Genomic DNA, 60,948 nt, shown 5'->3' with positions numbered 1-60,948 from the left:
GTGATGTATATATTGACTGTGAGGGGAGGGGAGTGAGTTCTGTTCTGGAGTAAATAAAGTTGTTGGAAGTTTGCCGTCTCATCGCCTGCTCTTGCTTTTGCCACAATGTGACGGAGTTTGTATCCACTACACCCAGGAAAACAAAGGATTTACTCTGAAGTTTAAAAGGTACAAAAGATACAGATCTTGCAACTCAGTGATTCAGCCATTCATTAATGTGAAGGAGAAGACTTTTAAGTTTCATTTATGCCCAGAAATATTGGCAAAATTATTGTAAGAGACGTGGCATGAATTTTGCTGAGTCATTCCTGCATATCAGCAGAGAGAGTGCATATCTTGTGGAGTACGTTCGATTCCTCAGTCTTCCTCATAGTGACTGCAAGTGGTTCAACAGCCAAATGAGATGAATTGGGGCGAGAGAGCAACAAAACATGTTTGGTCTAATCTCTTTGATCTTTGGTAAATATTTTACAATAAAGGCCAGTAAGACGAGCAAATACCAAGCATACAGATATTCATAATATTCAATTCAACTGTATCATGGGTCATAACTTATCGGAAAACTTTTACAGTATTCCCGTCTGACCATGGACTTTTTCCACCATAAAACCGATTGCAGCTTGTTTTTCAAAAGCAGAACATGTTCGCATCAAGAGTCAGAAGAGCAAGTGAATCTAAGAGATTTTATGTTGCAGTTAAATCTGTACTTGCATCATAACAATAAAGCTTTGTGTCATATTTGTCAATCAGTGAGGATCTCTTTTAACTGCAATATACAAACTACACTCCACTACTAAAGAACGACTCAGTTGGTTTGTCATCATTGTAACAACATGAGACGGGTGACCCACATGTAGCAGGGAGGAGACAGAGACCGAAGCACACTCACTCGAAGTAGGTGAACTGAAAATACAAAATGCAAACAGAATTACTCTCGACTTCTAACACGAGGAGGAGGCAGGAGAAACAAAGACGATACAAAACCTCGACACAAGAGGGAGACAGAGTCCATTAATACAAAGTCAAAACCAGTTCAGAAATTCAAAAGAGCATAACAAACAGAGTCCTATAAAACAAAATAAGTCCACAGGATTGTCTTCTGGCCGGCGTTCAAGTGGCGAGGAGGATGATTGCATGACTAAGCTCAGGAGTTCTGTGTGTCTGTGACAACTGTATGGCATGGAGAAGACCCCCAATCTTGTCAGAGAGGAGGAGAGAAAGGCGGGAGCAGGAAGCTGCCCAAAACAATAAGACAGGTGAAGGAAGTGAAATATCGCTGAGGTACACGACACATGAATTGCAAATGAGGCCAGCCAACACAACGTTCAGAAGCCTTTCAAAAGTGGCAGGTCCTCTACTCAATCCAAAGGGTGGCACCTTTAGTTGAAAAAGGTCAACGTGGCTGTCAAAGCAGTTTGATTTCTGGTTTCCTCCGCATGAAGAGAAAGTCAAACTCCATACTGAATGAACTGAATGTGACATGTTCACGTCCAGCAAAAGGCTGGCTCATTCAAGTTCCAACACAAATAGTTAAAGACCTGACAAAGTAATACCTAAGTAAAACTGAATCAGAACACTCTTGTTGAGATTTGAATAAATTAGTGTTTATTTCATTCACCTCTAATCCATAGACATGAATTACTTTGACAAATACAATTTAACGGCATCTTCTATGTACAATACAATCACACTTAAGATGTAGTTAACTTGCAATGAATCGCATATTGCGCACACTTTTTGCATCAGTTTTAAATGTAACTTAAAGGAAGATTTTATCAACACAAATATGGCAATAATCCTTTCCTCAATTGTTACTCTGCAACATACTGTCAAGAATAATCCATACCCTCTTAGAATAACTGAATGCTCGACAACCAGTCAAAAGCATAACATTGTAAACACATGCCCAAAAGCACGATGACGATGGAGAACACACTCTGAAAGGATGCTTTATTATTGTAAATTGGAAAAAGACAGTGTCGTCCTCTGTCTTTTTTAACAGCATATCATGACATGTTTTATACAAACCTAAGTCGTATAAAAATGAGCCATGAAGATGGAGATGGAAAGGACGTGTTACAGTTCTATTGCTTATTGTTTGAGCTTGAACCCCTTGCAGTATCAGGATGAGACTAGCAGCTGTTAAGAGCTCCGCTCCTGGTTGAGCCTGCGTTATTAATGGCCGACACCATTTCATGCAGAAAAAAATGATCACGTCATCATATTCTCTTGTCTTAATTCATACTGCTAGTGAAGGGATTGCTAGATATGACCACTTTTGCAAACAGAGTCAGCAGCAATGGTGGATTCCACCCCGCGTAAATACAGAGTTCAGAGTTCACATCGAGAGTCATTCATCGGGAACTACGCATAACTTTAGAAGCGGAAGGGCAAGCTCCTGTGTGTTTTCACGCAGACCTTTTTTCTGGCACTGCAAAAAAGTATGTTTCTCCAGGTCACATGCGCCACATCGCTCCATGTCCCACCAGGGGGGCCCGCCCCGCTATTTGAGAAGGACTGGTGTAGAGGATCATCTTTAACAACTGGTCTCACTGCTCCCATGCCATGTTGCTGTCCTGCTGCTCATGAGGCCCACAAATGCAGAAGTAAAGCTTTTTAGCCTAATATTGGCACCATGGACCCAAGATTTACAGATCTACTTTATGTCACATCCACCGAGCAGAGAGAAACATACTCAACATCCCATTTTAAGCAGACTTTTTTTCTTTCAATTTTAATGGCCAAATACAAACAGCATTGCTCAAAATCTCAAACCTGCATGGATTGTTGATTAACCCGCCTTCTCTGCCTATAAAAACTGGACCAGCAGAGCAGTAGCCTCTTGAGACAACCACCACCTCATGAAGACTGCCATCGCTCTCTTGCTGCTGTCTTGCTTCCTGGCTGCCAGTCATGGTAGCTGAACACACCGCTGGATAATATAGAGACATATTTGACTTGTGTCCTTGTAACAGTGCTCTGTCAAATGATCTGATGTATGGTATAACAAAATAAAGTTCATATATTAAACGCCATTCTGTTTCTTATTCCTTGTGAGGCTCATAGTAAGTCCATCTTAGGGCGTGTTTAGACAGACAACAACTCAAACGTATGGACCTCTATAAGTCTTTGGGCTGCGGGAGGTAGCCAGAGAGCTCAGTGCAACTGAAAGGCCATTTGTCTAAGCTGGATTCGGCTTGTAGAATAAACTGCTTCAGTGATGTTTGTAAATGACGATGACAGTGTGGAGTATACGACGAGAAAGTCAGAAAGAGGCTTTTATGCGATGGCTGAGCACACTCAGTGTGCCAGCCGCTGGGAAGAAACTGTTCTCCCTTTCAGACTCCCACCGGAACAGATGAACAGACCGCCTGACAGTCTGAAGTGTCCACTTCTGCCAGTGTAAGATGCAGTTTCGCCTCCTGCTCATTTTGATGGTGGTAGGATGGAACGACGACAAGATGATCACCTGTGAGCGGTACGCAAGGTGAATCAGAGTCAGAGAGGACTTTTTCTCTTTAGACAAAACATCTACAACATTCTGGACGACTCTTAGCAGCAAATAACTCTGAAAACAATCATGTCTCTGCCACCTCACTTGTGCATTCACCCTGTTCACACCTATTCACTTCATGTCCTGCTTTATCACATCCATGAACCTCAATAGCTGCCTTCTTCTTTTTCGTTTGCCAGGTATTTCCATGTTTGACATTTTTTGTCAGACATGTTCCCTGTCTGGTCCAAACCACCTCACTCTGTCCTCCCTGACTCTGACATACATGAACTGTCCCTCTCATTTACAGTAGAGATATGCTCATTTCAAATCTTGTCCTCCTGAGTTGCTCCAATGAAAACCGGAGCATCTTCATCTCCAACACTTCTAACTCAGTCCTTGGTCCTTGTGCCATCACAACAGTCTCTGACCCGCACATCATGGCAAATCTCTCTGCCGTCCGTTCACTCCAGCTGCTGCTCTACTGTTACACAACAACTACATTCTTCAACGTCACATTAAATAATGACTTTCCTCATACCTGATTAACATTGAATTCCAGCCAACTAACTGGAAATCAAGTTGTCAAACCTGCATGGAATGTAGACTGACTCAATTCTTCTGCCAATAAAAGCCAGACCAACCAAGCAGCAGAGCAGCAGAGCAGCGGCCTCTTGAGATCCTGACATCAGCCTCCCTGAAGACAACCACCACCTGAAGAACAGCCACATCATGAAGACTGCCATCGCTCTCTTGCTGCTGTCTTGCTTCCTGGCTGCCAGTCATGGTAGCTGAACACACCGCTGGAGAAGAGAAGTGAAAATGTTGTGACTAACCTTGTCTTTGCTTTGCAGCCTTCAGGTGTGAGGAAGCTCCCAGGTATCACGGCCTCGGTCAGTTTGATGCCGGACAAGGAATATTGGTTGCCACCAACAGATATCGAACCCTGATGCTCACTGGTACACGCTGGAGCGTCCTGAGCTACCAACGCCTTCGTCACATTTCAGTCGGACGTTCTGGGCTGTGGGCCACTGATTCCAGGAACAAACTCTTCAAAATGGTGGGAGGCAACTTTCTGGAGGCCACAGGTATTTTTCATCAGTAACTTTCATGATGGTCTTCCTGCAATAGGTTTGAGACAAGTGTTATGTCTTTGTCTCCAGGTTTGAAGTTGAAAGTGGTGGCAGCTGGAGGGGACGATTTTTTGATGGGAGTCAGAGCCAGTGACAACAGAACCGTCTGTATTCGAAGCAGCACGGCTTTGCACTACAGAGGTGTTGGCTCTGTGAGCTGGGTTTTGAAGACCCATGTCATGAAAGAAATCAGCTGCGGACAGAATAGATGCTGGGCGGTCGACTCATCGAATCGGGTCTATGTCATGTGGGTAAGTAGACGGCACAGCAATGTTGGAATTCTGTGTTTGAACATCATAACCTTAGTTATTGTGGGAACAATTTGGTCATCAGGTTCCCTGCCTCTATTTTGAAATCTTTCAGGTTTAAAACAAGACGAAGCAGCATGAGAGAAATAAAAAAATTCTGCTGATTGATAAAAATAAATGAAGCTTACTTCAACACAAACACAACACAATACATTCGTCGTCTGATTTTCCTGCTCTGTTTTGTTTGATGCTTTCAGAATATCAACTCCGGCTGTGGAAGTTCATCATGGGTGCAAGTGTCTGGGTCCTTTAAGTCGATCAAAGTGGGACAGGACGGATCAGTTTTTGGACTGATGCCGAATGGTGTCATCTGCGAAAGGTAAGCAATGACCTGGCATGAGAGCCTCACTGTGCTGGTCCCATTCATTTCTTTTCTCACACAACATCAACAACCATTTCATTTTTTCATGTTTTTCTTTTCTCTTCAACAGAGTGGGCATCACAAGCAGTAACCCGAGAGGCTCTTCTTGGCGCGATTTCCGGATGCGCATCGCTGTTGACAGACTCGCCTACGACCTGGGCAGACTTTGGATCGCCAGCAAGTCAGGTCTCCTCTTGGAGTGCCGCCGCTAGGATTCACTCTTGTTGCACTGATGTAACAATGATGGCAACAATCCATCTAAATGTTTTTTATCTTATACTCTCTTTCTTCTTTTACATGAAATAGTTACCCCAATAATGATAAGACATAACATGGAGAAATGTCCATCCAGTGATAGAATTTTGATCATTGTTCTTCCAACTGTGGTGAAATCAGAAGATACGATGTATGGCAATACTGAATAAAGAATTCCAAATTACTTGGTGTCCAGTTCCGTCCACTGATTCCCTTTGGTCGCAGGGTCAATGGGGCTCTTGGTGTCGTCCATCCCAGTGCTTGTTCAGACACGAAACTACGCACACAATCACAGTGATGGAAACTTTGATGAAGGACGAACCTCTGAATGTCTTTTCACTGTGGGAGGTCACCGCAGTGCTCTGTGGAAAGCCACACATACATGGAGAGGGCGTCCAACTCCACACAGAAAGTTCACTTCCAACGCAGAGTTGGCTCAGGCTCCAGTTTCAAAATCCAAGTGAAATAACTAACAACATGCTGATGGCTGAAGAGTCCAGTGTGTTTAATTCTTCTGAGGTCCTACATTTGAGTCCATGTCAAAGTTCAGCACCCTAATAACAGAAAGCATTTTCCAAGTTCGACGTCACATGTGTTTCGCCTTCTAACGGCCTTTGATTTTGGTTAATTACTGAGCCACTCAGTCAACATGGACTCGTGTCCCACATGGTTGGCACTGTCTGATCAGGTTCATCGCATGCAGGCTGCCATCCAGCCGAGACCGAGCAGGATTCCTGAGAATCCTGCTCCCTGTGTGTTCAGCAACTGTGTGGGACAACTTATCCTTGTCACACTCGCCGCATCCTTCTACTTTGAGGAGTTTTTACTGCCGGGAGGCTCTGTTCTCTGTTCTCAGGACGATACCCTCGGACCTGTCCTCGGTGGTTTCTGAAGTAATACGCGGCTACGGTTTGCTCCAGAGACCCCATCTAGCTCAACATCGGTGCACCACTTCCTTCCCTGTTACACATTGGAAGCGACAGGGGCGGAACATGAGGAAACAGAAGAGGGGCAAGCGAGGAGGTTATCGAGCAAGGCTAGCCACTAGCCCGCTCCGACCGGCGATCCCCACCATCACGATGGCTAATGTCCGCTCACTGGCCAACAAGCTGGACAACATCCGCCTGTTCCGCACCACGTTCAGGTCTGTGAGGGATTGTTGTGCTTTCGTGTTCGTGGAGACATGGCTCAATGACACCGTTCCGGACCATGCTATCGAGCTAGCGTGGCTAGCATGCCATAGATCTGACCGGGCTCTCGTCGAAGGAGGTAAGACTCGAGGTGGGGGACTCTGTGTTTACATCAACCATGCCTGGTGCCGTGACGCTGCTGTGGTATGTAGACACTGCTCCGCGGGCTGAGGTGATGATTATCAAATGTCGGCCTTTCTATCTGCCGAGGGAATTCGCTGCTGTTCTGCTGGCTGCAGTATACATCCCTCCCAGCTCAAATGACAACAGCAAGAGAGAGGCACTGAACGAACTTCACCAACTCATCAGTACTCAGCTGACAGCTCACCCCGATGCTCTCCTCATCCTGACCGGGGATTTTAATCATGCAGACCCCAAGAGTGTGCTCCCACAACTGAACAGCCACGTAAACGTCTCCACACGAGGCAACAGCACCCTTGACAACGTCTCCACTGCGCACAGGAGAGCCTACAGATCAGTCCCCCTGCCTCCGCTTGGTGCCTCTGCCTGTCTTGCTCATTCCAGCATACAGGCCACGGGTGAAGGTCACAAAGCCCACCAAGAAGAGGATCCGCGTCTGTAGCGCTCCAGGACTGCTTCTCCACCACAGATTGGAACATGTTCAGAGAGGCAGCCACTATCAACAACACCGTTGATCTCCAGGAGTATACAGAGACCGTCACAGCCTACATCCGGAAGTGCATTGATGACGTGACAGTCGCCAAAACCATCTCCATCCGGGCTAATCAGAAGCCATGGATGACAGGTGAGGTTCACAGGTTGTGGCGGATTCGAAACGCTGCCTTCAGAGCTGGAGGTGAGGAGGGCCTGAGAGCAGCCAGGGCCAACCTGGCACGTGACATCAGAGAGGCGAAGCGGCAGTATTCCAGGAAGATTGCCGACCAGCTCAGCGACAGCAGAGACACCAGGAACCTGTGGAGGGGGATCCAGACCATCACGGATTACAAGCCCTCACCGCAGACCTGTGATGACTCCCCTCTTCTGTTTGACCAGCTGAATGACTTCTTCGCTCGCTTCGAGGCAGTCAACAAGACTCCAGCCCAGAAGATCCTTCTGACCCCTGAAGACCAGGTACTGTCGTTGTCTCCGAACGGGGTGCGAAGATCACTGAGAAGGATCGACGTGAGGAAAGCTTCGGGTCCAGACGACATCCCGGGAAGGGTCCTGAAAGACTGCGCTGGGGAGCTCACGGATGTCCTCACGGACATCTTCAACACCTCGTTGAGCCAAGCTGTTGTTCCAACATGCCTAAAAGCAGCATCCATCATTCCAGTCCCGAAGAAGACGTCTCCCACCTGCCATAATGACTACCGCCCAGTGGCACTCACTCCTATCATCATGAAGTGCTTCGAGCGGCTGGTCATGCATCACATCAAGACCTCTCTCCCTCCTGCTCTGGATGATCTGATCTGATGATGCCATCTCCACCGCTCTCCACTCCGTCCTCACCCACCTGGAGACGAGAGACTCTTGCGCCCGAATGCTGTTCCTGGACTTCAGCTCAGCATTCAACACCATCATCCTGCAGCAGCTCATCCTCAAGCTGGTCCAGTTGGGACTTGACCCCCCCCTCTGCAACTGGCTACTGGACTTCCTCACAGGCAGACCACAGGTGGTTCGAGTTGGCAGGAATACCTCCGGGTCCATCACAATGAACACTGGACCTCCTCAGGGATGTGTTCTGAGTCCTCTCCAATTCACTCTGCTAACATATGATACCGGAGTGAGGTGAGCCGCCTGGTCCAGTGGTGCGATGACAACAACCTTCGCCTGAACGTGGAGAAGACCAAGGAGATTGTGGTGGACTTCAGGAGACGACCCGTCCTGCATCCCCCCCTTCTCATCCCTGGCGCCGCAGTGGAGCAGGTCACGAGCACCAAGTTCCTGGGTGTTCACATTTCCAAGGACCTGACCTGGAACACCAACACCACAGCACTGGCCAAGAAAGTCCAGCAGCGCCTGTACTTCCTGCGGAAGCTGAAGAGAGCCAGAGTTCCGTCCCCCATCAGGTGCACCTTCTACAGAGGCACGATCAAGAGCGTTCTGACCAGCTGCATCACAGTGTGGTTCGTCACCAACGCCTGCCGCAAGACCCTGCAGATCATCGGGGTCCCTCTTCCATCTCTCCTGGACATCTACAAGACTCGCCTCACTCGGAGAGCCCAGAGGATCGCAAGAGACCCCACCCACCTGTCACACCGCCTCTTCAAGCTGCTGCCATCAGGGCGAAGGTACCAGAGTCACCGCGCACAAATGAGCAGACTGAAAGACAGCTTCGTCCACCAGGCTGTCATGATGCTGAACTCCCTTCCTGCTCTGCCCCCGGGTCTGCAACAGGCACTTTTGGCTCCATCCATTGCACGTCTGCCCGTCCTGGGTGGGGGACCCCTCCTCTGAATCTCACCCTGAGGTTACTCTGTTTTCCTCTCGATAGGGTGTTGTAGGAGTTTTTCCTTAGCCGATGTGAGGGTTTAGGGTGGAGGATGTTGCCATGCAGCCATGAGCTAGGTGCTCTCCCCGGTGGTTGATGGACTGATGGACTGATGTGACGATGATTTTTGTTGCCATCTATCCTGCTGTGTATTTATCAAATTAGATCTTTATTACAAAAGGGAGCAGCCAAACAATTGACAAACAAGTCAGCATGGAGAGAGTCTGGAGGAGCTCTATTCATTGTCATAGTTTTAAGCAGACTTTTAATCCAAGAAACGATATCAACAGTTAGGAAGCTTCTCAGTGTGTCATCGTCAAACCTGAACCAGATTAGTGATCACATAAGATTGAAAGCCAGTTAGTTCAGTCTTTAGTGTGACACGATGATCTAAACTAGGCTTGTGTCATGTCCTGTATCATCGATCAGCATGAAGTAAATTCACTCGATGGGTAACGTCTGGATAGGTGGCTTCCCGAGTTATTGTCAGTGTTATGCGGGTAAGATATTTACTAAACAGATTTTGGAAGATTACAGTCACGTTCTTTACAAAGGGTTGTAAGTGACACAAATGAATATTCGGCATTGCTTGCATTTCTTTTTCCAATAACGGACAACACGGCGATGATACATGATATTTATGCCTCATCTTTCATATTAGAACAAACTCACCAACCTGAAGCACGTTTCACTTGCAGGAAGTTGCTCCTGTACTTGTTAAGGAGCACTTACAGGAAACAATTCACACCCATGACAACACCAAGAATTCTTTCCAATAAATGCATGACATTTCCTCCAAATTTCTCTTCCTCCTCCTGATCACATGGGGCGACGTTCTTATCGCCTTGTTGGTGACTACTTTAAATAGACATAACTGCATGAAAACATTGACACCATAGTGGTATTTTTGTTGAATTGATCTATTTATAAGAGGATTGCAATTGATAAAGGGCCCGAACGTAGCTGCAAACGTGTTACATCTGTCAAAATCACAACAATGAACATTCAGGTGTTTTGATGCTTAGACTCATCTGTCTGTCACCTCGCCAGATTAAAAAAACCCCAAAAACATTCCCCTTTTCTTCATTTGTTTCAATTCCAGTCGTGAGAGTGTCTCACGTATCCGTCCTGGTTTGAAGAGTCGGCTGTGAGACTGAGAACCAGTAGCTGCTTAAACCTGGACGGATCCACAACTTGTGACCAAGTGGACTGAGACACCTGAGACAAGGAGGACTGAAAGATGAGTCGTTTCTAGTCGAGGATGATATTACGGCATCTCTCAGGTCTTGTCAATCACACATAATTGTGCACCTGATCCAGCCAAAAAACCAAAACAAAACAAAACATAACACAATGGTACTTTTTTTAACCATCCATTTCCAGTGAAGGGTGTCAACTCTAGAAGTTTGGCACAAGACAAACTCTCTGTTGTTCCAGTAAGATGCAAACAATGACACAGTTGAAAGTCAGAGTCGGCACAAGTTCTGAACTTTACAGAGGTAGTCGTAGTCATAACTAATGCTCATAATAGTTGAAGTATAACAAATACTTACAGTACTGTGGCAGGCTGCCAGGACAATGAGACCTTCCACCAGGCCAATAAAATGATGCACCTCTCAGCGGTTCTAGTGTGTCGTCTTGTTTGACCTTGAAACCACAGGACATCACATTTGCTCCTGACTGAAACGCTGATATGAGGAAGGCTGTGTTTCTGTCTTGAGGTTTTCTCAATAAATATATGTGTCCTTGCTGGACAACATGGCGTTCCAGCTCAAGATATGAGATGGATTCACAGGTTCTGACCGGGACATGGAAGCTACTGATCCAGAATGAATTGTTAGAAAATCTGCTCGATTGAGAATCTGTTGAGTTTTTTGGTGGAGCAAAGACAGAGCAAAGGTTTCAAGCAAATATCCCTTCTCTGACAGCAACTACATAACACGATGACACACCCATGATAGTCTGCCATGATGGGAAATATTGACTAAACAAGTTCCATCAGCTTCGACCCATTAGAACATTTTTGTATGATGACAGCTGCACAAACTACAATGATTTGATTGATAACATTCTATTCTTCTTTCTTTTTTTCTTTGGCATTTCCTGTCAGGTCACTCTCCTCCTTCATCACACGTCTTGCATGTGCATGAGCATCCAGCTCTGTCTCTCTCTCTTTTGTCCAGCAGAGACTCCTCATCCACGCGTCTCTACCTGGCTGATCCCAGGTAGCATCAGAACCAGAGTCAGTGAGGACTTTTTCTCTTTAGACAAAACATCTACAACATGCTGCACGACTCTTAGCAGCAAATAACTCTACCTCAGCAGTTGATCTGAAAACAATCATGTCTCCGCCACCTAACTTGTGCATCCACCCTGTTCACACCTATTCACTTCATGTCCTGCTTTATCACATCCATGAACCTCAATAGCTGCTTTCCTCTTTTTCGTTTGCCAGGTATTTCCATGTTTGACATTTTTTGTCTGACATGTTCCCTGTCTGGTCCAAACCACCTCACTCTGTCCTCCCTGACTCTGACATACATGAACTGTCCCTCTCATTTAGAGTAGAGATATGCTCATTTCAAATCTTGTCCTCCTGAGTTGCTCCAATGAAAACCGGAGCATCTTCATCTCCAACACTTCTAACTCAGTCCTTGGTCCTTGTGCCATCGCTACAGTCTCTGACCCGCACATCATGGCAAATCTCTCTACCGTCCGATGAAGCTTCCATTTCACTCCAGCTGCTGCTCTTCTGTCACAGGCAACAATAACAACTACATTCTTCAATGTCACATTAGATGATGACTTTCCTCATACCTGATTAACATTGAATTCCAGCCAACTAACTGGAAATCAAGTTGTCAAACCTGCATGGAATGTAGATCGACCCACCTCTTCTGCCTATAAAAGCCAGACCAACCAAGCAGCAGAGCAGCAGAGCAGCAGCCTCTTGAGATCCTGACATCAGCCTCCCTGAAGACAACCACCACCTGAAGAACAGCCACATCATGAAGACTGCCATCGCTCTCTTGCTGCTGTCTTGCTTCCTGGCTGCCAGTCATGGTAGCTGAACACACCGCTGGAGAAGAGAAGTGAAAATGTTGTGACTAACCTTGTCTTTGCTTTGTAGCCTTCAGGTGTGAGGAAGCTCCCAGGTATTACGGCCTCGGTCAGTTTGATGCCGGACAAGGAATGTTGGTTGCCACTAACAGATATCGAACCCTGATGCTCACTGGTACACACTGGAGCGTCCTGAGCTACCAACGCCTTCGTCACATTTCAGTCGGACGTTCTGGGCTGTGGGCCACTGATTCCAGCAACAAACTCTTCAAAATGGTGGGAGGCAACTTTCTGGAGGCCACAGGTATTTTTCATCAGTAACTTTCATGATGGTCTTCCTGCAATAGGTTTGAGACAAGTGTTATTTCTTTGTATCCAGGTTTGAAGTTGAAAGTGGTGGCAGCTGGAGGGGACGATTTTTTGATGGGAGTCAGAGCCAGTGACAACAGAACCGTCTGTATTCGAAGCAGCACGGCTTTGCACTACAGAGGTGTCGGCTCTTTGAGCTGGGTTTTGAAGACCCATGTCATGAAAGAAATCAGCTGCGGACAGAATAGATGCTGGGCGGTCGACTCATCGAATCGGGTCTATGTCATGTGGGTAAGTAGATGCCACAGCAATGTTGGAATTCCGTGTTTGAACATCATAACCTTAGTTATTGTGGGAACAATTTGGTCATCAGGTTCCCTGCCTCTATTTTGAAATCTTTCTGGGTTAAAGCAAGACGAAGCAGCATGAGAGAAATAAAAAAATTCTGCTGATTGATAAAAAATAAATGAAGCTTACTTCAACACAAAACATGGTTGTGAAAGAAAACAGCAGCTGGTGATGCATGTCAATACATTCGTCGTCTGATTTTCCTGCTCTGTTTTGTTTGATGCTTTCAGAATATCAACTCCGGCTGTGGAAGTACATCATGGGTGCAAGTGTCTGGGTCCTTTAAGTCGATCAAAGTGGGACAGGACGGATCAGTTTTTGGACTGATGCCGAATGGTGTCATCTGCGAAAGGTAAGCAATGACCTGGCATGAGAGCCTCACTGTGCTGGTCCTATTCTTTTCTAGTCTCACACAACATCAACAACCATTTCATTTTTTCGTGTTTTTCTTTTTTCTTCAACAGAGTGGGCATCACAAGCAGTAACCCAAGAGGTTCTTCTTGGCGCGATTTCCGGATGTGCATCGCTGTTGACAGACTCGCCTACGACCTGGGCAGACTTTGGATCGCCAGCAAGTCAGGTCTCCTCTTGGAGTGCCGCCGCTAGGATTCACTCTTGTTGCACTGATGTACGGCAACAATGCATCTTAATCTTCATTAATCTTATACTCTCTTTCTTCTTTTACATGAAATAGTTACCCCAATAATGATAAGACATAACATGGAGAAATGTCCATCCAGTGATAGAATTTTGATCATTGTTCTTCCAACTGTGGTGAAATCAGAAGATACGATGTATGGCAATACTGAATAAAGAATTCCAAATTACTTGGTGTCCAGTTCCGTCCACTGATTCCCTTTGGTCGCAGGGTCAAGGGGGCTCTTGGTGTCGTCCATCCCAGTGCTTGTTCAGACACGAAACTACGCACACAATCACAGTGATGGAAACTTTGATGAAGGATGAACCTCTGAATGTCTTTTCACTGTGGGAGGTCACCGCAGTGCTCTGTGGAAAGCCACACATACATGGAGAGGGCGTCCAACTCCACACAGAAAGTTCACTTCCAACGCAGAGTTGGCTCAGGCTCCAGTTTCAAAATCCAACTGAAATAATTAACATCAAGCTGATGGCTGAAGAGTCCAGTGTGTTTAATTCTTCTGAGGTCCTACATTTGAGTCCATGTCAAAGTTCAGCCCCCTAATAACAGAAAGCATTTTCCAAGTTCTATGTCACATGTGCATCGCCCTCTAACGGCCTTCGATTTTGGTTAATTACTGAGCCACTCAGCCTGTGACTTTCTGTCAACACCCAGTGCTTGGTTCAGACTCTGTCGCTTTCCTGCAAGTCTTATGAGTTTTTGTTAGATGCTGCAGACCAGCAGAACGGCTGCGTCGCGTTGCTTGGTCCAGCACATTTACCTCTTATGGACTCATAAAACACCGGTAAAACGATCTGTGGTGGCTCTGACAGGCGTCTATTTTCACATCAAATTCTTCCATGTCACAGGCCCGACCTAAGATTCGCAGTTAGTTTTTGAAAGATATTCTGAAAAGGGGGGGGTTTGAGTTGACTTTTGAAAGATGTGAGTGTGTTCGATGTGATACTGGATATGAAAGCGCAGAGAGGTGAGTGAGGTGGCGAGGTTTTAGCTTTCAAAGATGAACAGCAGCAATTCCTCGTCCACGGCCCTCAGGGAGTGGGTTATCCAGGTATGAACTTGAGAGAGCTTCGGTGTACATATCGAGGACGGAGAAGAAGTCTGGAGTTTTCTGTGGGGCTATAAGTTCCAAAGAGAATGGATGTGTAGCGCCATAGCTGGGGCGATTGAGGTAACGGAAGGAATGCTTCTTCGAGCCTCTGACGTGTGCAAGGACCAAGCTGCAGCCAGCCAGCCGCTGACCCACCAGCTCAAAGCGAGACACCCGGCAGCGAGCTTGCTGATGGCCCAGCGATGTTTGCAGGGAATCCCAGTTAGCTGACAGCCAAAATCACAAACAGGTATCAGTCGACCAGCCAAAGACAAGGACAAAACCAAACGCCGACACAACAGTCCAACAGCTTGCTCAGTCAGCTCGGTGGAAGAGCCTGACGGTCGTGATCGCCTTGCAGGTAGGTGTCCACTCCAACAGTAAAAATACAAAACAAAACAGACGAATTCCAGGTCAGGAATAAAAGGGAGGAAAAAACAACAAGCAAAACTCAGAAGAACTCAGAATGGGGAAGCACCAGCATCCTCCCCTCCTCTGGCCGCACCCGTCTCAAATATGGGTTACCTAATGTAACCACAGTTCTATGAAGATGTGTGTCAGTCTCTCACAGGCTGGCCAGCAGGCCTGTCTCCTGCGGCTGAGTTCCAATTGCAGTTCTGAATTGCAGTTTCACTTCCATGACAATTCACACCCATGACAACACCCAGAATTCTTTGCAATAAATGCATGACATTTCCTCCAAATTTCTCTTCCTCCTCCTGATCACATGGGGCGACTTTCTTATTGCCTTGTGATATTTAAATAGACATAATTCCATTGAAACATTGACACCATAGCGGTATTTGTATTGGAATTTATCTATTGTGTTGGTGTTTGGTGTTCTGCTATTTTGATGCTTAGACTCTTCTATAAGTCACCTTGCTAAAAAAATAAAAAATAAAATAAAATAAAAACTTCCTCCTTCTTTTCATTTGTTTCAATTGCAAGAGTGTCTCACGTACCTCTCCTACGCAAGGAGGCTGACTTCTCATGTCATTCAGCCAGATGATTTCTCAAATTGTCAGATCCATCTCATCTGGTGTCATTTCATCAGCTCCTGTTTTGGTTTGAAGAGTCGGCTGTGAGACTGAGAACCAGTAGCTGCTTAAACCTGGACGGAACCACAACATGTGACCCAGAGGCCCTTGAACCTGGGACAAGGAGGATTGAAAGAGGAGTAGAATTTTGTCTTGAGAGCAATGACTACTATGTAGGACTTTATACTCTGTTAGCCTTGTCCAAAGTGGAATCGATGATAGAAGTTTAACTAGATGACTAGAACATACAGTACATGTGAAACCGATTATTAATTTGAGTCAGACAAAAATGTTTACAAATTGGTTTCAAATGATGATTGAATTAATGTCACTGCTTCTTGAATGTGGGCACATTGTGCAGTAGAAGTTCCACTCCGTCCCAGACAGTCGTTTTTGGAGGATGCTGCACTTCAATATGCCATGCTCCGTCCTAAAATCATCTGCTTCACTTGTGGAAAGCTTTTATGGATGTATTGTATTAATTGAAGGATTATTTTTAGGACAGACATTTTGGTATTACGGTCACTTTCACTGTGTTGACCCCTCCCGCTGAAGTGATTGAGACACTCACCCACCTTTCAAAATCTGGATTATTTGTGTCAATAAGGCCGCCACCTGCATGGAGCAACACCTTGTGGATCATTTCAAGGGTTCGCAACCTTTGATCTCGTCTGGTCGTTTCTAGTCCAGGATAACATTACGCCGTCTCTCAAGTCTTGTCAATCACACAAAATTGTGCACCTGTTCCACCCAAAAAAAAAACCCAAAACACAATGGAACTTTTTTCAAGCATTCATTTCCTCTAAAGGGTGTCAACTCTAGAAGTTTGGCACAAGATGAATTCTCTGTTGTTCCAGGAAGATGCAAACAATGACACATATTAAACTGTGCACTATCCACACAGGTTCTGAACTTTACAGAGATAATTCACTTGCAAGTGACCACTGGGCTGCTACAGAGATGCTCAAAGCAGAAGAAGCCCGCTTCCCCAGATGGATTCACAGGTTCTGACAGGGACATGAAAGATCAGATCCAGAATGATTCGTAAGAAAATCCCCTCGATTGAGAATCTGTGGTGCTGAGCAAAACCTGCAACGGTCATGAAATGTTTGCTTGACTCGACTGCCGCTTGCAAAGCAAAACTAATCCACTGAGCATCTGAGGCGCTTCCTCATCTGAATTTGGAGCTGCAGTGAGGAAGTGTGTTGCTGCTGTGGTGAAGTACTGTGTTATGCAGTGTGGCATAAATCCCATGCTCCTTAGCTAGAAAGCAAGTTCTGATCTGATTTCATGGGAAAGTCTGAAGGCAAATTCATTGGATAGAGTGCGTTTATTTCTTTTTTACACTGAATCATGGATAAACATCCAGGATATGTATGACGTTTTGTCTTGTTTACACTGTGGATAACTGTTAACACATAGGAAAGGATGATGAGGCCCCTTAAACAGGAAGGGATTCTTTTGGTGGAGAAAAGTTTCAAGCAAATATCCCTTCTCTGACAGCAACTTCATGACACGATGACGCACCCATGATAGTCTGCCATGATGGGAAATATAGACCAAACAAGTTCCATCAGCTTTGACCCATTAGAACATTTTTGTATGATGACAGCTGCACAAACTACAGTGATGTGATTGATAACATTCTATTTTTCTTTCTTCTTTTCCTGTCAGGTCAGCCCTTTATTTCGTTCTGCAGCATCTGGACTCCCCAGGAACCTATGCCAGGATCCAGTTTGTAGACTTCAGCTCTGCCTTTAACACGATTCTTCCAGCTCTGCTTGAAGACAGGCTTCGCCAGCTCAATGACTCCCTCTGCAGATGGATGACAGACTTCCTGACCAGCCGGAGTCAGCGTGTGCGGCTGGGGACGACTGTCTCCGACACTCTGACCCTCAACACCGGGTCTCCTCAGGGCTGTGTTCTCTCTCCATGGCTCTTCTCTCTGTACACTAACTGCTGCACCTCCAGCCACCAGTCAGTGAAGCTGATCAAGTTTGTGGATGACGCCACCATGATCGGGCTCATCTCAGATGGAGATGAGTCGGCTTACAGGAGGGAGGTGGAGCGGCTGGTGTCCTGGTGCAGCCACAACAACCTGGAGCTCAACGCCCAAAAGACAGTGGAGATGGTCATAGACTTCAGGAGAGTAACAGTTTCTATATCCCCTCTCATGTTGGCTGGTTCACCTATTCCTATTGTGGACTCCTTCTGCTTCCTAGGAACCACCATCACTGAGGACCTCAAATGGGAGCTGACCCTCATCAGGAAACTACGACTGCCACCGAAGTTGCCTCTGGAGTTCTGCACGGCCATCATCCCCACCTCCTCTATCACTGGTACAACAGCGCCACCTCCAGGGACAAGATCAGACTGCAGCGCATCGTACGTTCTGCTGAGAAGGTGATCGGTTGCAGCCTGCCACCTCTTCAGGACCTGTATGTCTCCAGGACCCAGAGACGTGCAGTTACCTAGCTGGAGTTATCTCTTCCCGCTAATGTCATTGGGAGACACGCCCATCTTTCTAAATCTTTGCACATTCTAGCAGTGAATAAAAAAGGGTTATAAGTGATGTTGTGGTGTACATTAAGGGGTGTGTTCTCTCACCCAGATGGTTTATGGGTATGGGGCGTGGTGATGTATATATTGACTGTGAGGGGAGGGGAGTGAGTTCTGTTCTGGAGTAAATAAAGTTGTTGGAAGTTTGCTGTCTCATCGCCTGCTCTTGCTTTTGCCACATTGGTGACCCCGACGTGATCTTCCATTTGTTTTTGTTTATCTGGACGACATTTTGGTCGCCAGCCCTTCAGTTGAAGAACACTTGTTGCATCTGAAGCAGGTTTTTCAGCGTCTCGATGTCCATGGTTTGATTGTCAACACAGCGAAGTGTCAGTTTGGGCTGCCGGTGATTGACTTTTTAGGCCATCGGATTTCGTCGCGAGGCGCCGTTCCCTTGCCTTCCAAGGTGCAGGCGGTCTTGGATTTTCCCCTGCCAGTCTCAGTCAAATCCCTGCAGGAATTTTTGGGAATGGTGAACTTCTATAACCGTTTCCTACCTCACGCAGCACACCTCATGCAGCCACTGTATGCGGCCCTGAAGCTAAAAAAGGCAAACGACCAGGTCATCTGGACCCCAGAACGTGTCCAGGCCTTCGGCGGGGCTAAGGCAGCCCTGGCTAATGCAGCGCTCCTTACTCATCCCAAGTCTGGTGCACCTATTGCTCTTACTACGGATGCATCTGATGTGGCCGTGGGGGCAGTCGTTGAGCAGTTTGTGGCAGGTTCATGGCAGCCCCTTGCGTTTTTTAGTCGTAGGTTGCGGGAGAACGAGTGTAAATACAGTGTTTTCGACAGAGAACTACTGGCATTGTACCTGGCCACGAGACATTTTCGCTTTTTACTCGAGGGACGCTCCTTCACCGCTTTTGTAGATCACAAGCCGTTGACATTTGCTATGGCAAAGGTGTCTGAACCGTGGTCTGCTCGCCAGCAGCGCCACCTTGCCTCCATATCCGAGTTTACGACCGACATTCAGCATGTAGCTGGCAAAGAAAACCCTGTCGCTGATTGCCTGTCTCGGGCGCTGGTGTGTCCTGTGCAGCTCGGAGTTGATTTTTCGGCCATGGCTGCTGATCAACCTAATGACACAGATGTCCGGTCGCTGCGTTCCGGCAGTACAGGTCTCAAATTGAAGGATGTGGTTGTGCAAAGTGGTGGTCCTACCCTCCTTTGCGACGTCTCAACAGGGCGTCCTCACCCGGTCGTACCGATCGCTTGGCGCCGTCGGGTTTTCGATTTGGTTCATGCACTCTCGCATCCAGGACTCCGTGCATCAGTAAGACTGGTGGCATCGAAGTTCGTCTGGCCTGGCCTTCGCAAAGAAGTCAAAGAGTGGGCGTCCGCATGCGTGGCGTGTCAGCGTGCTAAAGTTCATCAACACACTAAAACGCCCCTGGAACCATTTACAATTCCCGCCAAGCGTTTTGATCATGTGCATGTGGACTTGGTGGGGCCTTTTCCTCCCTCTCAGGGATTCACACATCTTTTCACAATGGTGGATCGGACCACCAGGTGGCCAGAGGCAGTCCCTCTGTCCTCCACTTCGTCCGCGGACTTGGCACGCGCATTCATTTCAACTTGGGTCGCACGTTTCGGTCCACCATCAGACATCACCTCGGACAGAGGCCCACAGTTTGTTTCTGAGCTCTGGTCAGCAATGGCAAGGTCTCTGGGTACGCAGGTTCACCGTACGACTGCGTATCATCCTCAGGCTAACGGTTTGTGTGAGCGTTTTCACAGGTCGCTTAAAGCGTCGTTGCGCGCTGCACTCTCGGATGCCAACTGGGTGGACCGTCTGCCGTGGGTCATGTTGGGGTTGCGTTCAGCTCCCAAGGAGGACCTAAATGCCTCACCCGCAGAATTAGTTTTTGGACAACCACTTCGTGTTCCGGGGGAGTTTTTACCTGAGATTCCAGCCCCTTTCCCCTTTCCGGTAATGCCACTTTCGACTGAAACCATGGTTGCACCAGTGCCGGTTCACCACTTTTCCCCTCGGACCTTTGTGCCTGCAGAGCTTGCGTCATCTCGTTTTGTTTTTGTGCGCCACGACGCTCACAGGTCACCCCTCCAACCCCCTTATGATGGCCCCTTTAGGGTACTGGAGGCGGGGTCTAAGAGTTCCGTGCTGGACATGGGCGGGCGTAGAGAGCGCGTGTCTTTAGACAGAATCAAGCCGGCTCATTTTCTGGCAGAGGAGGAGGTTTTACCGGCCCGGGTTCCCCGAAGAGGTCGTCCCCCTTCTAAAGCCACTGTTCTGTCTCCTCCAGTTGAATGTCCTAGTCGGGAGCCGTGTTCAGATGACGTCTCTCCTGCCTGTCGCCCCCCAGTGGTTCCAGAGGTTGGGTGGCGTAACCGTTTTGGAAGACTCATTAAGCCTCCAAAGAGGGATTGATCTTTCCCTCTGGTGGTTCGGGGGGGGCTGTGTGGTGTACATTAAGGGGTGTGTTCTCTCACCCAGATGGTTTATGGGTATGGGGCGTGGTGATGTATATATTGACTGTGAGGGGAGGGGAGTGAGTTCTGTTCTGGAGTAAATAAAGTTGTTGGAAGTTTGCCGTCTCATCGCCTGCTCTTGCTTTTGCCACAATGTGACGGAGTTTGTATCCACTACACCCAGGAAAACAAAGGATTTACTCTGAAGTTTAAAAGGTACAAAAGATACAGATCTTGCAACTCAGTGATTCAGCCATTCATTAATGTGAAGGAGAAGACTTTTAAGTTTCATTTATGCCCAGAAATATTGGCAAAATTATTGTAAGAGACGTGGCATGAATTTTGCTGAGTCATTCCTGCATATCAGCAGAGAGAGTGCATATCTTGTGGAGTACGTTCGATTCCTCAGTCTTCCTCATAGTGACTGCAAGTGGTTCAACAGCCAAATGAGATGAATTGGGGCGAGAGAGCAACAAAACATGTTTGGTCTAATCTCTTTGATCTTTGGTAAATATTTTACAATAAAGGCCAGTAAGACGAGCAAATACCAAGCATACAGATATTCATAATATTCAATTCAACTGTATCATGGGTCATAACTTATCGGAAAACTTTTACAGTATTCCCGTCTGACCATGGACTTTTTCCACCATAAAACCGATTGCAGCTTGTTTTTCAAAAGCAGAACATGTTCGCATCAAGAGTCAGAAGAGCAAGTGAATCTAAGAGATTTTATGTTGCAGTTAAATCTGTACTTGCATCATAACAATAAAGCTTTGTGTCATATTTGTCAATCAGTGAGGATCTCTTTTAACTGCAATATACAAACTACACTCCACTACTAAAGAACGACTCAGTTGGTTTGTCATCATTGTAACAACATGAGACGGGTGACCCACATGTAGCAGGGAGGAGACAGAGACCGAAGCACACTCACTCGAAGTAGGTGAACTGAAAATACAAAATGCAAACAGAATTACTCTCGACTTCTAACACGAGGAGGAAGCAGGAGAAACTAAAACGATACAAAACCTCGACACAAGAGGGAGACAGAGTCCATTAATACAAAGTCAAAACCAGTTCAGAAATTCAAAAGAGCATAACAAACAGAGTCCTATAAAACAAAATAAGTCCACAGGATTGTCTTCTGGCCGGCGTTCAAGTGGCGAGGAGGATGATTGCATGACTAAGCTCAGGAGTTCTGTGTGTCTGTGACAACTGTATGGCATGGAGAAGACCCCCAATCTTGTCAGAGAGGAGGAGAGAAAGGCGGGAGCAGGAAGCTGCCCAAAACAATAAGACAGGTGAAGGAAGTGAAATATCGCTGAGGTACACGACACATGAATTGCAAATGAGGCCAGCCAACACAACGTTCAGAAGCCTTTCAAAAGTGGCAGGTCCTCGACTCAATCCAAAGGGTGGCACCTTTAGTTGAAAAAGGTCAACGTGGCTGTCAAAGCAGTTTGATTTCTGGTTTCCTCCGCATGAAGAGAAAGTCAAACTCCATACTGAATGAACTGAATGTGACATGTTCACGTCCAGCAAAAGGCTGGCTCATTCAAGTTCCAACACAAATAGTAAAAGACCTGACAAAGTAATACCTAAGTAAAACTGAATCAGAACACTCTGGTTGAGATTTGAATAAATTAATGTTTATTTCATTCACCTCTAATCCATAGACATGAATTACTTTGACAAATACAATTTAACGGCATCTTCTATGTACAATACAATCACACTTAAGATGTAGTTAACTTGCAATGAATCGCATATTGCGCACACTTTTTGCATCAGTTTTAAATGTAACTTAAAGGAAGATTTTATCAACACAAATATGGCAATAATCCTTTCCTCAATTGTTACTCTGCAACATACTGTCAAGAATAATCCTTAACCTCCTGGAATAACTGAATGCTCGACAACCAGTCAAAAGCATAACATTGTAAACACATGCCCAAAAGCACGATGACGATGGAGAACACACTCTGAAAGGATGCTTTATTATTGTAAATTGGAAAAAGACAGTGTCGTCCTCTGTCTTTTTTAACAGCATATCATGACATGTTTTATACAAACCTAAGTCGTATAAAAATGAGCCATGAAGATGGAGATGGAAAGGACGTGTTACAGTTCTATTGCCTATTGTTTGAGCTTGAACACCTCGCAGTATCAGGATGGTTAAGAGCTCCGCTCCTGGTTGAGCCTGCGTTATTAATGGCCGACACCATTTCATGCAGAAAAAAATGATCACGCCATCATATTCTCTTGTCTTCATTCATACTGCTAGTGAAGGGATTGCTAGATATGACCACTTTTGCAAACATGGATTCCACCCCGCGTAAATGCAGAGTTCAGAGTTCACATCGGGAACTACGCATAACTTTAGAAGCGGAAGGGCAAGCTCCTGTGTGTTTTCATGCAGACTTTTTTTCTGGCACTGCAAAAAAGTATGTTTCTCCAGGTCACATGCGCCACATCGCTCCATGTCCCACCAGGGGGGCCCGCCCCGCTATTTGAGAAGGACTGGTGTAGAGGATCATCTTTAACAACTGGTCTCACTGCTCCCATGCCATGTTGCTGTCCTGCTGCTCATGAGGCCCACAAATGCAGAAGTAAAGCTTTTTAGCCTAATATTGGCACCATGGACCCAAGATTTACAGATCTACTTTATGTCACATCCACCGAGCAGAGAGAAACATACTCAACATCCCATTTTAAGCAGACTTTTTTTCTTTCAATTTTAGTGGCCAAATACAAACAGCATTGCTCAAAATCTCAAACCTGCATGGATTGTTGATTAACCCACCTTCTCTGCCTATAAAAACTGGACCAGCAGAGCAGTAGCCTCTTGAGACAACCACCACCTCATGAAGACTGCCATCGCTCTCTTGCTGCTGTCTTGCTTCCTGGCTGCCAGTCATGGTAGCTGAACACACCGCTGGATAATATAGAGACATATTTGACTTGTGTCCTTGTAACAGTGCTCTGTCAAATGATCTGATGTATGGTATAACAAAATAAAGTTCATATATTAAACGCCATTCTGTTTCTTATTCCTTGTGAGGCTCATAGTAAGTCCATCTTAGGGCGTGTTTAGACGGACAACAACTCAAACGTATGGACCTCTATAAGTCTTTGGGCTGCGGGAGGCAGCCAGAGAGCTCAGTGCAACTGAAAGGCCATTTGTCTAAGCTGGATTCGGCTTGTAGAATAAACTGCTTCAGTGATGTTTGTAAATGACGATGACAGTGTGGAGTATATGACGAGAAAGTCAGAAAGAAGCTTTTACGCGATGGCTGAGCACACTCAGTGTGCCAGCCGCTAGGAAGAAACTGTTCTCCCTTTCAGACTCCCACCGAAACAGATGAACAGACCGCCTGACAGTCTGATGTGTCCACTTCTGCCAATGTAAGATGCAGTTTCGCCTCCTGCTCATTTTGATGGTGGTAGGATGGAACGACGACAAAATGATCACCTGTGAGTGGTACGCAAGGTGATCACCTTCGGTCTGAAAGCAGGGTTCGGGTGAAGGGTTACTCAGTCCCTTCAATCACCAAAGGACATACAGTTAGGGTTGACTGATAACGCTGTCAGATCACTCACCCGTTTTGGCTACCAGCTGTATCCAAAGCTAAGAGCAGTTCCGTCTTAAGGGTCAGGTCCTCCAGAGAAGAATCCACCAGGGGTTCGAACTGAGGTTTACGCAGGCCTTCTAGGATCACCGGCAGATTCCATCTGGGACACAGAACAATAGTAGAACAATAGTATGGCAACGACACCATGGCAAAAATGTTGGGATGGGTTGGGATTTGTTTCATTTTAAAGGAAAATATTGTGTTGTTGCCATAGATCATTTTTCTAACTTGGCAGAAATGACTCTTCTGTCCAACACATTGTCAAATTGCATGATGATACATCGTGAAATCATCAGTTTTCCCTCAACATGAAATTCCCAACATAGTTGCGACTGAGAATGGCTATTACTGCCAGTCAGTAAATCCATGCCACGACTGAGGTCCACAACAGGCTTTTGCTCTTCGGGACGTATTGGAGACACCGTGAAAACTGATGGAAAGGAAAAAGCGATTTCAGCTTTCAACAATCATAGTTTACGTGACGAAGTAGACATATACAGGACTGTCTCAGAAAATTAGAATATTGTGATAAAGTTCGTCATTTTCTGTAATGCAATTAAAAAAACAAAAATCAACTGAAATATTGCAAGCCTTTTATTATTTTAATATTGCCGATTATGGCTGACAGCTTAAGAGAACTCAAAAACCCTATCTCAAAATATTAGAATATTTCCTCAGACCAAATAAAAAAGAACATTTACAACAGCAAAACAAAATTAATCATGTGAAAGCGTCCATTAATGCACTCAGCACTTGGTTGGGAATCCTTTTGCACGGATTACTGCATCAATGCGGCGTGGCATGGAGGCAGTCAGCCTGTGACAGTAATGCCATGCTCAATACACCAGTGACTGGTGGTTTTGGCACTGTGGGCAGGTGCCAGATCATGCTGGTAAATGAAATCATCATCTCCATAGAGCTTTTCAGCAGACGGACGCATGTAGTGCTCTAAAATCTCTTGGTAGACAGCTGCATTTACTCTGGACTTGATGAAACACAGTGGACCAACACCAGCAGCTGACATGGCTCCCCAAACCACCGCTGACTGTGGGAACTTCACACTGGATTACGATCAACTTGCATTTTGCTCCTCTCCAGCCTTTCTCCAGACTGTGGCGCCTTGACTTCCAGATGAAATACAAAACTTGCTTTCTTCTGAAAAGAGGACTTTGGACCACTCTGCTACTGTCCAGTGCTTCTTTTCCATAGCCCAAGTCAGAAGCTTCTTCCGTTGTCTTGAGTTCAGAAGTGGTTTGGCCATGGGAATACGGCTATTGTAGTCCATTTCCTGGACACGTCTGTGAACAGTGGCTTTTGATACCTGGACTCCAGCTTCAGTCCACTGTCTTTGAAGCTCCCCCAAATTCTGGAAGCAGCTCTTCTTCACAATGCTGTTAAGGATGCTGTCATCTCTCTTGGTTGTGCAGCGTTTACTGCCACATTTCCCCCTTCCAACAGACCTTTTGTGAATGTGCTTTGAAACTGGACTCTGTGAACAGCCGGCTCTTTGAGAAATTTCTTTTTGTGTCTTACCCTCCTGATCTTTATCACAATATTCTAATTTTCTGAGACACGAAGGAAGCAAACTCTTTGTAGCTTGGACAGTCTCGGGCTTGATCCAGTTGTTCAGTGACACAGCGATTCCATCTTGACGTTACCCAACCAGGGAGTTTGGCTGACATCTGGTGGTTTTCTTCGCAGTCGTTCAGCACTCGGAGACCTTGGACATGTGGAATTGCATCACTGCATGTCAGGAGAAAGTCACAGAACTCTCTTAGCTTTACTTATTCTTTGGAGGCGATTTTTGGCCATTTGTTTAGTTTTTCTCCATAGGCTCGCTGCACCATATCGCCCATTTAGTTTCTCCCATTCTTGCTGACAAACATCCTTTCGGTAAAAGGTGCCTTCCAGAACAGACCCTGCTTCTCCACTAACATATTTTTGTAGATACAACAACTTGTCTCAATGAGTGCTTTGAAGATCATGCTCCATTCTGAGAAATGAAGAGGATCGCCACAGAAGATGGATGGTTCTGGAACAGTCGAGTCGAGATAACGCCATTGAGTCTTTTAATGTCTGAACTAAAGTAATTTGTCCACTATTCTGTCTTGGACAAGGATCAAGTGCACCAAGACTCTTTGCTTCCTTGGATGGAGAGCATTTCTCTCTTAGAGTCTTCACGTCCTCTTCGTCGTACATTCCGAGTCTTGCTTCCATTATAGTCATGTCTCGTGGATTTTCTAGATCTTTCAGTTGTCTGCGTTAAGCATCAATTGCAGCTCTTTTTGCTGCTAACTGCGCAGCTGTCTCTGCTCTTTTAACTGAAGTGGTAGATCCTTTAGAAAGGTTGGACCAGGTACTGCGTGCCGTACTTCTGGAGAGAGTTGCTCCATAGATGGACTTGGCGTATTCATTGCTGAGAAGCATTCGCAACCTTGCTCTTTCAGCATCTGCATCAAATTCTTCTCCTACTTCACTCAGTCAAGCTCTCATGAACCCAAGATTTCACGTTACAGCTGTGCATGCATCTATTTTTCTTCGAATTTCTTGGTTTGGTGTCTCATCAAGTCTTTCATTTCAGTCTCAAGTTTCTCAACTTCATCCATCATATTGTACAAGTCACATTCGGAGCGCTCGCACTTCAATTTTGAGCGAATTTCTCTAGCTTGAATCTTCCATTTATTTCTTTTGCTTTTTAGTTAATTCTTGTTGTTTTAGCTCAAGCATGTTGGGTGTCAAAAGTTTCTCAAGCGAGGACGTTCCATGATTATTCGCCCGTGCCTTTAATGACTCTGTCTCGTGTCGAACCGCACCAGCAACATCTGATTCAGCGTAGTTATCTTTCTGAACAATGTGTATACTGTCTCTTCTGGTTCAGTTTCACTTCTCACTCTTCACCAAGTGCACACATCTGCATAGTTAACTCCACACTATTAGATACATCTTTGTTAATTGACAATTTTGGTCTTCTAAGAAGAAAAACAAGTAACTGCCGCAATGTGACAACGACACAAACTCTATCAAAACCTTCACTTGTAAATTTGTCACTTGAACGAGTGAAGTAAATAATCATTTGTAACACTCAAGGACTCCTTTAACTTCAAAGAATAAACATCATTCAGCCTTACTGTAGCAGTGGAACTTTCCATCACATTACAAAGTAGACATATAGACAAACAAGTTACCGTGTTCAACTTGTGACTGGGCAACTAGTTTTTGCGGCTCTGAAGTTTCTAGCAAAGCCCACTGATTCACTCTGTACTACTTCCGTTAATGTCACGTGAGATTCAAACAAACTATCGATCGGCACCGGGAAACAGTTCTAATGTTGTTGATGAATTGAAGCTGCATATTACTCTGCCAGCTGTTGCAAAAGAAAGTAAACGTAAAGATCATGCAATAATTGAAGGATCAAAAGATAAGACAGAAATGTTCCAATGACACATTTGTTGCACGACTTCATTCACTGGCAAGTCATGACAATGTAAGGATTGATGCCGTTTGTTGTGGTTCAAGACGCGAGGAGGGACCCAAATGCAGTGATGAAAGTCACGTGAGTCAAATACAATGCTTTAATCATTTTCACAACAATATAACCAAAACATACAGCGTCACCGCCCGGGAGAAACAGAGCAAAGTCAGAATGTCCAAAACCAAATCGTCAAACCGGTAGATGTCCATAAACGAGAATAAGAATCCAACAAAAAGTGAGACTGAACCAGAAGAATCATACGAACTTAAATCTGTAAGCAGAGACAAAAAACACAATAAACAGAGATAGAAGAAACTCGAGGAAAGAGAGGAAGGAAACAGAACACATACTCAGGCAGCAGGGTTTCAGAAAATAATCACAATAAGCTAACAAGCACGCAGAAAGAGCACGAACAAGGAGAGCCCATTTACCACTGGAACAAGAGGAGTCGATCTGGCACACGTTGCTGGAGTCCAGGTGCTCTTATACACGGGTGGTCAGGGGTAGATTGGCTCCAGCCGTGTGCCACAGGAACAGGAAGAATGGAGGGAGAAAACCAAACAGGACTCAAGGGACCAAAATAAAAGCGGAACATGACAGTGTTGGCAGATGAGAAGAGAACCAAGGTGACTGTACTGGAAGCAGTTGCTCCAAGGTCATTGAATGTTACAACAGAAGAAGGAACCATCACAAGCCTCTGAAGACACCAGAGTCTGATAATGAATCTGTCGCAGAACATTCAAAGAACATACTGAAAATACAGAAACACAGAACTTTTCAAACAATTCAGGCAACTTGGTGTTGACAAAATCAAGGAGAGAACTAAGGAAACCTATAAAGTTAGACCTGTAAGTATTAAATAAATATAGTGCAGAAACGTTTTGTGGTTGGTAATTCAAATGTTACCATATGAAATTGACATTGTTTGCTATTATTATATGTTAAAAGAATGTGATAATCAGCGATGTTTGTAAATGACCACTAGGTGTCAATGTTGTTTTGTGTAATGAAGTATTGCTGGTGGAAGAGGAACAGAGTGCAATGTCGACCGGCTTGGAGAAAAAAGGAGAAAAAAAAGGGAAAAAAAGAAAGAAATGCGACGAACAGCAAGGTTTGGGTGATTTCAAAGCTCTACCCATCATTCTGTCTTAAACTTCCACATCCAAGTGGTGGTTGAAAAATGGAATTCAATCCGAATCCTGAATTGGTGCCTGGTGAAAGTCCTGTTTTCCCCTTCCATGATTAATTCTGCTTCAAACTGACGTCAGACGTGCATGAATGTAGGGCGGCTTAAACAAACCAGCTTGTTGAAAAAGACAAGACTGCCTATTGGTCTCACCAGCAGCCTAAAAATGCCCAAGGGCTGCCAAGATGAGTTGGCACATCGGGATGACGTGGTTCCTCCCCCAAAACTGCCACTGTACTTGTTCTTGTCTGCCCTTCAGTTCATGACACACACCACGCATACACAACACTGAGCAGCCCCTCATGAATCGAACCATAATTTTATGTGACCGCCCACGATGGTATTTTTTTTTCCCTTTACAACTTTGAAAAGTGGATGGATAACAAGGCTGGAGAAACTACAAACAGTTTAAAAGGTTAAAAAAAAAACCAGTTAAACTAGCCTTGTTAAAATCTTGTGAAATAGGTTGGACAGCCCTGATTTATTCTTAGTGCAACTCTGCGTGGATCATAGTCATTGGTTCTGAAAAAAAAAAGCTGCAACAAGCTGCTAACTTCTGTCACAGATCATTTGAATTCTGTATTTTAAGTTGGACAATAACCTTTACATTTCAAGATGGAAGTTGATGATGGCTCTGTAAGAGCAGCTGCATGCTGCTGTAATAAGCAGCTTTTAGACATATTTACATATATGATTAGTCAACTAGTAGCAAAAAAAAAAAAAAATAAATCACTGTTTGTGACAGCCCTATTACGGTGCTTGTTTTTACTCTGATGTAGAGAAGTGCCTCCTCAGGACACGTGTAGTGTCCTGCACCGATGATAACAGAACTGACCTGGGAAGCACCACGTTAGATGATGTTAATCATGTGATTCAGAAAAGACCATATAAGACCATGCAATCCGACTGAGCAGATAAATGACCCACACAGTGATGTACATAGTTGTTTTTAAATAGTTTTAAGCAATGACACTGGAACTTTCTGTCAGCTGTTTGATGGCTCAGGCTTCACAGGGTTAATACCTGTTGCTTTTCAGACCGGGAGGTTTGACTTCTGATGTAACACATTCCTCTGTTTCACAGATGCCAAATCCACTTAGTCTTAGCTGTTTTTGTTGTGACAGTGTGTGTACCTGTGTGAAGTTTAGAACGTTTATCTACCTCAACTACGTAGAACTCTCATGCCACAGAACGGAGAGAGCTGCGTGGGAATATGTGTATGGCCATGATGTGTGGATGATATTGTTATTGATATTATTGACATTGGGTGTTGTGAATTGAAGTGTCGAAGTTTACCTTTTAGACTATACTTTTACTGTATGCAGTTTTCAAGACAAAGAACAGAGCAGTGTGTGTGTATGTGAAGGCGCGCTGACGTGCGACGGGATGAGAAATACAGAATCAACAAAATAGAAGGTTTGAAGAGATAACAGGTTTTAAACAGGAGTTAAAAAAAAGCAGGGAGGAAAGGGAAGGAAAGGAACTTATGTGATATATAACGGGCTTGAAGCACTGGGACTCCCTTTCTCGTTTTCTATCCAGAAACCATAAGCAGGTTAAACATATTGGTGTCTTGATGCATAGTACAAAAAGTCAAAAGTTGAGTTTGCTCAAGGTTGAAAGTAAGATCAGACACAATTATATTTGTGCAGTTGTTGCAGACATCTGGAGGGAACGCACTGCGGCTGCTTGTACAACTAGGCCTGACTTCCAAGCAGTTGGAATCTGGAAGTTGAGATTGTGTGTGTGCACTGTCCTCTTTCCATAAACACTGCTCAACACCCTGACCTTCAGCGCACTCAGACCCATACCCAGTAAGAAAAACACACATTTACGACACAACATTACGCTGAAGAATAACACAATCAATACTGCAGGTGATAACCCAAGATCAAAATGAGCGTCACACCAGTTGTCATTGTGAGTGCCAAATACCCTGAGCAGGCAAAAGAAATCCAAAAACTGTCAACTAAAAGCTGAACCAAAGCTGGCCAAAAGAAGGCACATTCGACCCACATATGTGTGAAATCATGGAGGTGAGGATCGAAGACTACAAAGCAAAAGATCACAGCAAGAAACGTGAGGAAAAGAGAAAATATGAACACAACGTTATAAACATGTTCAAAATGGAAGGACAACGCTACAGAAGAAACATCAGAGAAGGATTGATGGAACAAAAAAAGATGCAAGCAACATCTGTTAAGAGCAACAACAACAACAAAGGCTGCCCAGACACCCCTGGATTATATCCATCACTCATGGGAACAGTGAAGATTAATGGAGACTTCAAATATGATGACACAGATGATGAAGACGCATGTGATGACAAAACTGGAATGTCGGCATCCAAACACAGAGATACCCCGAATCAATTTCCACCGGAAGAGGGCAGAGTGCTGAGTCCTGAACACCAGCCCATCCCAAAGCACTGCAGTACCCAGAGGAAAACAGATGGGGAAGTGAAATCATCAATCCTGGACTGCTACGCCGAACGAAATGAAACACTGAGAGGGAAGATCGGTGGCGAGTCATACTGGACTCAGCTAGACCATGTGGGTGTCGACCCTGAACGCAGAACAAACCAAACAATAATCGAAGAAATCGAGATGGAGTTGGATGAGAAACATGACAAGTTGGGTGAAACAAAGACAAGACAGCAGGGGGCGAGCGGAGCTGGAAGGGTTGATCTGAGATACCGACCAAACATCAAGCCGCCGGACAGATACACAGACCCTGGTCAGTTTCCTATTCTGATCAAGGGCAACAAAGGTCACTATATCCCGTGGCAAACGCTCGACCTTGCAGGACTGATTGCCCGACTGCCAGATATCCACGAAGGAGCTGGAAAATGGATCAGGAAGTTTGAGGAGGAGACCGTTGGCAAGATGTTGGCCCTTGGCGACATCAAGGCTGTGTTGGCTAAGAGTTTGGGTGCAAGAGCGATGGAGAACCTCCTACGTCACAGTGGAAATGTCTGGATGATAGACATGATGGCCGACGGGACCGAGTTCAATCCATACCGGCCAATGCTGTGGAGAGTGTTGAGAGGTGAATTCCCATCCAAGATTGACCCAAAGGCACTGAAAGGAGAACCACTTGGAGAGAACGAGAACCCAGCTGCATACATAAGCAGGCAACTGAAGAGATGGAAACAAGAGACAGAGGAGGAAGCCGAAAACAGTCCTCTGCTATCAACTCTGTTCCGCACCTACGTCATCAAAGCCCTGTCACAACAAGTACAGAGCAAGCTGGAAGACGTCGTGGGGTTGACATCCATGCCTCACAGAGAATTCCGCGACCACGTTGTACACGCCATCGAGAGACACCGGAGAGATGAGCAAAGACAAGATGAACAAGAGAGGGCTCAACAAAGAAAGCTCACTCAACTGCAGCTCACAGATCTCCAGAGCAGATTGAAGACAAAGACTCAAGCCGCCGTGATGGATCAAGGTGCCACCATTGGGTCAACACCACCGCCACAGCCACACAACAGCCGTTCGGGCGACGACCCACACAAATGAGACAGTCTCAATTTCGAACTTGGGGAAGAGGCATGACAAGGCCATCAAAAATGCAAGGCCACCCAGGACTATGTTGGAGCTGTGGTGAACCTGGTCACCTAGCCCGCAACTGCCAAATGACCGGCCCCGGAATGCCAGAGGCACAGACGCAGCCCATACAACAAAGAGGACCAGCAAACCTCTGGGCAGGTGCAAATTATGGATATTAGCGGGGCCCAGAGAATCCTACCGGGGAGGGCCAGCTTTCAAGCCAAACAGGAGAAGCTGGCAGAGAACCAATCATTCAAGTGAAATTGGAAGACAGGCAAGTTCCAATGTTAATCGATACTGGAGCCACTTACACTTGCGTGAGTCCAAAGTATGCCACCCACCTCCCCATGTCCGACAAGTATGTCAAAACAGTAGGATTCTCGGGATTAAAACAAACCATTCCAATGACAGTTCCAGTGAGACTTGCCACCGATGTGGGTGAAGTCCAAATACCCATTCTAGTATCAGACCAAACCCCTGTCAATCTGCTGGGAAGAGATGCACTGTGCAAATTGAAAATCAACATCTGGTGCACAGCAGAGGGAGTGTACATTGACAAGAGTGGAGTAGACCACCAAATGCTCCAACAGACAAAAGGTGCAAAAGTGTACTGGTTAGGGGATGTCCAGGAACCAACAACACACACGTTCAAAACTTGGGAACTATACATCCAAGCACAGATTCCAAAAGCCAGAAAACCTGCCTCGGACTATCACTGCACAATGTATTATGATCCATCATGCAGCAAAATCTTTGAAGAAATATGGGACAAGAGGACAAAAGGACTGACCGTTGACATAGAGACGGAAAGCATCATAGTCGGACGACAAGGTGCCGCCCTCGAGGTCAAAGCAAATGACTTCATTATGCAATGGTTCCAGGTGTTAGAATCTGAACCACACATCACACTCGTGGTGAATGACGGTTTTGAATCCAAAGATCTTGGTCCGATGGTGAAAGCAGCAAGACAGCTAGAGTGGCTGGCAACGGAAAACCCGAAAATATTCACCTCAAGTGAAGGAACCATGATCAAAATTGTCTGTGAAACCACGATGAAAGCAAAACCACAAGTGGTGACAATACCAGAACTAACACAAGCCCACTACGGTCCAGACGAAGAAGAGGACGAAGAAGAAGAGGACCTGACAAAAGACATGTTATTACATGTCCCTGAATGTGTGTGGTCAAATCATGACACAGATGTGGGGTTGGTTAAATCAGCCACCCCGGTCAACATAAGATTGAAGCCAAATGTGCAGTTGCCATCACGACCTCAATACTCACTGAAACCAGAAGCAGAAGAAGGAGTTCAAAAAACCATTAGTGGACTTTTGAGAGCAGGATTACTGATTGAGACACACAGCCAGTGCAATACTCCAATATTTCCAGTTCTCAAAGCAGATCAATCCAGCAGCACCATCTAAAGACTTGAGTGCTGAAACAGTAATCAAATTCCTGACCAGAGAAATCATTCCTCGATTTGGCATTCCATCAGAAATAAGCTCAGACAACAGTGCTGCATTTGTACAAAAGGTTGTGAAGGGCATCTTGCAGCAACTTCGAATCAAACAACGATTGGGTGCCGTTTATCACCCCCAGAGTCAGGGAATGGTTGAGAGGATAAATGGAACTCTGAAAGCGAAACTGAACAAGATCTGTGCAAGCACGAAGCTAAATTGGGTTGATGCATTACCATTAGCACTGATGAGTTATCGCATGCAAACTCATCGAAGCACACATTTGACACCACATGAGATGTTGACAAGGGGCCTCCACTTGAGCAACTACAATCTGAACTTAGAAGTTATATGAAGCAATTAACTTCTATCCATAAGACTATCTATCTGCAGGAGAGAAAACGGGAGCTTGAGGCCGATCGTGAGGTCGGACATTTGGTGGTTCCCGGCGACCAGGTGTATATCAAGGTCTTCCGAAGGAAGTGGCACCAGCCGAGACGTGAAGGTCCATACACCGTGGTCCGAGCAACACCAACAGCTGTCCAAGTCGAAGGCAGCGCCACTTGGTACCATCTGAGCCATTGCACAAAGGCACAAGGCCCCACAACCAAAGAGGAAAGAAAACAGGGCAGTGAAGTCAATGATTTAGATAGTCAAAATGTTGATGACAAGGCTTGCTGTGATAATAAGTTGTCTGGTTTGGTTGTCACCAGGAGACGAGCTCGAGCAGCGACGGACGGGAACCGCGAGACCAGAGCAGCCGACCAAAGTCCAGACCGTGACACCCAAAGTTCCAGCTAAAAAACTCCAGCAGAACAGCGAGTACGATGCAATCACCCGTTGTGTGAAACATGCCCAGAAACACAAACCGTTAAGCGTATTGGTGCAGGACAGGCGGAGTAAAAGTGGGATCCAGGTCAGAGGTCAGGGAGCTCTAGGTAAAACACTGTTTGCCAAACTTGGAACCACACCACAGTCAAAAAAAGGAAAGGAAGATGACCGTCCAGTTTTGACCACCACTAGTCCTATCTGTAATAAAACCACATGTCCGGTCTCAGACTCAACCAATCGTTACGTCCTGAATGTAACCACTAGTTTAACTCTGTCCCAAAAAGTCAAGATCCAAATTCCAGAACAATCTATGTATGGTGGGATGGTTGGAAGAGGAATTAACATCATTGAAAAAACAGCATCTGGCAGTCCAAATATGATCTGTAGGTGGGAAGTAATAAGGTCTAAGGAACGGGTAATGGGTGACCCAGAGTGTGATCTGTCATTGGAGAAAAATCTCACAAAATGGACATTGGGGATTAGGGCAAATAGATTGAAGCCAGGGAAAATTTATAAAGTTGAATTTGTTATGTATTTTCCACATGGGAAGGTATTGGACACAGTCATGACATCTCCTTTTGAGGGGTTTCCGAGAGAACTGACAGAGATACCCGAGGTTATAAAACCACGCAGTTCTGATGCGCAAGATCCTGATTTTTATGATTCATATAATGAGTGGGACTCGGTCAACATGTCAGAGGACGAGGAACTCAAGACAGTGAAATTCAAACCACAGCAAAGAAGCTTTAGACTCACAGAAGATCGACTATGGGATCTAGCCCAGAAAAATGAGTGGTACAAATGGGTTAGTTATACTGCTAAAGAAATGACGCAGGTTGAATGTTTAATTTGTACACCAACACCAATGGAACTTCCTACTGTAATTCCTGAAAAGTACACAGCAGAAGAATGTGCTCGAACTCAAAGGGAGCAATGCAAACAGGGAAATTTTGCAATCATGACACAAGACAACTCATTACTCAAACTTCCCATGTGTGGTTTAAACTGCAGATTTTTATATGGATCAAAAGAAGGGCGTAAGACGTTGGACAACCAGGACAGTATAGTGCGTGAAAGATGTGAAGATTTTGAGATACAAACAACTCAAAAGGAGCCGCCAGTAGATTATAAGGTAAATGAACTTCTAGAATATGAATGCTTTGCTAGTGGAGGATACCAACATTTTCCTCTAGCAAGACATGTGGGCAACACAACAGTTAATCGTAATGCGACATGGGTAGTTTCATGGTTCCCGCAAGCAAGAATGAATCCTAAATTCCCCACTAAACCAGTGTGGTTTGAAAATCCAATTGAATTAAGTCAAACCTGTGAAAACATAACAATGAGCATTCCGCTGGTTCATTTGTATGAAGCGCAGACCGTTGCTATTGCTGATAGCTATTGGATGTGTGGAGACAATATCTTACTCAATGCGCTGCCATCCTACTGGGTGGGGTTATGTGCATTGGTTCGACTCAGGATGCCAACAACATTCATATATGGAGATGTAAGTTCAATGTTAAGGATGAGAGGTGAGTTGAACTCAGACAGGCAAAAAAGAGGAATCAGTCTTCACAAAGACATCTATATAAATTGGGCAGACTCACCTCGAGGTGTTCCACAGGAGTTTAAAGCATTAGATGAAGCTAGAGCAGGATTAGAATCAATACTCCCTTGGGTACAAATTAATAAGAATGAGGATTGGATTAATTATATTTACTATAATGCGCAGAGATACACAAACCATACTTATGAAATACTTAAACTACTGGGAGAACAACTGCATGAAACTGGTAAAATGGTGTTCCAAAATCATCAGGTGTTAGATTGGTTACTAGCAGAAAAAGGTGGTGTGTGTCTCACCGATGACAAGAAGCAACAAAAGCGAAAATAGACTTCCAGAAAAAAAGAGAATACCATTTAGGTAGTAACATTTTTATTGTTTGGTGTTCATTATGTTTCATTGTCCTGTAATATGATTGCATAACCATGTGTTCTAATTCATCATATTGTTTATGTTCACACATTGTTTTTGGTTAATTTTGTGTTCAATCCATGTGTTCGGGTTTTACAAAGTCAAAATGATTTAAAGAAAGCTCAAATTAGTTCAGCATGCACCATGTTAGCAAGTAAGAGTACAATTCGGGAAAACTTTTGACGCTTCCGGAAGCGAACTGACTAACATTTTCCTGCGACGGGTACTAACAATGCGCGCGGTTGAGATTTTTATTTAACCAGACAGCAGTAAACCTATTGAACCTCTTGGGGTGGAGACAGGAATGTATGTTTTGTCTGGAGATGCCAGAAGCTCTTGTGATTCAGCCAGAAGGCCAAACGTGAATATGCATGTTTGTGACGACGTATCTGGTCCAAGGAGCGCCCTTGATCCAGCCCCTACTTAATGTGTCTGTACTTTGAACAATTTGATACTGAGCGATGTCAAGCGAAGAGATGATGCTACGCTGATGTGGAATAAAACAAAGCTTGTATCCCGCTACTTCTGTGGTTTCTTCCGCTCCCAACTCGACGCCCTGAGAAGTGTATACCCCGCTGGCCGGACCACATTTGTACGCGACATGAAAGTTTCGCAGGTTTCCTTGTCATACAGTAGGTGCAACGCAGTAAACCACTCAATAAGTTTAGAGCAGGTTTTCTTCAAAATGGAATAAAAAAAAAGACAAGTCACAAACCGGTTTCAGTGAGTAGAATGGTGTATGTGACTGCTAAAATCTAAAACTATACCCAAATCTATTGATCATAATTGACCAGCTTCTCTTCTTTTTCCCATTGAGAATCAAGAGGGTTGCTGAGGAACTGAATTGTTAAGCAGTACAAAAATAATGTGTCATTATTTCATTTGTTTGGAGTACAGCAGCATCACCTTCACAGGTGAGTTCATTTAGGATTAGACAGAAATCTAAAGTAGGTCAGTGATTTGTCAACATTAATCTAAAAAAATTCATCGACCACCAAAACTGTAGGATTCAGCCCTGGAAATGTTCCAATTTCGCCCAATGTGTTGACATCGTGCCTATGTGAGGAAACCACAGGAATTGTTTCCATCACATGCTGTACACTGTAGATCTACTGTCTGGTGATGCATCGCTCGCTCTCTCACTCACAGCAGGGGCAACTGCACACTGCCAAGAAGCTGGTGTGACGCACAATGGCATGTTAGAAGGGAGAAGCATGATCTTTGTGGAGGGCACACGGCTGAACAGGAAATTCTTCACAAACTGCCTCAGTACTGTTTAAAACAAAAAAAAAATGTTACTGGAATCACTTTTATATTGTGCTTGCGCTTTCATAGGTTAATAAAGGATGATGTGCCATGTTCTGTATTCTGTGGTTTTATTTTGACGTGTGTTCTCTTTCCTGTCTTGTGTTTGGTCACTGCCTCGCCCCAGTGTTGCAGGCGCACAGCTGGGACGAATCTTCTCATCAACCTTCCCTTCATCTACTCCCTGGTTCCAGTCTCTCCACACTCCATCAACCCAGTAACTGTGTCTATTTATTTATATCAGGCCCTAGTTTCTTGGGAAGAAACTGGATGAAGAGGCTTGGCTTAGGGTTGAATCCAGAACCCCAACTTCATGACATTAGAAGAGGTGCTAGGCAATTTCAATGAGGTGTTCAAAGAAGAGCTTGGAAAGTTCAAAGGTCCACCTGCTAAAAATGTATGTAGATGAGAATGTTACTCAAGGCCAGACCAGTCCCTTATGCAAGTTGAATTAGACCTGGTAGCGGAAGTCATCACAGAACCTGTTCAATATGCAGAATGGGCAGCGCCAGTGGTACCTGGCTCATTTAGGTTGTGAGGTGATTCTAATCAACCAAGTTTCCAAGCCTGAACAGTATCCTATTCCAAGGCTTGAGGATTTGTTTGCGGCCTCGTCAGGAGGAAAAAAAGTTTACAAAACTGGATATGAGTCAGGCGTATCACCAAATGCCATTAGATGAAGACGCAAAGACGTATGTGACCCTCACCACACAAAGGGTTGTTCATCTACAAAGTACTGCCACTCGGAGTATCAAGCCCATCGGTCTTTCAAAAGACAATGGAGGGACTGTTGCAAGGCATCGCTGGAGTGGCAGTAATCTCTGATGACATCCTGGTGACAGGAACAGATGACCAAGAGCACATGCAGGCGCTGGCGAGAGTACTTCAGAGACTGCAGGACTCAGACTGAAACGGTTGAAATGTGTGTTCTTGAAGGAGACAGTGTTGTCTCTGTGTCACAGAGTGGACGTGACTGGCTTGGACCCAGTGCTAGAGAAAGTGACGCCAATAAAAGAAGCACCAACAGCAGAAAACAGAGTTGAAAGCCTATTTGGGGATGTTACATTTTTACAACACTTGTCAACCTAATCTTTCAACTGTGCTGGCACCAGTTCACCAACTTCTTAAAAAAAGACACTGGGTGGCAGTGGGGCGAACATACAACAGGCAGCATTTAACAAATCATAGGAAATGTTGAACCCTGAAGTTGATGAGCTCATAGCGCAACTCGAAGACTGCGGGCTGATTGAGAGATAGACAGCTATGGTCATCGTGCTTCTGAGCGACAAGATGGACGGAGTGAGCGGCGAAGGCGAACTTCACCGTCGGGAGGATGCCATATTTGGGGATACCACCATGGAAGCAGAGCGGACAGTGGAGCATCCCAGAAGCGCCACATCGCCACCTGTAGTGGTCGCCAGTACTACCACAACACAAGCGGAGAGGCCAGCCACATCGCCACCTGTAGTGGTCGCCGGTACTACCACAACACAAGCGGAGAGGCCAGCCACATCGCCACCTGTAGTGGTCGCCGGTACTACCACAACACAAGCGGAGAGGCCAGCCACATCGCCACCTGTAGTGGTCGCCGGTACTACCACCACACAAGCAGAGAGGCCAGCCACATCGCCACCTGTAGTGGTCGCCGGTACTACCACCACACAAGCAGAGAGGCCAGCCACATCGCCACCTGTAGTGGTCGCCGGTACTACCACAACACAAGCGGAGAGGCCAGCGGAGCGTCCCAGAGGATCGTCCTCAGTGGTGAATGCCAGTACTACCACCATTGGAGCAGAGCGGCCAGTGGAGTATACCAGGCGAACTGGACTCAAGCTGCCCCGCTACAATGGGGAAGAGCCAGCAGACACCTACCTGATCCAAGGTTCAGCTAGCAGCACAAATCAACTCTTGGACCGCTGAAAAAGTGGCCGGACATGTTGCTTTATCTCTGGAGGGGAGAGCTCTCCAGATACTCACCGACCTCAGGCCAGAAGAGCTCTGTGACTGGGTGACGCTGAGGACAGCCATTCAACGCCGGTTTGGTCGAGTCACCCATGCTGATGAAGCCAGAGACCTGCTTGCCAAGCGCAGAAGAGGTGTTGGTGAGAGTTTGGGATTCTTTGCTGCAGATCTATGCACCTACGCACGGCGGAGCCACCCCACCTTCGATGAGACTGGACAGGAAGAGCTAGCTGTTCAAGCATTCATCAGAGGTCTTCAGCCTGATCGTCTCCAAGAACATCTCCGACTGCATGCTCCCAGCACCTTTACTGCAGCATTGGCAGAGGCTGAGCGAGTGGAACATGTCCTATGCCCTGGAGGACATCGCAACAAGGGCACCTACCGGGTGAGCCAGGCCACCGCGGAGAACAGCGACGAGGAAGCCACTGTGCGCCAAGTTTCCTCCGCGCTGCCAGAGAAGACCTGAGGAAGGATGCTACTGATGTGGGGCACCTGGACACATTGCCCGCAACTGCCTTGCTCCATCACCAAGGGGCCAGGCATCGATGGAGCCATTAAACTAGAGCGGGGCGGCAGTGTGGGGGAGCGGTCGTCCACCAGAACGGTCTCAATCCCCAACACCTATGCACCACGTGTTGGACGTTTGGGTCACAACCATGGACTCTACCTGGACTGTGAACTGGAAGGTACCCTCTGTCGGGCCTTGGTGGATACTGGTTCCACTATTTCTCTGGTACGCCCACGGACCCTGTGTAATTCCACCAGACAGCTTCCACCAGGATGGAGCACCACCAGGCAGTGTATCACAACAGTTACTGGGGACCGTGCTAAGATGTTGGGAACAAGAACACTGGAAGTGGTGGTGGGCAGGCAACAGACTCAACATCAGTTCTGGTTGGCCAGTATCCAGGATCCATGCATCATCGGTCTTGATCTTCTGGACAAATTGGGGGCTGTGGTGGATGGTTGGTCCTCCACAAGTCCAGTGACTACGAGATCCCTAGCCAAGCGTCAGTGAGAACCACTTCATCAATGGTGGCAGCAACACCCCCGCTCACACTCCAGCTGCAGGCTGTGGAGACTGAGGGAGCCATGATCGAGCTTCTTGAGAGGAGCAGTCAAGATTTGGACCAGGGGCAACAGGACCAGCTTAAGAGACTTCTGCAGAACTTCAGAGATGTTTTCGCTGTCAAAGATGAGGACTGTACTCACACCAACCTGGTTTTTCATGACATAGACACAGAGGATGCCCGGCCTATCCGCCTCCGCCCACGGCGCCTTCCCATAGCCAAGCGTTTGGCTGCTCAGCAGAAGGAGGAGGAGATGCAGCGAGCTGGAATCATAGAGCCATCAAACAGCCCCTGGGCAGCTCCTGCAGTCCTGGTTCGCAAGAAAGATGGAACATGGCGGTTTTGTGTGGATTACAGGCGCCTCAATGATGTCATGATGGAAAGATTCTTATCCGCTGCCACAAATTGATGATGCTCTGGACTATGTTGCGGGCTCTTCCTGGTTTAGCTCCCTCGACCTTCACAGCGGTTACTGGCAGGTGGAGTTAACTCCGGAGTCTCGCCCCAAGACAGCATTTTCCATCGGTCAAGGAGTGTGGCAGTTTACAGTGATGCCATTCGGGCTATGCAATGCCCTTGCAACCTTTGAACGCCTCATGGACAAAGTTCTGGTCAGTCAGGCTAGACTTCGTCTCAACCCCAAAAAGTGTCACTTATTCCAGCGGAGGGTTACCTTCCTGGGACATGCCATTAGTGGTGAAGGTGTGGCTACTGATCCAGCCAAAGTGACTGCTGTTCGAGAGTGACCGGTTCCTACCAACACCGTGGAGCTTCAAAGTTTCTTGGTACTAGCATCGTATTACCGCAGGTTCAGCAAGGACTTCGCCACCATTGCCAGTCCCCTGCATCAGCTGACGCAGAAAGGCCAAGACTTTAAGTGGAGTGACGCCTGTGCTTCATCATTCTCCCAGCTGAGATCTGCTTTGACAGAAGCTCCAGTGCTAGCCTTCCCCGACCCAGGAAGGCCGTTTATTGTGGACACGGATGCCAGCAACGTAGGTGTAGGGGCTATGCTGTCACAGGAGGGAGATCATGGTGAACAGGCCATCGCAAACTTCAGCCGCACCCTCAGCAAGCCAGAAAGAAATTATTGCGTCACACGACGAGAGCTGCTGGCCGTTGTCCTGGGTCTCCGCCATTTCCGACCATATTTGTATGGTCAGAAGTTCATCCAGCGGACTGACCACGCTTCACTCACCTGGCTGATGAATTTTAAAGAACCTGAGGGGCAGCTGGCGCGGTGGATGGAGATCCTTCAAGACTATGATTTTGACATTAGACATTGGGCGGGAAGACTCCACAACAATGCAGATGCCCTGTCCCGGCGGCCTTGTGAAGGGAAAAAGTGCAGGTTTTGTCAGCGTTCGGAGAATTGCCAATCACAGGATCTCAGGGTGGCTGCATTGCAGGCTACAGAGACATCCAGCGACGATGACTGCGAGACAATCGATCTCCAGCGACTCAGAGGGGAGCAACAGCAAGATCTTGTCCTCTCCAGGGTTCAATCATGGCTGGAGGCTGGTCGACGACCAGAGTGGTCAGAGGTAGCAGCACTTGACCAAGAGACCAAGGCATTATACTCTCAGTGGGCCAGCATCATAGATCAAGATGGGCTCTTTTACCGTTGCTGCACATCTCCAGGGGGTCAACAGAAGATCCTTCAGCTCCTGAAGAAGGGCCCTACCAAGCAGTCACATGCCCCTTTGCAGCAGTGCCAGGTAGGAGCACCATTTGAGAGAGTGGGAGTTGACATCCTGGGTCCATTCACCACCACGGATTGGGGTAACCGCTATGTATTGGTAGCCATGGACTACATCACAAAATGGCCAGAGGCCTCTGCCGTTCCCGACCAGAGTGCTACCACCACTGCAGAGAAACTGGTTGACGAGATGTTCTGCCGGTTTGGCGTTCCTGAGGAACTCCACAGTGACCAGGGCATGAGCTGCCTGCTTCTTTGACCACACTACAATATCATTCACTCCACTTTTATTCTCCAAGATTGTGAGACAGACTCTATTGGACATTTTAAGATCTTACAACTTCAAATTGTTTGAAAATTTTAAAAAAGATACTCAATGAATTTAAAAAAAATCAGAGGCAAAAGTGCAGTATAATAACAATAATTACAAAAGGTTGGTTCTTCAAGGAAATGATGAAGATGACACCTTCTCACACCACCACACAAAACTTTATTGATGAATTAGATAAAACCAAAACCAAATTATACGATCCAAATGAACCTAGAAGCATGGAAAGATCATTTTGAAATGAGCGTCAAGACGTAAAATAAACCATCAAAGACTTAATTCAGCTCAGTCTCACAGGAACCAGAATGATGCAGCCGAAGACATCGTCGTGTGATTTGATTCTCCTGCTTGGTACTGAGGTCACCATGTTGTCAAACCACTGAAAATGTAAAATGATATAGAATATACTCCTCCCACCAACATCCTTCTCACTCTCTGTCCATCATCCCAGCTCTTAGTCACATGTGACAAATGCTTGTTATGTAACTGTTAGTCACTTCAATGCAATGGAAGCCAATATTGATCAATACGTTGCTCAAATGTGGCCAATATCTGGAAATCCTTTGGATTCCATTTCTAAGTAGTTGTGTTCAGGAGACGGCCACAGCGCTCTTGCCACCAAGCTCCTTTCCCTCCTTCAGAGGACAGATGTAGGACAGGACCACATCCACCATGTTCTTGATAATAGGGGGCAGGGGGTGAAGCAGAAACCTGGCATCATGTGCCAATGTCATCTCCCAGGCATCCACCCAGCGAACATTCACTCCGTGGAACACAGCTCGAAGTATCTTATTCTGCTGCATGGTGGACCAGTCACTGTTGAAAACTGCTCTAGAAGCAGACAGGTCTTTGATGTTTCCAGTGCGAATAATAACCAGTGTGCCTGGAGACCTGTTCAACAATTGCACAACAGCGTTGCGGATGCGCTGCAGTCTCCTGAGGTAAACCTCATCAGGAAATGAAGCGAAGTGAGCCCAGATACCCAAAATTACAACGGTGTTTGCTCCTCCCTCGATGGAGTTCAGCTCATTGGCAACGTATCGAACCTTGCTGACTGAGATGGGTCGTATACGTATGGGCAGACCATGGACCTGGTAGAGCATGAAGATGTTGTTTGCAATGTCGGTCGCCATGTACGGTCCGGTCTTTGGGCCATTGTGGAAATCAAAATTCACCAGACCTGAGAAGAAAAAAGGAAAAAAAGAAACACTTGTTGCAAATTCTGCTTGTACTCAACCCGTAATTGCATTTCTCATTATTCTCCACCTGGCAGTTTTTCAACAAGGTATTCATACCACTGTCTGACAGTGGAGTCTCCAAACATGTAGATCTTCTTTCCTTGGAGACATTTACTCATGGCAGCAGGCTTTTGAAAATGCTGAACTCTGGTCCCATCCAGGGCCTGCCACTCTCCACGGTAGTAATATCCAGAATGTCCCAAGTTCTCTACGGTTCTGTTCCTCTCTGAACCTGATGAAAGAGAACCATGTATTAATGTACTACAACGGCCATGCTGCAATGATCAGCTCGACTTTGTTTACCAGTCCTCCGTGGCAGTACGTTCACAAACGCTGGTCCTTCAGATCTCAGTTTCACTTTCATGTGGACACCACTGAAAGGGTTAAATCATTCAAATGTGATGAACACATGCCATTTGACTCACTTGCAAAATAAATGTTCAGTATTTTGCAGATGTGACACATATTTGAAACCAACATTTTACTCTTTTTTTTGTGCTGCAAACACACTGTGGGCCGTTTGATGGACATGAAGAGCTGCATTTCACACTCATACACAATGAAGGAACTTTTAGACTTATTCTGGGTTAGAACTTGAATTTCAGAATCTGTGAATAAAATTGAACTTGATGGTGTCGACATCAAGAAGAAGGGCGAACTGAGGGAAGGAGAGAAAGGGAGCGCGTTTCACTTCACTGACTTGGACTTGCTATTTTAACTGCTGTGTTGCGTCTGCTCTTCGATTTATTGACCACACTGGAAGCGCATGTGTGCAACAAAACTCTCACATTTGAAAACTCTTTTCTTCACCAGGGTCATGGTATATTTTCTCACGATATCCTGCCATGGAATGGCTGATTCTGCTTTCACAGCCCAGCTGTTTTGGCTTGAAGCAGAACCATGGTTCCCCTGTGCGCAGGTCGGTGAAGTCACACACTGGCAGGTTGGTGGGTCGCAGGCAGAAATTACAGTTCATGGTTTCAGAGATGGAATTTAGGCGGAAAACACTTTTAAAGTAAACTCTGTCTGGATTGTCTTTGTTCAGTCTTCTTATTACTGTGACGGCCTCACTGGGATGAAGAAGAGTCACCTGGCAGACAAAAGAACAAATCAGCGTCTTGTACTGTACATTGTGTCACGGGTACGAAGGGACGAGGGAGCTAAAGCCACGTATAGAGGACGTGGTGTAGGACCCAAGTGCGAGTGGCTTTAGGCACAGGAGGGAATTATAAATATTTAATAATTAAACAAACTAAAATAGAACAGAAAACGTCACCGAACCGGGAAGAAACAGAGCAACCGCAGAATGTAAAAACAGTAATGAAACTAACTGAAGTGCACAAACATGAGTAAAAAGTCAAAACAGAAAGCGTCACCGAACCGGGAGGAAACTACAAAAGAAACCAGGGAGAGACACGAGAACCGTCACCGAACCGGGAGTTAAATGAGCTAGCTAGCATAAGAGACCGAAACAATAAGAACCAGGAGTTAAACGAGCTAGCTGCACACAAAAACAAAAAGCTGAACAGAGAGGGAGCGATACGAGAACCAGGAGTTTAACGAGCTAGCAAACACACAGAACAAGAGGAGCCGAACACAGGGAGAGACACGAGAACCAGGAGTTACCACAGGGAACGAGAGGAGTCCAAAAAACACCGGAGTCAGAGGAAACATCACAGGGAACGTGGAAACACACAGGGACTAGGAGAACTGGCAGGAAACAAAGACAACGATCTGGCACACGTTGCTGGAGCCCAGGTGTTTTTGAAGACAGTAATCAGGGGGTAATCGGCTCCAGCCGTGTGCCAAAGGAACAGAGAGAGAGAAGCAAAACCAGGACTCGGAGCCTGGAAGCGGAGCCATGACACTTTGACTGTAAACTTGTGTGAACTGCACTTCAACCCTCACCTCGATGGTTGCTTTTCCAGTCCAGAGTAAAGGAAATGTGGCTGTGTAGGAGCCGTCTTCATGGTCGATAATTTGCCCTGCAACACCAGCCTGAAGAACTGAGTTGTGGACTCGGGCAACTAGGACATCTCCTCCAGTCTTCTTTGGTTTGCCCAGGAAGTCCTTCATGGTAATAGTTACTCTCAGTTCATCGCCAACATGCCACTGTTGCCCTCCAGTGCCTCTGTGAAGAGTAAAGCTACTGCCACGGGCGTTGGTGGACTTGTTACCCAGCAGGGGTGGTGTTTGGGGCCAAGCTATTGAGCTGAATATGTTCTGTTCTTCAATAAGTTCTTGTGGGGAGGAGGGTTGGAATTTACAAATGTCACCTTCTACTGTCGATTTATAGTTATATTGTCCTTGGGATACAAATCCAGTATTGCTCTGCTGGTTGGACTTTGGTGGTGGACGTGAATACTTTTGATCCTAAAAAAAGTAAGAAAAAAACAGATTGTACATTGAAGGAAGGAATAAAATACATGATGATTACACTGGCTTCAGTCACCCCTGCATAAGGTTAAGTTAAGGTTGTGTCATTGTGTCATTAATCACTCATCAGAAAAGATTATTCTGGATAAGTTGTATTGCCGTGAGTGTCTGTGTTAACATGTTTTACTCTTATGCTGTGACTCAAACAGTCACCAACAGGCTTGACAGGCTTGGCCTGACTTTATTGGCTTGGCTTGACTTTGTAAATTTTTACGAAGTCCAGCAAAAACAATTGATTAAGCTAGAAAAGAATCTATCAAACATATACTTATTACATATCACTATGTGGTGTTTAAGAAGGTGGGATGACCTTTGCACCTGATCATCCCGCGTGTACATTGTGGCGTCCATGATTCATTCTTCTATTGATTCTAAATGTTTTGTAACAAATGGACTTATGCAAGAGGAAATATATTTCTGCTTTTCATTCGTCAAGCTGCCATGAACCATGTTCTTTTGAGATTTCTCATTCTTGTAGTGACATTTGTCAATAATTTTAATTTTAATTCTCATAAATGAATGACCAAACAGCACTCAACAATATCTGAAATAAAAATGATTCTTCTTACCTTTGAGGTTTTCCAGAGTTGAAACAGGAGAAGTGCATTGAAGATGGAAAACAATATTAAAACTGCCATTGGTTTTTGAATGCAGGACTTTCCCAAACTCTTTTCTTCCTCCTTCATGATCCAGGATTTCAGGGGTGGTTTACTAGACAACCTGAAAAGGTTGAGAAGGTAGGGAGAGAAGAGAAGAAAACCTAGTTCTTTGCTTAATTCTGGATTAACAAAATTGATGCTCAACCACAAGCAGTCAAGTAAATAAATAAAAGTGTAGGTTCTGCTTATTACAATCTCATTTGCACACATTTCTATACATAAATTAATGTAATGTGCGAACAACTTGAGGTTACCATCTTCAATTCATATATTTGTCCTTGTTTTTTTCAGAATGGAGAACATGAAGTTCACACCTTTGTTGAATGTAAATGTGTATGTGAATTCAATGAGCTGAGCTGACTCCTCAAAACATGGAATTCAGTCAGTTAAATTACTCTAAACTGTATTCTAGTGTGCAAAAAAAAAAACAAAAAAAAAACAAAGCAACATAGTTAAAAGTATGTGAACATAAAAGATGTCCAGTTTAAATCTGTGATCGGAAAACGAAACTTATCTGTGTTCCAATCACAGTCCCAATCTTCCAGTCACGAATCTGAGCAAAACATTCCAGTGGGGAAGGACAGATCCAAGAGCATAGTTTATGAAAAAAATCATTTCAATCCGATTCTTCAGTCATCAAAGTAGTTTAAGTGATTTAACTGTGTGCAGTATCAGCAAGTGATGTGAAAAGAAGAGAGCTCTCTGATGCTCCTTTGTCCAAATGTCTTGAGAAGGCAGATTTAGTTTCATTAAAACTATATAAAAGTAACTAAAAAAAAAAAAAAAAAAAAAAATCAATAAAACTTGAGACACTGTTTACAATGTGAAAGGGGAAAAGTGACTACAACAGTCGTCATTTGTAAAGAAATGCAAAAATAAGTGAATATGCATTTTCAAGAGGACAGAAATGCCACCTACTCGTTCTTTGACTTTCATGCTTTGATGGAGAGCGCATCTGGTTTTTGGGCTGTCAGTCATACCATGAGTCTCATTAACAGGGTGTTGGCGGATTCCACTCACAACAAGGCAGATATAAACAGGTGTGGTACGTCTGGTTTGGTGACACCAAACCAGAAGGTTGCAGGATGTAACTCTGCTTCTATGAATGCATGCAACGCCATGTAAACAGCCTTTCCTATACGTATTGCTGTCATGGAACGACCGTGGTACTGAGAAAGATCATTGCACTCTATGCTCTCCAGGGCTCCTTGCCAGCTCTGCTTCACGCCACCGTTTTTTTTTTTTTTGTTTGTTTTTTTTGCCTGCGTCTCAACGCTGCCTCTTGCCGCTCACCGTTCTACGGTAGGTGGAACCTTCATCACCCGAGGCCATCCTGCCAAAAGGTGCGGCAGCCAATAGCGCAACGCTTGTCTGCTCTAGTGCTTCACTGTGTGACCGAAAGGCGGTGACCACCGCTTCATCCAGCAAACAGTGAGTGAGCGCGCAAGACAGACTCAACAACCTCGACAACCCGGAGACACCCCAAGGACGCCACCTCCACCTGACGCAGCGATCCCATCCCTGCCAGCGCGCCCCGTCTGAGAGCCGACTGGCATCACGCTCGCCCGCGATCTCCATATTCCCATCTCGCCAGCCCACAAAAAAAGCTTGCGCGTCTATTTGTGCCGTGACGGTAGCGACTCCGTCAGCGCCAGTAAAGTGTTGTTGTGTTACTGAGATGATAAATAGATGTTATGTGTTGGAAGAAAGTGTCTTCAACGTTTTGTAAAACAAAAATACAGCTTATGTACTGTAATAATATGGATATTATTAAAAATATATATTAGAAAGACCCCAAGAGGTAAGTGAAATCTTTCACTGGATTCCTGTTCAGGATGCTCCATTCTACTATCCCTGTGAGTTTGACGGGTTTTTACTGTAGAATTATGAAATAAATTGACTTTATGTACTGTAATATATATATATATCTATATATATATATATCTATATATATATATATATATATATATATATATATATATATATATATAAAAAGAACCACAAGAGCTTCGTGAAATCTTTCACTGGATTGCTGTTCAGGATGCTCTACTATCCCTGAGAGTTCGAAGAGTTTTTACTGTAGAATTATGAAATAAATTGACTTTATGTATGGTAACAACATGGATATTATAAAAAAAATATGTTTAAAAAAAACCACAAGAGGTTAGTGAAATCTTTCACTGGATTCCTGTTCAGGATGCTCCACTCTACTATCCCAGTGAGTTTGAAGAGTTTTTTCTGTAGAATTATGAATTTTAATTGACTTTATGTACGGTAACAACATAGATATTATAAAAAATATACATAAAAAAAAAATCAATAAAACTTGAGACACTGTTTACAATGTGAAAGGGGAAAAGTGACTACAACAGTCGTCATTTGTAAAGAAATGCAAAAATAAGTGAATATGCATTTTCAAGAGGACAGAAATGCCACCTACCTGTTCTTTGACTTTCATGCTTTGATGGAGAGCGCATCTGGTTTATGGGCTGTCAGTCATACCATGAGTCTCATTAACAGGGTGTTGGCGGATTCCACTCACAACAAGGCAGATATAAACAGGTGTGGTACTTCTTGTTTGGTGTGACAACACCAAACAAGAAGGATGCAGGATGTATCTGGTTCTATGAATGCATGCAACGCCATGTAAACAGCCTTTCCTATACGTATCACTCTCATGCCCCCTAACAAGCTAAGGGGGCAGAGTGAAGGCTTATGGGAAAATGTACTCCCAGCTGAGCGCCGATAGGACACATGATGGCCATGACATGCAGGTCTTAGAATAGCTAGTGTTTAACACCGCGAGTGCCAGCGATGGTGACAACCTATCAAGGAAATATTGTCTGCCGATGGTCACCATGTACCACTAGCATCAACATTCTCAGCAGAGAGTCCTCTGAGAAGCATGGCAGACAAACAGCCCAAGTTCTAAGATCATGGAGGCCCACCAGAGGTTCTCGATTAGGAGCCTCGCTGACCAAGGAAACTGCCGACGCTAGCCAGAGATCCAAGTGTTGAAAAATCACCGTATGACTAACAGAACCTATTCAGGTGTCTCAAAGTGCAGCCTTGCGGAAGCCACCAGGACAGACTGGAGGTCCCACTAAGGGCACCGCAATCTTTGGAGGAGTAGAACATTAATATATAGCCAGACTGGTTGCTGGTCTCCCACACACCAATCAAAAGCACGGCTCTGAAATGTTTCACAATGATATTGAAATTCAAAACACATGACACAGGCAGCATTCGCTCTGTGGTGGAGGGAACTACATTCACGCACGTGCTGTCGTTTTGCAATACTAAGAAAACAGAGTAATATTCAGAGAAGTCATGGTCATTCACAAAAAGTAATTACCGCCTTGCTCGCTTCCCACATTTATTGGGCAACATTCATGCTCCTTCGCTGATGGAGGTGAGACCCAAGACGGCAACCTCTCAAGACCGTCAGGTGTGCTGTGGGAAGTGACTTGATGAAGTCAAGCATGACGCAGGCAAAAAAAAAGTTGCAGTTAGAAATTGTTTGACTCTCTGAAATCATGAAGCTTTATTAACCTCTGTTCCTGTTTTTGGTTCCTGAATGAGATCCTGACCGAACCCCTGCGATATCATGCTATAATGTGAAAGAGTGCGTCATGTTTGATCTGTGATGCTAGCAGCTAGCATGTCTAGCAGCTAGCATGTCATGCTAGCACGGAATTGACTGTTGTTGTCAGACAAGATTGATTTTTGATTTTAATAAAGTCACACGTCACATTTGTGCTAGTACTTTGTTGGGTTGTCAAGCTCAGTCGAGGCATCATGATGACGTGCTTCCTTTCCCAGACTGCCTGCTTGTTCATGAATCTAACCACAATTTATAGCAAAGGTGTTCTCTATTTGCAGCGGTTAACTGCTATGCAGTAATATTATTGTTTGTTGTCATGTGTCAGCGTGGCAGTCATGGTCACTAGTGCCACACTGTTTGCGCAAACACTCCATGGACTCGAATTGGGCTCCTTACGCTTGACTCTTAAAGACATTTCAACGTTTGAGGTCTGGAAACTGACAGCACAACTTTAAAGCCGAAGCACCTCAAACATGACTGCTCAACTTCATCTGCAGAGCAAAATAGAGCCGCCCTTGTTTGAACTGCGATCCAACATTCTGTTAGCTAACCGCTGGCAGACCATCCCTCACTGTTTAATAATCGGCTTGAAACGGAATGCTGCAAAAATGTAGATAAGATAGATAAGAATGACTAGCATTATGGAGTGATATACTGAATGTTAAAGATTTGTCAGGAAGCTCAATAACACCAACTGCTTAAATTATCTAGGCAGTGAGAGAGTGTCCTGCACCGATGATAACAGAACTGACCTGGGAAGCATCACGTTAGATGATGTTAATCATGTGATTCAGAAAAGACCATATAAGACCATGCAGTCCGACTGAGCAGATAAATGACCCACACAGTGATGTACATAGTTGTTTTTAAATAGTTTTAAGCAATGACACTGGAACTTTCTGTCAGCTGTTTGATGGCTCAGGCTTCACAGGGTTAATACATGTGGCTTTTCAGACCGGTTTCACAGATGCCAAATCCACTTAGTCTTAGCTGTTTGTACGCGACATGAAAGTTTTGCAGGTTTCCTTGTCATACAGTAGGTGCAACGCAGTAAACCACTCAATAAGTTTAGAGCAGGTTTTCTTCGAAATGGAATAAAAAAAAGACAAGTCACAAACCGGTTTCAGTGAGTAGAATGGTGTGATTGCTAAAATCTAAAACTATACCCAAATCTATTGATCATAATTGACCAGCTTCTCTTCTTTTTCCCCATTGAGAATCAAGAGGGTTGCTGAGGAACTGAATTGTTAAGCAGTACAAAAATAATATGTCATTATTTCATTTGTTTGGAGTACAGCAGTGTCACCTTCATGTGAGGTGAGTTCATTTAGGATTAGACAGAAATCTAAAGTAGGTGCTAACAAAGGTAGGTCAGTGATTTGTCAACAATCTAAAAAAATTCATCGACCACCAAAATCATCGGATACAGCCCAATTTCGCCCATTGTGTTGACAACGTGCCTATGTGAGGAAACCACAGGAATCGTTTCCATCACATGCTGTACACTGTAGATCTGCTGTCTGGTGATGCATCGCTCGCTCTCTCACTCACAGCAGGGACAACTGCACACTGCCAAGAAGCTGGTGTGACGCACAATGGCGTGTTAGCAGAGGGCGCACGGTTGAACAGGAAATACTTTGCAATCTGCCTAAGTGCTGTTTCAAACAAAAAAAAAAAACGTGTTACTGGAATCACTTTTATATATATTTTTATATGTTAATAAAGGATGATGTGTCATGTTCTGTACGCTGCACTTTTGTTTTGGCGTTTCCCGGTTGTTGTGTGTTCTTTTTCCTGTCTTGTGTTTGGTCACTGCCTCGCCCCAGTGTTGCAGGCGCACAGCTGGGACGAATCTTCTCATCAACCTTCCCTTCATCTACTCCCTGGTTCCAGTCTGTATCACCAGATGGTTACTTCGCATCCACCGGTAAATTTCTACCTCTGGTGTCATTGTTCTAATTGATAGATTTGGCTTGTGCGTGCATGTGTGTTTATTATCTGCCGCCTTCTTATTTCATTCCTTGTTTTGATTTCTGTATTTTGCTGTTGTATTTTGATCCTCACTTTGTGTTTTCTCCCTTGTGTTTGTGTGTGTGTGTGTGTGTGTGTGTGTGTGTATTTTCTCCACCAATGTGAGCCTTGTGACTTTCAGTTTCAGAGTTTCTCTCCGTTATTTAAGCCTTGACTTTGGTTCGCCTGCTCTCTGTTTGAGCATTTTCCCCCGTCCACGTGTGTCGTTTCCTTGCTCTGAGTTTTGTGGCAATACCGTTGTTTCCTTTTTGTGTATTTGTATCAAAAGCTCTGTGAAAACGTACTCTCGTTCTGTCTTCTGTTCACCAACAATGGTTTTAGCCTTTGGGTCTAGATCCCTGAGCCACCATAATATGAGTGTAATTTGTCCAATGTGTGTCACGGGTCAAGGATGTGGAGTGGGAACCAAGCGCAGTGGTGAAAGTCACAGGAGGGAGGAGCGAGTCAAAAATAATTTTAATCAAACAACAAAAACAACACAACAGGACTGGGAGTCTGAATGTCCAAAAACAGTCACCAAACTGGCAGAAGTCCATAAACATGAATAAGAGTCCAACAGAAAGCGTCACCGAACCAGGAGAATCAAACGAACTTAAATTTGGAAACAGAGACAAAAGCACAATGAACAGAGATAGTAAAACCACAGAATAAACCAGGAGACACACAGAAACAGGAAGAAACAAAACACTAACTCAGGCACCAGGGTTTCAGACCAAGTAATCAAAATAAGCCAGCTAGCGCACAGAACGAGAGAACAAACAAGGAGAACCAATTTACCACAGGGAACAAGAAGAGAGCGTTACTGGGGGCCTGATACTGGGGCCTGATTCAATATTTTCCAGATACTTGGGTGGTGATTTGATGAACATCGTGATTGTGATTTATATTGTGATTGTTGCTACACGCTCACAAAATAGCAGAGTGAATGCTGGTCAAACACTGTTGAGACAGTCCCTGTCATGGCGACCAGGATAAAGCTGCGTCGGGATTTCACAAGTCTCACCAGTCAGCTTTCCATCTGAATGCCTTTTTGTATTTTTTTTTTGGGTGAATTTAGTGAAAATGCACAAAACGAACAGTTATTGAGAAGAGAGTTCACCAAGAGATGTCATCAGAGAGCGTCACCGCCACAAAACAAACAGTCTCAACTGATAGTTCCTTTGCTGTTTTCCATGCCGAACAGCATAAATGTTGACTACTCCCCAAACGTGCCTCGTTTTACCGTGTCTTTACATGAAATGCTATTTGGTGCAGTCATTTATCGCAAAACTTCTTTCCATAGCATAACAGTCGTAATTTCCTTATATAATCGGCATTTCATATTTGAAGCCTTTCCATTAATGTCTGTTGTTGCTATCTGTGAAAATTCCACACAGACAATTCCACCCAGCTGGCCTGAACAGGACTTCAGAAGCCTGGAACTGATGCCGTCTGGACCTGTTGCTTTCTTTGCCTTTAAGGAGGCTGCAGCATGAAGGACCAAGTTTAGTCAGGGCAGTGCCAACAGAAGCCTGAAGCCTTCACAGGGGCAGAAATTTCTGCCTGGACTGCAGTTTTTTCAGGTCTCTTCTGTAGCGGATTGAATACGACCACTGTAACATTGTGCCACCAAATGTAAATATACCCATGTAACCCAGAATTTGCTCCATTTCTGGTGGGCTTGGATTCCCACTCTGTTTTTCTGCTCACTATACATGTTTGTATATGTATATTTGTATAAATTATGTAATTTAAAAAAATAAAAGAACTGTATGTTGCTTGATGTTATTTACGATATTTTTTATACAATATAATATATAAACAGAGGTTGAGGTTGAATTAGACCCAGTGACGTGCAGTCAGAGGAGGAAGGTGAGGTGGGGCCTCAATCTTGGAAAGAAGAAAATGTAAAATGAAAAAATATATTAAATGGTTATATTTATTCACTGATGTATGCTATGAATGCTTTTTTAAAATTTAACCAGTTTTAGGTTTTTATTCAAAATGGCTGAATTTTCACATTTACTGTTCAAGTACTGAGAAGTGAAGCACGGTGAGGCAGCCACCTGCTGAGCCTCACCATAGATTGCACAATCACTCGACTGACCGTGCTGCCATGCAGTGTGCACGTGTTGCTGTGTCTCTGTGTGTCCCTATTAAAATGTTCAAACACTTTGTCTATTGTGTAGCTGATGGATATCATGATTTTTTTGGGGTCGACAACTGTGTGTGTGTTACTAGTTTCTTGCCCTGAGCATCATAAAACGGCTGCGAAAAGCCAGAAAGTGAGGCGCGCAGTTCTCCTGCCTCATGGTAGGGGCCACTTATGATCCCTGGGATTCTTCTTGCGACAACAGAAAAAGAGACAACAGACGACAGCCTTGACTGATCCACGCTGCTCTCACAACACGTTGAACACAGGAGAGAGATCGAGGAGGTTTTAGTCAGTGAAGTTCAGATCCCGACGTCAGAACTGATCAATGAATAGTCTGGTGATCTTCAGTGACTGCACTGCCACGAGACCACAGCAGTGAAAATAGCTACTGTAGAGCAGGGCATTATTCATTTAAGCAAATCTGTCTGTCAATAAAATCAGATGTTTATCAGCCTAATAAAGGCAAATACAAGAGAGTTATCAAACATCGGCACTGCACACTGGTGTTCTGGGAGTTTGACAAGTTGTTTTTGAACCATGTTGTGCGCCCAGACCCTTTACTCCCCGGCATCATGTTTGTGTGGAGTCGCGCTGTACACGCAGTTTCCGACGGAGTCGTCTGAGGCGAGAAGATCGCCACCCGCTTGAACCCGCCCAAACAGCAAAAAGGTATGACCATAATAACTTTTTTTTTGGTGCTTTTTTGTATACTACAGTTTGTATGTCAAAAAGCAGATATAACCCCTTAGCTGCTGCCAGTCAAATGGTGAACAGGCTGCTCTGTAGGGTTCATGTGTTCGTAAATCTGATTGTGATGAAGTCAGTGCCTCACCATCCATAAACCTCGCCACACGTCACTGATGAGACCGTCTGGTAGCGGAAGACATCACAGAACCTGTGAAATATGCAGAATGGGCAGCGCCAGTGGTACCTGGCTCATTTAGGTTGTCAGGTGATTCTAATCAACCAAGTTTCCAAGCCTGAACAGTATCCTATTCCAAGGCTTGAGGATTTGTTTGCGGCCTTGTCAGGAGGAAAAAAAGTTTACAAAACTAGATATGAGTCAGGCGTATCACCAAATGCCATTAGATGAAGACGCAAAGACGTATGTGACCCTCACCACACATAAAGGGTTGTTCATCTACAAAGTACTGCCACTCGGAGTATCAAGCCCATCGGTCTTTCAAAAGACAATGGAGGGACTGTTGCAAGGCATCGCTGGAGTGGCAGTAATCTTTGATGACATCCTGGTGACAGGAACAGATGACCAAGAGCACATGCAGGCGCTGGCGAGAGTACTTCAGAGACTGCAGGACTCAGACTGAAACGGTTGAAATGTGTGTTCTTGAAGGAGACAGTGTTGTCTCTGTGTCACAGAGTGGACGTGACTGGCTTGGACCCAGTGCTAGAGAAAGTGACGCCAATAAAAGAAGCACCAACAGCAGAAAACAGAGTTGAAAGCCTATTTGGGGATGTTACATTTTTACAACACTTGTCAACCTAATCTTTCAACTGTGCTGGCACCAGTTCACCAACTTCTTAAAAAAAGACACTGGGTGGCAGTGGGGCGAATGTACAACAGGCAGCATTTAACAAATCATAGGAAATGTTGAACCCTGCTGAACTATTTGTCACGGTACGAGGGACGAGGGAGCTAAAAGCCACGTATAGGACGTGAAGCTTAAGCTCACGTAAAGAGGACGTGACCAGGACCCATGCGCAAGTGGTGATAGGCACAGGAAGGTAGGAACGCGTTACAAATAAAATTTTAATATATGAACAAAAACACAACAGAGAGCATCACCGAACCGGGAGATAGAAAACTCAAATCACAGGAAACTAGAGGAGATGAAAAGCACCATGAACCGAGAGTAAATAAAAGAAACCAGGGAAGCACACGGAAACAGGGAGAAACTAAACACTAAACTCAGAGCACCAGGGTTTTACACAGAAAAATCCAAAAGCTAGCTAACAAAACAGGAGACCGAAAACAAGGAGAACCAGGAGTTAAACAAGCTAGCTAGCACACAGAACAAGAAGCCGAACACGGGGAGAGACACGAGAACCAGGAGTTACCACGGGGAACGAGAGGAGTCCAAAATCACCAGAACCAGAGGAAACATCAAAGGGAACATGGAAACACACAGGGACTAGGAGAACTGGCAGGAAACAAAGACAACGATCTGGCACACGTTGCTGGAGCCCAGGTGTTTTTGAAGACAAGTCATCAGAGGTTAATCGGCTCCAGCCGTGTGCCAAAGGAACAGAGGGGAAAAAAGCAAAACCAGGACTCGGAGCCTGGAAGCGGAGCCATGGTTTCTTATTGGTTATTTTCTCATGGTTTTTTATTGGTGCACCACGACCCAGCGAAACCTGTCGTGCTGGCTTAGTCTTTCACCGCTCGGGATCGGTGCAATACTTTCTCACCACATGCCAGAAGGATCACAGAGGCCGATCAGAGTCACATCACAGACGTTGAACACGTATCGAACTTCATGAGAACAAATTCTCCATTGTGACAGATCATGAACCATGATTGTCACTTTTCAATTAGTTGAAAGCAGTTCCACAGATGGCTTCTGCCAGAATCCAATAATTGGCAGTTACACTTCAAGCCTAGGAGTATACTATCGTGTACAAAGAAGGGAAATTAAGTCACGTGCCTCTGCCTGAAAAACCTGCTGTTGCCACAGCAGAGGAAAGCATTCTCATGCATGGAAGTTCAGTTCATCACTGGCGTGATGCCTGTGACTTCGGAGCAGGTAAAGACCATGGGTGGAAGCAGTGGAAGATCTGGAACTCAGAGAGGAAAATCCAGAAGCAGCCTCTACAGAAAATAAAACAGATCAAGCGTCTATGGAGAGAAAACAAACTCTGTTAAGACAGTCAAAAAGGAAAACTGCAGCAAAATGCCCCCTAGTGCTCCCTTCTCCCATTATTATTTCACGATCACCCTCCTTCCTTTCTCCCACCACTTGTTCAAACCCCAGTAACCCCCCTGTTTCTACCTGCTCACCCCCCTCTGGTGCCACCGCCTGCGCTGCTCCGACACTTCCTCCTCCGTTCACCTCACCTGTGATCATAATATCATTCACTCCACTTTTATTCTCCAAGATTGTGAGACAGACTCTCTTGGACATTTTAAGATCTTACAACTTCAAATTGTTTGAAAATTAAAAAAAAGGGTACTCAATAAATTTAAAAAAAATAGGAGGCAAAAGTGCAGTATAATAACAATAATTACAAAAGGTCGGTTCTTCAAGGAAATGATGAAGATGACACCTTCTCACACCACCACACAAAACTTTATTGATGAATTAGATGAAACCAAAACCAAATTACACCATCCAAATGAACCTAGAAGCATAGAAAGATCATTTTGAAATGAGCGTCAAGACGTAAAATAAACCATCAAAGACTTAATTCAGCTCAGTCTCACAGGAACCAGAATGATGCAGCCAAAGACATCGTCGTGTGATTTGATTCTCCTGCTTGGTACTGAGGTCACCATGTTGTCAAACCACTGAAAATGTAAAATGATATAGAATATACTCCTCCCACCAACATCCTTCTCACTCTCTGTCCATCATCCCAGCTCTTAGTCACATGTGACAAATGCTTGTTGTGTAACTGTTAGTCACTTCAATGCAATGGAAGCCAATGTTGATCAATACGTTGCTCAAATGTGGCCAATATCTGGAAATCCTTTGGATTCCATTTCTAAGTAGTTGTGTTCAGGAGACGGCCACAGCGTTCTTGCCACCAAGCACCTTTCCCACCTTCAGAGGACAGATGTAGGACAGGACCACATCCACCATGTTCTTGATAATAGGGGGCAGGGGGTGAAGCAGAAACCTGGCATCATGTGCCAATGTCATCTCCCAGGCATCCACCCAGCGAACATTCACTCCGTGGAACACAGCTCGAAGTATCTTATTCTGCTGCATGGTGGACCAGTCACTGTTGAATACTGCTCTAGAAGCAGACAGGTCTTTGATGTTTCCAGTGCGAATAATAACCAGTGTGCCTGGAGACCTGATCAACAATTGCACAACAGCGTTGCGGATGCGCTGCAGTCTCCTGAGGTAAAACTTTTCGGGTAATGAACCAAAGTGAGCCCAGATGCCCAAAATTACAACGGTGTTTGCTCCGCCCTCGATGGAGTTCAGCTCATTGGCAACGTATCGAACCTTGCTGACTGAGATGGGTCGTATACGTATGGGCAGACCATGGACCTGGTAGAGCATGAAGATGTTGTTTGCAATGTCGGTCGCCATGTACGGTCCGGTCTTTGGGCCATTGTGGAAATCAAAATTCACCAGACCTAAGAAGAAAAAAGGAAAAAAAGAAACACTTGTTGCAAATTCTGCTTGTACTCAACCCGTAATTGCATTTCTCATTATTCTCCACCTGGCAGTTTTTCAACAAGGTATTCATACCACTGTCTGACAGTGGAGTCTCCAAACATGTAGATCTTCTTTCCTTGGAGACATTTACTCATGGCAGCAGGCTTTTGAAAATGCTGAACTCTGGTCCCATCCAGGGCCTGCCACTCTCCACGGTAGTAATATCCAGAATGTCCCAAGTTCTCTACGGTTCTGTTCCTCTCTGAACCTGATGATGCTGATGAAAGAGAACCATGTATTAATGTACTACAACGGCCATGCTGCAATGATCAGCTCAACTTTGTTTACCAGTCCACCGTGGCAGCACGTTCACAAACGCTGGTCCTTCAGATCTCAGTTTCACTTTCATGTTGACACCCCTGAAAGGGTTAAATCATTCAAATGTGATGAACACATGCCATTTGACTCACTTGCAAAATAAATGTTCAGTATTTTGCAGATGTGACACATATTTGAAACCAAAATTGTACTTTTTTTTTTTTGCTGCAAATACACCGAGGGCCATTTGATTGACATGAGGAGCTGCATTACACGCTCATACACAATGCGGGAGGTTTTTCAAAGACTGATCCTGGGTTTGAACTTGAATGTCAGCATAAAATTTAAGATGATGGTATCAATGTCAGGTAAAGGGCGAACATATGAACTGAGGGAAGGAGAGAAAGGGAGCGTGTTTCACTTCACTGACTTGAACCTCATATTTTAACTGCTGTGTTGTGTCTGCTGTTCGATTTATTGACCACACTGGAAGCGCACGTGTGCAACAAAACTCACTTTTGAAAAATCTTTTCTTCACCAGGTTTAGGGAATATTTTTTTATGATATCCTCCCTTAGAATGGCTGATTCTGCTTTCACAGCCCAGCTGTTTTGGCTTGAAGCAGAACCATGGTTCCCCTGTGCGCAGGTCGGTGAAGTCACACACTGGCAGGTTGGTGGGTCGCAGGCAGAAATTACAGTTCATGGTTTCAGAGATGGAATTTAGGCGGAAAACACTTTTAAAGTAAACTCTGTCTGGATTGTCTTTGTTCAGTCTTCTTATTACTGTGACGGCCTCACTGGGATGAAGAAGAGTCACCTGGCAGACAAAAGAACAAATCAGCGTCTTGTACTGTACTTTGACTGTAAACTTGTGTGAACTGCACTTCAACCCTCACCTCGATGGTTGCTTTTCCAGTCCAGAGTAAAGGAAATGTGGCTGTGTAGGAGCCGTTTTCATGGTCGATAACTTGCCCTGCAACACCAGCCTGAAGAACTGAGTTGTGGACTCGGGCAACTAGGACAT

At 45.1% G+C, this 60,948-nt stretch overlaps 4 protein-coding genes across 6 annotated transcripts in view; 2 read left to right on the top strand and 2 right to left on the bottom strand.

The window, feature by feature from the left end:
• Window positions 1-4,157: 4,157 nt before the first annotated feature.
• Window positions 4,158-5,722, top strand: LOC128757772 (fish-egg lectin-like). Its single transcript, XM_053863293.1, has 5 exons — window positions 4,158-4,280; window positions 4,348-4,581; window positions 4,657-4,877; window positions 5,132-5,253; window positions 5,366-5,722. The coding sequence occupies exons 1-5, from the start codon at window positions 4,226-4,228 to the stop codon at window positions 5,505-5,507; spliced, it is 774 nt and encodes a 257-aa protein (XP_053719268.1). The 5' UTR covers window positions 4,158-4,225; the 3' UTR covers window positions 5,508-5,722.
• A 6,390-nt stretch (window positions 5,723-12,112) lies between these two features.
• On the top strand, window positions 12,113-13,726 carry LOC128757898 (fish-egg lectin-like). The gene is made up of 5 exons (XM_053863521.1): window positions 12,113-12,255; window positions 12,323-12,556; window positions 12,632-12,852; window positions 13,140-13,261; window positions 13,374-13,726. The coding sequence occupies exons 1-5, from the start codon at window positions 12,201-12,203 to the stop codon at window positions 13,513-13,515; spliced, it is 774 nt and encodes a 257-aa protein (XP_053719496.1). The 5' UTR covers window positions 12,113-12,200; the 3' UTR covers window positions 13,516-13,726.
• Window positions 13,727-43,328: 29,602 nt separating this feature from the next.
• On the bottom strand, window positions 43,329-50,007 carry LOC128756919 (NXPE family member 3-like). Of its 3 annotated transcripts, none has more exons than XM_053861764.1 (7): window positions 49,931-50,007; window positions 47,401-47,551; window positions 46,304-46,768; window positions 45,184-45,485; window positions 44,699-44,769; window positions 44,424-44,627; window positions 43,329-44,337 (listed from the first exon to the last, which is right to left on the bottom strand). In XM_053861764.1, the coding sequence occupies exons 2-7, from the start codon at window positions 47,515-47,517 to the stop codon at window positions 43,748-43,750; spliced, it is 1,749 nt and encodes a 582-aa protein (XP_053717739.1). In that variant the 5' UTR covers window positions 47,518-47,551; window positions 49,931-50,007; the 3' UTR covers window positions 43,329-43,747. The 3 variants fall into 3 exon arrangements, with proteins under 3 accessions (XP_053717739.1, XP_053717740.1, XP_053717742.1); XM_053861765.1 differs by lacking the exon at window positions 49,931-50,007 and adding an exon at window positions 48,409-48,699; XM_053861767.1 differs by lacking the exons at window positions 45,184-45,485; window positions 47,401-47,551; window positions 49,931-50,007 and having other exon boundaries at window positions 46,304-46,502.
• Window positions 50,008-58,406: 8,399 nt separating this feature from the next.
• LOC128756918 (NXPE family member 3-like) overlaps window positions 58,407-60,948 on the bottom strand; it is a 7,411-nt gene continuing 4,869 nt past the window's right edge. Inside the window, exons 3-7 of the mRNA XM_053861763.1 lie at window positions 60,821-60,948; window positions 60,440-60,741; window positions 59,954-60,024; window positions 59,670-59,882; window positions 58,407-59,583 (exon numbers count right to left, since the gene is read on the bottom strand). The exon at window positions 60,821-60,948 is cut by the window's right edge and continues 337 nt beyond it. Coding sequence (XP_053717738.1) covers window positions 58,994-59,583; window positions 59,670-59,882; window positions 59,954-60,024; window positions 60,440-60,741; window positions 60,821-60,948 — 1,304 coding nt within the window. The 3' untranslated portion in view covers window positions 58,407-58,993. The remainder of the gene's footprint in view (window positions 59,584-59,669; window positions 59,883-59,953; window positions 60,025-60,439; window positions 60,742-60,820) is intronic.

Source organism: Synchiropus splendidus, chromosome 4 (assembly GCF_027744825.2).
Source record: "Synchiropus splendidus isolate RoL2022-P1 chromosome 4, RoL_Sspl_1.0, whole genome shotgun sequence".
NCBI lineage: Eukaryota > Metazoa > Chordata > Actinopteri > Syngnathiformes > Callionymidae > Synchiropus > Synchiropus splendidus.
Note: the sequence above shows the minus strand (reverse complement) of the source record. Positions and strands in the feature narration are given on the sequence as shown.

Excerpts from the sequence above, each read along its gene's own strand:
- LOC128757772 (XM_053863293.1), top strand. The coding sequence starts at position 4,226 with ATGAAGACTGCCATCGCTCTCTTGCTGCTGTCTTGCTTCCTGGCTGCC. Across the intron at positions 4,582-4,656 it reads CAACTTTCTGGAGGCCACAG|GTTTGAAGTTGAAAGTGGTG; the intron begins GTATTTTTCATC and ends CTTTGTCTCCAG. Across the intron at positions 4,878-5,131 it reads ATCGGGTCTATGTCATGTGG|AATATCAACTCCGGCTGTGG; the intron begins GTAAGTAGACGG and ends TGATGCTTTCAG.
- LOC128757898 (XM_053863521.1), top strand. The coding sequence starts at position 12,201 with ATGAAGACTGCCATCGCTCTCTTGCTGCTGTCTTGCTTCCTGGCTGCC. Across the intron at positions 12,557-12,631 it reads CAACTTTCTGGAGGCCACAG|GTTTGAAGTTGAAAGTGGTG; the intron begins GTATTTTTCATC and ends CTTTGTATCCAG. Across the intron at positions 13,262-13,373 it reads AATGGTGTCATCTGCGAAAG|AGTGGGCATCACAAGCAGTA; the intron begins GTAAGCAATGAC and ends TTTCTTCAACAG.
- LOC128756919 (XM_053861764.1), bottom strand. The coding sequence starts at position 47,517 with ATGAAGGAGGAAGAAAAGAGTTTGGGAAAGTCCTGCATTCAAAAACCA. Across the intron at positions 44,770-45,183 it reads GAAGAAAAGAGTTTTCAAAT|TGGTGTCCACATGAAAGTGA; the intron begins GTGAGAGTTTTG and ends TAACCCTTTCAG. Across the intron at positions 44,338-44,423 it reads CCTTGTTGAAAAACTGCCAG|GTCTGGTGAATTTTGATTTC; the intron begins GTGGAGAATAAT and ends TTTTCTTCTCAG.